The 71,487-nt window shown below is 33.7% G+C and overlaps 6 protein-coding genes across 12 annotated transcripts; 2 read left to right on the plus strand and 4 right to left on the minus strand.

The window, feature by feature from the left end:
* Nucleotides 1–13,594: 13,594 nt before the first annotated feature.
* LOC127899370 (uncharacterized) lies at nt 13,595–14,113 on the plus strand. The gene has a single exon (XM_052432729.1). The coding sequence runs from the start codon at nt 13,595–13,597 to the stop codon at nt 14,111–14,113; it is 519 nt and encodes a 172-aa protein (XP_052288689.1).
* A 6,885-nt stretch (nt 14,114–20,998) lies between these two features.
* Nucleotides 20,999–23,946, minus strand: LOC102612864 (DNA-directed RNA polymerase V subunit 5C). Of its 2 annotated transcripts, none has more exons than XM_052431661.1 (4): nt 23,441–23,946; nt 23,159–23,335; nt 22,237–22,320; nt 20,999–21,132 (listed from the first exon to the last, which is right to left on the minus strand). In XM_052431661.1, exons 1-4 carry the CDS (start codon nt 23,696–23,698, stop codon nt 21,007–21,009), a joined length of 645 nt encoding a protein of 214 aa, XP_052287621.1. In that variant the 5' UTR covers nt 23,699–23,946; the 3' UTR covers nt 20,999–21,006. The 2 variants fall into 2 exon arrangements, with proteins under 2 accessions (XP_052287621.1, XP_052287620.1); XM_052431660.1 differs by having other exon boundaries at nt 22,237–22,350; nt 23,441–23,923.
* Nucleotides 23,947–27,095: 3,149 nt separating this feature from the next.
* On the plus strand, nt 27,096–30,333 carry LOC102625599 (F-box protein SKIP5). 2 transcript variants are annotated; one of them, XM_052432220.1, is made up of 5 exons: nt 27,096–27,339; nt 28,045–28,189; nt 29,486–29,544; nt 29,646–29,703; nt 29,921–30,333. In XM_052432220.1, exons 1-5 carry the CDS (start codon nt 27,192–27,194, stop codon nt 30,264–30,266), a joined length of 756 nt encoding a protein of 251 aa, XP_052288180.1. In that variant the 5' UTR covers nt 27,096–27,191; the 3' UTR covers nt 30,267–30,333. The 2 variants fall into 2 exon arrangements, with proteins under 2 accessions (XP_052288180.1, XP_052288179.1); XM_052432219.1 differs by lacking the exon at nt 29,646–29,703 and adding an exon at nt 28,274–28,352 and having other exon boundaries at nt 27,102–27,339.
* Nucleotides 30,334–30,705: 372 nt separating this feature from the next.
* LOC102624845 (uncharacterized) lies at nt 30,706–37,237 on the minus strand. Of its 4 annotated transcripts, none has more exons than XM_052432404.1 (11): nt 37,152–37,237; nt 36,920–36,996; nt 36,676–36,830; nt 35,702–35,989; nt 35,342–35,471; nt 32,826–32,933; nt 32,585–32,687; nt 32,378–32,503; nt 31,742–31,935; nt 31,411–31,512; nt 30,706–31,140 (listed from the first exon to the last, which is right to left on the minus strand). In XM_052432404.1, exons 2-10 carry the CDS (start codon nt 36,970–36,972, stop codon nt 31,416–31,418), a joined length of 1,254 nt encoding a protein of 417 aa, XP_052288364.1. In that variant the 5' UTR covers nt 36,973–36,996; nt 37,152–37,237; the 3' UTR covers nt 30,706–31,140; nt 31,411–31,415. The 4 variants fall into 4 exon arrangements, with proteins under 4 accessions (XP_052288364.1, XP_052288363.1, XP_052288361.1 ...); XM_052432403.1 differs by having other exon boundaries at nt 30,706–31,145; XM_052432401.1 differs by having other exon boundaries at nt 31,393–31,512.
* Nucleotides 37,238–49,120: 11,883 nt separating this feature from the next.
* Nucleotides 49,121–53,396, minus strand: LOC102624862 (E3 ubiquitin-protein ligase DIS1-like). 2 transcript variants are annotated; one of them, XM_006494278.4, is made up of 5 exons: nt 53,046–53,396; nt 52,330–52,405; nt 51,402–51,632; nt 50,105–50,491; nt 49,121–49,702 (listed from the first exon to the last, which is right to left on the minus strand). In XM_006494278.4, exons 3-5 carry the CDS (start codon nt 51,615–51,617, stop codon nt 49,382–49,384), a joined length of 924 nt encoding a protein of 307 aa, XP_006494341.2. In that variant the 5' UTR covers nt 51,618–51,632; nt 52,330–52,405; nt 53,046–53,396; the 3' UTR covers nt 49,121–49,381. The 2 variants fall into 2 exon arrangements, with proteins under 2 accessions (XP_006494341.2, XP_006494340.2); XM_006494277.4 differs by having other exon boundaries at nt 51,402–51,637; nt 53,046–53,395.
* A 1,983-nt stretch (nt 53,397–55,379) lies between these two features.
* Nucleotides 55,380–61,150, minus strand: LOC127899180 (uridine 5'-monophosphate synthase). The gene is made up of 6 exons (XM_052432400.1): nt 60,273–61,150; nt 59,416–59,499; nt 59,212–59,294; nt 59,037–59,124; nt 58,692–58,946; nt 55,380–55,815 (listed from the first exon to the last, which is right to left on the minus strand). The coding sequence occupies exons 1-6, from the start codon at nt 61,065–61,067 to the stop codon at nt 55,687–55,689; spliced, it is 1,434 nt and encodes a 477-aa protein (XP_052288360.1). The 5' UTR covers nt 61,068–61,150; the 3' UTR covers nt 55,380–55,686.
* Between the last annotated feature and the right edge of the window lie 10,337 nt (nt 61,151–71,487).

Genomic DNA, 71,487 nt, shown 5'->3' on the forward strand with positions numbered 1-71,487 from the left:
TGGAGCGAATCGCCTTTGTCTTTGTTGCACATGTTTTACCATAGGGTCAGTTGGTATCCAGTGACGTGCAACTTCCAGATCTATTCCAGGCATGTCTTAATGTGACCATGCGAAAACATTTTGGTTTCTTTTGAGCACAGAAATGAGATGTGTTTTTTCTTCCGGGAATAATTCGGTTCCAACTTACACTTACTTTTTTGGGGCCAAAGGGTCTAAAGATACCATTTTTAAGTCTTCGACAATCGGAGCCTCGTAGTGCAAGGAACGAGACATCCACTTTGGCCTCGAATCCTGTAATTGCTATTTAGCCCCATCCTCCACCACTTGTTGTTTTGAAGGAACATATTCCTCAATCGATACATGCTTCGAAATAACAGTTTTCCCATTTTCTTCAATTGCCGACTTTTTCCTGTTACCCAAAACGAGTTCTGATCCAGGAGTTCCCTTGCAAGGCTTAATGGCAATATAATAACATTGCTTTGCCATCATTTGATCTCCTTTTATATCAAATGTTCCCCTCCCTGTTAGAGAGACACATCAGACTACTTGGTGTAGTGTTGAGGGAACTGCCTCCATGTAGTGAAGTCAATGCCTCCCCAAAATTGTATTGTAGGATGATGGAGCATTAACAACTAGAAAATCAACTGAAGCAATCTTATCTCCAGCTTTAATGGGGAGGTTGATGATTCCTTTTGCCGTTAGTCTTATTCCCTCAAAGGCCACAAGTGGGGCATAACACTTCCACAAGTCTGATTCTTTAAGTCTCATTTTTTTAAATGCATCCCAATAAAGGATTTCTGTACTAGTTCCCCCATCAATGAGGATTCTTTGACCGTAATATTGGCGATTTCCAAAGTAACGACCAAGGGGTCTATATGGGGCATATAAATCCCTTCTAAGTCATTTTGGGTAAAGGTAATCGGAGAGATCCTCTGAAATGAACATGATAACAGGTGGGGAAATTTCAATAATTCTGCACTGCTGCATCTTTAGCGCCCTTCTGTATTGAGCACACTAAACTTCTCCACCGAAATTTGATACCGGCCGTCCATGGATAGCCTCAGAGTGCAGCTCAATAAGAGTCATTTGCATCAATTTTCCTTCAATGCATGCAATTTCCCCATTCTATGGTTCTTTAAGGTAGTCATAGATGGAACCGTGGATTGCATGGATTGTTGCTGGGGATTTGGGTTTCGATGCTGCTTCATCATCTTCAGCTTGTGATTCCGTAAAACTATCTGGCTACAATGAGATAAAAAAAACTCCCTATCTCGGAAACCGATTAATAGGAAGAGCATGATTCCGAGATGTCATTGCTTTTTTCCAAGCCCTGTATTAGATGCACAATGGAAGGTGTTTCCTCCTCTTTCGGGATTGCCTCAAGGGCAAGAGGAATAGTGGGTTGGACAACACTTTGCCCAGTAGCCATTTTGTATTTTAAGAGCATGCATTCCTTTATCAAGGCCTCAACCTGGATTCGTAAAGTGCGGCACTTGTTGATGACATGTCCCTTATCATTATGGAAGAGACAATGCTGGACTAATTTCGTTTTTCAAGGGGCGCTTTGATGGGCCTCGGGGTACGGAATATTCCGGAGTCATTGTTTTCCATCTAAATTTGATATAAGGAAGCATTCAAAGGCTCAAATTTTGATTCATCTGGTTTCCTTCTCTTTTTTGCTTCTTCCGTGTACTGCGGGATTGGGCGCTTGCCACCACCTTGGGGTGTTGGAGGTGGTGTTACAAAAACTTTTGCATCCATTTGTTGTTGTAAGGCCTCATTATCTTCCAACCTTATATATTGCTGAGATTTTAAATTGATTAGCTCCATGGTTTTAAAATTCTTCTTGAGAATGTACTTCCCATATTCCGTGTTCAGATTTACTACCTTGGAAAAAGCAGCTACAGCAACTTTCGTATCAACTTTCCTTATTAAGGTCATCTCTTGATTGAAGCGGAAGAGGAAGTCTTTCACCCTATCGTTTTCCCCCTATTTGAGGTTAAAGAGATGGGAAGCAGTTTTTGGTTGCTTTCTATTGCAGAAATATTGTGCAAGGAATTATGTGCACAAGTCATGGAAATTCTTAACGAAATTGGGAGGCAAGCCACATAACCAATTTAGTGCTGGTCCGGTCAAGCTGGTGGGGAACACCTTGGAAAATGTGGCATCATCATCAGTTTCGAATGCCAATTTCTGTTTGTAATAGTTTAGATGATCCTCATGATTTGTTTTCCTGTTGAATTGTTGGAAGTTCGGAGCCTGAAATTTTTTTGACTTAGGAGGGAAAATAATACTTTCCACAAATGGGGTGGAATTGATGTTAAGAGCCGCCATGGTAGCATCATCAGTAGTGGAAGCCATCTGAAAATTTTTCTAGAGTCGCCCAAAACCTCTGAATTCCTTTCTGTAAATGTTCCTGGAACCGCTACTCCTCACTTATATCGGTCTCTTGCTGGTCTTTTAGATATTGATCAGTGTGGGCTACTACCATTTCCGTAAGGGGTCTCAAGTTCCGTTCCCTTCGTTCCGAGTTCCCTCTTGGCTCTTTTGGCTGTTGCTCTAGTGCAAAGAGACTAGCCTTTAGTTGTTGATTTTCCTTCTTCATTTCTTCCAATTGTTGCAAGATTTGTGCCAAGGTATCATCGGGTGGAGCTTCGCGCCTTTCAGCAGATACTTCCAGCTCTTCTAGTTCCAGATTTTCCTCAAGGGGTAGCTCACTGGAAAAAGCTACAAGAAATTTGTTTTTAAGAGGTCTGGCCATTGATTGCCTGCATTTACATTCATTTTCCCTTCGTTAGCCTTTTATTTTGCTTGTTTTAAACAAAATTCAAAAGTGGTTGAATCTTAGGAAAGAAATTTAATACGAAGAAATATTGTGCTTTCAAGTATTTTTTTTTTTCCCCCTTCTTCTTTTGATTGCTTAGGAAAAATTTATGCTAAGGCATTTTGAGAGCTCTTGAGGATTATTGTATAGAGATATAATCCATGCTTAAAAAGCCTTCTACTAAAGAGGGAAACAAAGATATACTCAATAGGAAAGATAAATAAGGAAAAAAGAGGGAGTGGGTAATGTCCAATTTCCTCCGGAATCAGCATCTAACGTTATAAAATTTATAAATTATTAGAATACTAAATGTGAAAAATGTAAAAGTTAGATGCGTAGAAAGTAATCATTAGTTACACAATATGTAAGAAAAGTTAGATTAGTCCACGTTGGCGTGACACCCATATGTTTACTCCCAGTTAAGAGGTGAATATATGGGGTTTACTTAGCCTCACTCATGGGTAAGTCAAGTAAAGTCAGAAGTAGCATAAGAAAATTAAAAAAAAATATATGTTAATATGTTAGATGCGGAATCATCGTTGTTAGGTTAGAGCATAGAGTTATGTTAATCCACGTCGGCCTAACACCCTACATATATTGCACAAGATAAGGTAAATGCTTAGGTTTTTCTTAGCCTCACTCGTGGGAAAAAATAGAGAAGTACTATAAAGTAGTTGGAATGGCAAGAATGTAAATAAGTTAGCATAGCTGTATAGAATAAACAAAATAAAAGGAAAATAAAGATAAAATAAATAATAATGGGTCTTCATCTTCTTTATTCTTTCTCTGTTTTTTTTTTAGCAAAGTATTTGAAGGAGAAACCTCCATTTGTGAGTATTTTTTAGCATGCTTGAGGTTTGGGGAAACTTGTGACACTCCAGAATAGATTAGATATAATTTATTTACTTATTTGATTTTCCGAGAGTGTTTCTTTCTTTCTTTTTTATTTGGACACTTGATGTAATTTGGTGCCTCTAAGTTATGGTACATACAACCCCCAACTAAATTTTTTAATACCCATTTTATCTTTAATTTAAATAATAATTAAATTTTAAAATTTAATAAAATTAATAAAGAATAATATAATAAAATTACTAAATTATAATAATAATAATATTTTAATAAATAATAATGAAAATATTAATTATCATTATTTTAAATAATAATAATAAATAAAAAATGAATTTAATAAATTATTACTTCTTTTTATTATTATTATTATTATTGTTGTTGTTGTTGTTGTTGTTGCTGCTGCTGCCGCCATTATTATCTATTAATGTCATTATTATTATTACACATATTTAATTAACTTGACATCTTTACATAAATTTGCTAAAATTTACATTAAGAGCATGATTAATTTTATGGTCATGCAAGCATTGGATTATTTGGATAAATAAATTAAATAAAAAAGAAAACCTTTAAATTTGAATTTGTCCCGCTTCCCCACACTTACCCACAACCCCAGATACATTACTTTTCCTTTCCGGCCATTACATTTCAAGTTTCAAATCCAACGCTTCTCATTTTGTTATGTCCCTTGATTAAATAAAGTAGTAAAAAAACTAATAATAAGCTAACATAAATTACAGTAGATATTAAAGATCTCTTACTCGTAAAATAAAGACAAGAAACTATATCATAATCAGAATCAACGAAACAGAGCTGGGAGATTACAAAATATATCAAGCTCTCGGATTGCCAATAGATGTTTTTTTTTATTTTCTTAAGAGATATTTTTATATTATTGGCAACTTAGGAGTAAGATTACACGCAATTATATCTTAATCAGAATAACTGATAAAATAAAAGATGGGGAAATTACAAAAGCCAAAAAAAAAAAAAAACTAACCCGAGTTTTTTTGGCGTCTCCGAAAGAATTATCTATCAAACATAGAAGAATCATTGTCAAACAAGAAAGTTTTTTTAAAATTGGACTTGAGTTTGGGCAACAACGCAAAGATGAAAGTCCTTGTAGTTCATCTAAGTTGATCAAAAGAAACTTAAGTATCATCAAATGAAGAAAAAAGAAAGCTACTGACTGGTAAAACTTTATTAAAAAATCAAGGGAACAAACCAAAATATTACTTGACCCAACATAAATTGCAAAAGATAAGACATCTTTCTAAGTCAAGAAGATTAAGTTTTTCCGACCAAACTCTCGAATAACAGAACAAGCTTGAAATAACAAAACAAAAAACAGAAAAATTATAACATATTTCATTCAACATCAGCTTAAACCAAAGTCTTATGCAATATAAAAGGTTAATTCATCATCCACGAGTCCAAGAACGTTGGCAGACTGCGGTCATAGATTCAGCACAAGGGTTATCCTAAAACTGTAAACAGTAGCAATAATTTATCCTTAAAAGCCACACTAGCCATGGGAAAACAAAACAAAGCCATATATACAATCATGTTTGTGAGCTAATCTTATACCAAAATTTAATCAAATTGGGAGATAAGTAAACCAAACAGTAAGATTAACAAGCATTCTAAGTGTTGGGATTATATGCTCTTTTAAAGCATATTAATTTATTTTCTGATTAATAAATATTGGAGATATTTTCAATTGCATAAATATTTTGAATAAGATCCGTTTAATCATATTATATGTATTTATGTGATCATCATATGAATTCACAGAAGACATAAATACAAGTTATCTTATGATTAAATAAATTAAGTTCGCAGTTGATAAATAGAGTTGGACGCTCTATTTATGTTTAGACTGTAGTAAATTCATTGAATTATTTGTCTTAATCATGTATGAATTTACTGATGTAGTTTGACTACATTGAGCTGGATCACATATGAGATTTAATCAACCTTAAAATGACTGTCAGACTTATTAAATCTCATAGGCATTGTTTTTCCTGTAATCTTAATCTTGAGTTAATTATAATTTCATGATTATAATTGTTATTCCATTTGAGTTACCAATGGGCACAACACATACTTGTAGTCACGATTACCCGATATCTTGCTGGGAGCAATGATGAGTATTTGAGTTATAGATTGACAATATAGAATTTGTACAACACATCTCATGGTGGGTTTTCGGCACTTGATCATAGAATTCTCTGGTCAGAGTGTGTTAACATATTTAGTATGTTGAAAATGATCATTTGAGAAAACCAGTAAGAATCAAGGAATAAGATGTAATTAAATTGATTGGACAGTTGAGATATCGATTTAATTAATGATGTGGTACAAAGAATTGTGCAGTAAAGTAATCAATGTGGCTTAGGACAAATTATTATTCGAGCATGCAATTATGGAGCTCAGTTCCAATCTTTTAGTGGAGTAGATTTGGAATTAAATAATTGGGCTAGTTTAATTACATGCCTAATTATTGTAGCCACTATTGTATGTTCTCAAATGATCCCCGGGTTAGCTCATTTAATTGACTGCGCCACTACTGGATTAATAAGCAAGATAACTAGCTATTTGGGTTAAAAGCCTAAATATATTATTTAGTGAGAGGCTCCATGTAATATACTTGTGTCTAAGGGGCCTTGTGTTATTTTACAAGGTGGGCCCATATGACAAGAAAGAAATAACGTTACTTTTGGTTTTATTAATTTTAATTTAAATCAAACTTGATTTAATAGAATTAAATAATATTAAATATGGTGCCTAGAGTTTTCACTAAAGGGAAATATAAAAAGGCTTATTTTCTCTAAAAGAAAAAATAGAACAATCAATTTATACAGATCAGAGGAAAAGATTTTTCTCTTTATTGTTGAGAGAAAAATTTTCTCGTGCTTGTTGCTTTAGTGGTGATAAAGGCACCCACACATCAAGTGCAGATCAAACTTAAGTCATAGCCTGGAAGATTATTTGGTGGCGGATCGTGATCTAACATGAATGGTAGTGACGGATCGTGATTTAATAGGAGTGGTGGTGACGGATCGTGATCTGGGAGTCTAAATCACTTCAGTGGAAAAAACCAAATCGAATTTTCAAGGTACGATTTCTATATTACAAATTCTTATATATTGTATGAGAGTGATCCTAAAAGTTTTTATAAAAAATTTAAAAAACTGTTTTTCTCCAACACTAAGACCGTTCATCTATCACTACAATAAGAGTTCATAAAATTGAAAAAATAAGCCATAAAACTTATGGATCAAACAGATATATATAGAAGTAAAACTATGAGAAAGAACTGAAAAAAAAAAGTACTCAAAATCTAAAAGCGCTTGTTCCTTGCTGCATACTTGATTCAACAGCCTTCTTAAAAGTGAAGAGAAAACCTGACATGTGAATACGCTACAAACAAGCAGAAGCTTGATTTAGCACCCGTCAAGTCTCATTTTGCCTGCATCAAGTCCTGAAACAATCGACCAGTGGTAAGCGTACTTCAGAATAAACTAACAAAACAGTATGTGATTAATCAAATTAAGAAAGAAAAGCTAACCACAGAGAGATTCTTGATTTTGATGCAGGCAAAGGAAGCCCTTGTCGTAAAAAATTAGTGTTTAATCATACCAGCCTTCAGGGATGAAAAGTGCATCGCTTGCAATAAGTATAACCTTCTGACCAAGTAATCCTCCAAAACACTATGCTCTTGGATAATTGACAAATAAGGATTTTATATAGCAATAGAATGACCTCAAGAGTTTATCAGCACCTGAATTATTCTCTGTAGCAAAAAAAAAAAAAACTTCTAATTTAGGAGAAAATAATCCCAATATTAATCAGGATCAACTAAAACAATGAGTTGAGAAGTCCATGCGATCACAACAATAAAACTGCCTTTAAAATTGAAAAATGACAATTAAGAAGAATCCCTATAGCACTTCTGTAAGCAAACAAATAACTAAACGAGAGGAGTTAAGCAAAGAACTAACTCAAATAACATAGAGATCGACCATAATTCAAGCGTAAAAATTTTCCATTTTGGGAGAAAAATAAAAGGTGGAAAAAGCTTGTGTTTCTCTCTATATATATATATATATGTGTGTGTGTGTGTGTGTGTGGCCTCGCATCCTGAAGCAGATATGTAGAATAGTTGCTAAAAAATACTTCTACAAACCTTTCAAAAGTCATATCCTATAAGGCAAAAGTACACACAATTAGGCAGAGTATACCAAAAAAAAGAAAAAAAAACTAGAAGCATATTTGCCGTAAAAAATAAAAATCACTAACTAAATAAATAAATAAACAGCTAAGACAGGATTAAACACTCCTCAAGTGGCATATTCCCAATATCTTTAAAAACATATTGAACCTTTTTTTTGTCACTGCAAAAAATATTTGGAAAAAAATGTACACAATCTTTAATTTGGTTTTTTAATATTTAGTTAAGTAGAGATATAAGGGATAAGCTAGGAAAAGAACAAAACAACTCATAGAACGGATCAAGATTCTCTCCTGATCTGATCATGTCCTGAGCAAATAACTCAATCATTGATTGGTTGTTAATAAATAAAAAAGTTAAAGAAGTTAAATCTTACCCATACACTACCACTAAAAGACACATGGTAAAAGATCATTAAAAGCTCAGTAATACTCAGATCAAGAGAAGATCTTGTTCCAAAACGGATCAACACCCCCTTTTTGAATGATCTCAACTCCCAACATCTTCTTGATCACTTCAATAAAAGATTGAAAAATAGTGAGAGAAAGTTAGCACTTGAATTATAAGTTTTCAGATTGGCACAAATAAAACCAATAAACTAAATAGAGTATTACTGTCGACCCAATTTTGGGCACTATTTCTATTTGTTGCTCTTTAACTTGTTTATCTTTTTTAGAGTCTTTCTTCGAAGGTTCTCTCTCTGAAAGAGAACTCAGAATGAAAGGAGAGTAGCCCTCAGGGCAACGAATTGCCCCAAACTAGGCACCCCATGATAAAAGTTATTTATGTGAGTTGGTGAGTCATTACAAGCAGGAGTAGTAGGTGAGTCATAAGTTACTAGAGCAGTAGTTAATATCAGGGTCTCATGGAAACAGAGGAACTGATCTGTAAGTGTAAAGCAATCACACTCAAAGAAGACAAAACGAGTAGAGTTTCCATTGGTGAAATTATGAAAGGCAAAGGGAAAAAACTAGTGGTTGGAAGCTTGCTAGGGAGAGTTTTGCACCCAAGAGGAGTTAGCAGAGAGGGCCTCAAGTCTGCATTGCAGCAAGTTTGGAGAACAACTGAGGGATTCAGAGTTGAAAGTCTAGGAAGTAAAACGTTCTTGTTCAAATTTGCCTCTGAGGCAGATAAGAAAAGAGTTCTTTCTGGAGGCCAATGGCATTTTGAACGTGCACTGATAGTTTTAAAAGAACCGAGTGGCATAGGGAAAATAACAAAACAAGCTTTTACGCATTCAGCCTTTTGGGTGCAACTCCATAATCTGCCAGTCGGATGTATGGAGCAAGAAACAGTACGAATGCTGGGGGAAGCCAGTGGTACATTAGAAGAAATAGATGCAGATGAAGAAGGGGAGTGCATTGGTAAATACGCCTAAGTAAGAATATTAATTGATATCACACAACCACTGAAAAAGATCATTTATGTAGAACAGGAGGGGGAGGAGGATATCCCAATTCCAATAGTGTATGAGAGACTACCGGATTTCTGCTTCTATTGTGGTCTGATAGGGTATCCATATAAGGAGTGTGATAGGTATGAAGGTCAGGCAAGGGAAAAGCTTGCCTATGGACTGTGGATGCAGGCAGTTCAATTGTATGAGAGATCCAAAGTCAATAGAAGTAATGAGAAAGGGCAAAATGCTACTGGTACATCAGCCAACCACTCAACAAAGTCAGAGCATAAGGAGCAACGGGTAATTCACCGGCCAAACGTCAACAGGTTTCCCAATGGAACAAGGCTAATGTAACCAGAACAGAACCAAGCTCCAACAAAGAAGATGAACACGTGGCAATTATTCAGAAAGGTACCGAGAAGGAAGTAGGTGAAGATCAATTAATGCCTAGCTCGCTAGAATCAAGAGAGCAGCTATAAGACTGCAAAAAGGTACTTATGACAGCTGACAACGAGGAACAACTCAGGGAGCAGAGTGGAGAAGCGGGAAAAGAATATGGAAAATGGAGGGAAAGTGAAAAGTCAACCAAAGATAGAAATTTAGCCATTGTGGGGCTGAAACAAAAGCGGAAGGCCCAAGATAATAGAGAAGAGGAGGAATGTGGGGATAATGGGCCACAAGCAATTTGTTTAAAGCCCAAAGGGAAAAATTGGAATCGCCAAGCCCGGATTAAAAGTGAAGCAAGTGGAATGAAATTGGAAACATATCTGTGCAAAAGGCTGAGGCATGATAATAGTAGCTCAAGCCCAAATCAAAAAAGAATTAAAACGGCTAGTCTTGGTCAACCAATACAGAAGCAAATACACTCGGGTGCAACAAAGCCTCAACCTGCATGGGAATCAATGTCATCAGAGGAAATGAAAATGCCAACACCAACAATTCCAGATACAGCGGCGGGAGCTGGTGGCCAGCCCCGCCGACAACCATGAGAGTCCTTAGTTGGAACGTTCGGGGTTTGGGGAATTCCCGAACGTTCCTAGCCCTCCAAAAAATTCTCCAACAACAAAGGCCGCAAATCTTATTTGTGAGTGAAACAAAGTTAACGGCCAAGCAAATGTCTAACGTGAGTAGGAAGCTGAAGATTGAAAATTGCCTTGCAGTTGATAGAAAAGGCATGGGGGGTAGGTTGGCAATGCTCTGGAACAGTGACGTCAATGTGAATGTAACCTCGTTTAGTAACCACCATATTGACGCACAAGTTCAGACTGAGGGAGGCAGCTGGATGAGGTGCACTGGAATATATGGGCATCCAGAAATGGCTCAAAAAAGCATAAATGGACGTTGTTGCGATGGTTAGCAGGTTTGTCCGATAACCCTTGGTTATGTTTTGGTGATTTTAATGAGATCCTGCATCCAAATGAGAAAATAGGGGGTAATGATAGAAATATATATTTGATTAGGGAGTTCAGAGAAGCCTTATGTGACTGCAATTTGGTTGATTTGGGGTGTAAAGGTTACCTGTTCACTTGGAATAATGGTAGATTTGGGAAAGACTTTGTCGAAGAGAGACTAGACCGATTCTTAAGCAATAAGGGCTGGAGTGACAAGTATGAAAATTGTACTGTTGTTAACTTTGAAACTTGGACCTCGGATCGCTGTCCTACGTTACTAGAAGTGCTAGAAAGGGGGAGTGGGATAGGATACATGAAAATGAGTGCCTCAAGAATCCATTATGAGGACATGTGGAGTACCTATGAGGCTTGTAAAGAAATTATAGATAGAGAGTGGAAGAGACATGATAACTGGAGAAGTGATGATCTTGTCCAGCTCTTTAAACAAACGGCAAAGACTTCAATGGCTCAGCTAAAGAGTTGGAGTAACGAGGAGTTCAAAGGGAGGCAGCAGAGACTTGAGAAGTTGATGGTCAGATTAAAAGAGCTGAATTACAGTGGGATGCAGCACAACAGTGGGGAGGAAATCAAGAGAGTCAAGAATCGGATTCACAACATATTACTCGACAAAGAAATTTACTGGAAGCAGAGGTCCCGAGCAGATTGGTTGAGAAAGGGAGATAAATATACCAAGTACTTTCATGCCAAAGCCTCTTCTCGTAAAATAAAAAATAAAATATGAGGCATAGAGGATAGTCAATGGAACTGGATGCAAAATGCCGAAGAGGTAGAGAGTGAGTTTTGTGGCTACTTTGCCGATTTGTTTACCACTTCAAGTCTGGACCAGAAACTAATGGATTCAGTAGTAGAAGGGAGGGGTACAAAAGTCGCCAAAGAGATGAACGATCAGCTGATACAGCCCTTTACCAAGGAGGAGATTGTGGAGGCATTAATACAGATGTGCCCTACCAAAGCACCAGGGCCAGACGGACTGCCAGCCACTTTTTACCAGAAGCATTGGAATTCAGTCAGCAGGGGGGTAGTCAATACATGCCTTCACATTCTAAATGAGCAAGGTACTATCACTTCTCTCAACCATACTCACATTGCCCTAATTCCAAAGGTTAAACAACCTGGAAAGGTGACTGATTTCCGGCCTATAAGCTTATGTAATGTGATCTATAGAATTATTGCAAAAGCTATAGCTAATAGGCTAAAACACCACCTTCACAACATTATCTCTCCATCCCAAAGTGCCTTTATCCCTAATAGACTCATAGCTGATAACATTATCATAGGTTATGAGTGCCTCTATAAAATTAGACACTGTAAAGGAAAAAGAAGTGGCCTTGTAGCTTTAAAGTTGGACATTAGTAAGGCATACGATAAGGTGGAATGGCTGTTCTTGGAATATGTAATGCTGAAATTAGGATTTGCCCGAACTTGGGTTAACTTGATCATGAGATGCATTACAACATCCTTTTTCTCTATCATTATCAATGGGATAGCCAAGGGCATAATCCAACCACAAAGAAGATTAAGGCAGGGATGCCCTCTCTCTCTTTATCTGTTTCTTATGTGTGCAGAGGCATTCTCAAATATGTTGTAAAGGGCTGAAGAAAAAAGCCTAATCCATGGACTAAAATTCAGCAAAGATATCATCATATCTCACTTATTGTTTGCCGATAATAGTCTCATCTTCACAAGAGCCTTAGAAGCAGATTTTTTGCATCTGAAAAGGATATTTGAGGCCTATGCAGCTGCATCAGGACAGCTCTTCAATTACAACAAATCCTCCATGTTTTTTAGCGGAAACACGAGCAGTGGAGCCATCTCAGTAATCAAGAACATCTTTTAGCTGAATGTAGTCTCTAGACACGAAAAATACTTAGGACTGCCATCGATGATAGGAAGGAAAAGATCGAGGTTCTTTAATGACATCAAGCTGAAAGTGTCCAGCAAAATCACCAATTGGCAGCATAAATTCTTCTCATGCGGGGGCAAAGAAGTTTTGATCAAGGCAGTGGCTCGGGCGGTTCCGGCATACACAATGAGTGTCTTCAAACTCCCCTTAAGTACTTGTAATGATATCCAATAAGTAATAGCCAAATTTTGGTGGAGCAGCAATAAGGAAAAAAAAAAGATTCACTAGGCAAAATGGGAGAAATTAAGCCAAGCCAAGCAAAGAGGAGGACTGGGATTCAGAGACTTTGCAAGCTTTAACCAGGCACTAGTAGCTAAGCAAAGTTGGAGAATTATTCAATTTCCTAACTTTCTAGTGGCTAGAGTCCTGCAAGCTAGGTATTTCAAGAATGGTTAGTTCTTAAATGCAAGGTTGGGAAGTAAGTCTTCATTCATTTGGAAGAGTATTTTGTGGGGGAGACAAGTGATTCACAAAGGGATCAGATGGAGGATCGGGAATGGAAAGCAAGTCGAGGTTTATAAAGAAAACTGGATGCCAAGGCCTACATCCTTCAAACCAATTTCCTCTCCATCTCTACCCATCGATTCAAGAGTCTCAGATTTGATTAATGCTGCTAACCAGTGGAATGAAGGCTTGATTAATCAACACTTTGCAAAAGAAGATGTCGAGATGATTTTAAGAATTCTTCTCCCCAGCCGACCCATGGAGGATCAAATAGTTTGGCACTATGATAAAAAAAGGGATTTACTCTGTGAATAGTGGCTATCAGGTGGCATTGAAAGAGAAATTCCCAGACATCTCGAGCTGCTCAAATCAAAAGACAAACTAATAGTCAGTCATTTGGACCTTGTCTTTACCAGAAAAAATTAAGATTTTTATATGGAGGGCAGCAAAAAATTTACTCCCAATCGCTGAGAACTTGTGGAAGAAGAAATTATTACCACAGCCAACCTGCCAACTATGTGGAACTAAGATGGAGACCACTGCCCATGCTCTAATGGAGTGCAAATCAGCCCGTGTAGTCTGGAAAACCACTAAATTTGCATCTGATATTGGAAATATAGCTCACCAAGACATCCTCAGTTTTGTCCATGAAGCAGTGAGAATAATGGATAAAAACGATGCTGATCTGGTGATAGCTCTGTGTTGGGTAATTTGGAGTGCAAGAAATCTTTTTTTATTCAGGGGAAAAAGAGACGAGCCCTACATAACAGCAGCCAAAGCAGAGGCAGTTGTTGATTCTTTCAAAAGGATTCAAGCTCCAGGAAGAATTCTCAAGGCTAGGGACCATATGACAACTCGAACATGCTGGAGCCCTCCACCCTCAGGTTGGGTTAAAATTAACGTAGATGCTGCCATAAACCTAGAGGAACACCGAGTAGGCTTGGGGATAATCATAAAGGATGCAAATAAAGATATTATTGCAGCTGCTGTCAAGAGTACAAAACTTCACAATGATGTAACTTTTGCAGAAGCTGATGCAATGAATTAGGGCCTGAGTGTAGCTATAGAGAAAGGTCTGGCAAGAGTCATTGTAGAATCGGATTCCCGGGAGGCAGTAGATTTTGTCAACAACAGGAAGAGTAGCATAACAGAGATTTAATGGTTAGTTGCAGAATTGCAAAGTAGCTTGAAAGGCTTCAATGCATGGAAAATCCAGCAAACACCAAGATCATGTAATGTTATTGCTCACTCTATAGCAAAGCTAGCTTTAGAGAAGTGTAAAACTATTGTATGGGTAGACTCGTACCCTTCAGAAGTTATGGAGTTATTTAACTCTTTGAATGAATGAAAACCGTTTTTCTTCTAAAAAAAAAACTAAATAGAGTATTAAATAATGTTAGATACCTAATGTAGAGCAATCCTAATATTGGCCAACCCTGTTTCTGTTCTTTATTTGGTTACTAATATTTACCCTGTGTGTTGTTCACATGGTTGTTTGATTATCATTTGCCAGGCTTACACGTGGGGGGAATGTTAAAGTGCACCTTATTGAACAATTATAATGTACAATCAAATGGCTTAAGACTATACCTGGGCCAATTAATGGATCAGACTTTAATGGTCGAATGTAGTACCTTAAAAAATCCATCTACTAGCTCAATAAAAGGCTCCTAAGCTTCGTACTTATCATTGTAATATCTTGCAGCTAAAGAAAAGTTTATATTGGAATTCTAGTAGCTAATTCTCCTATGCAAACTAAAACTTATTCCACCCAATGAGATGTTAAACAAAGGAAACATTTGCCAAAAACGAAAGTTGGAATGAAGACAGTAAGGAATAAATGAACTCATGCATATTAAGAGTTCTGAATCTTAGTCACCACCTCTACACATAAGGCATTTCATACCGTTTGACTAACAATGAAAAATTTTAATAGTAAGAAGCTGCAGATAAATATCCTTCTTTGATCAGGCTTTCTGGTAAAGCAGACTTTTACAATCCTAATAGCCGATACAAGGCTTAAAATACAAGAAGTAATATGTATACAAGTCAATAAGGGAATATTTACATGTATATATTTAAACACTGGACAATCAGAGAAGCAAGACGACAACAGGTAGGAAAACACTGGACAATAAGGAACTACTTAAAAAGAGGGAATAGTAGGTTGCCACACTTGTAAAAAAAGTCAAAAATGGCTCATTAAAATAGTTGGGACCATTTGTCCTAACTAACACGCCAACAATTGCAGGGTGGCCTTTTTAAAGACATGTTGGATCACCTAGTAGAGTCCAGCACGTGTAAGAATGAAAATAACACGCCAACTTACTCTTCGAGCATGCTGTAAAGGGCCCCAAAGGTCGTATGGGCAAAAGGATAGAAATATCCTTACCAATGCAACAAAGAACACCAATAGAAATGCACTAGGTGGCATGGTGAAAGATGTAACCCCAAGTGCTTTACACAAAGATGCTCAAGTTATATTTTTCTCACTTGTTAAAAACAAACGCAATAATAAGGCTGAGGGTTTTCTTCAACCTCTAGCCACCACTCTTGGGACAAAAATATAGCTTCAAAACTAACTTGAACATCAAAGTGTAGTCACCAGCCATGGCTAACTCCACCTGTAACTAGTCTTCTCTATTTTGCAGGTTAAACAAAGCCCTCCAAACCATCCTCTCTAGATTTAGATTTCATCCAAACCCCCCATCATTTCCATTATTTTTGAAGCTTCAAGGAAAGTTCAAACAAACAACACACCTAGCTATGTTAAGCACCACAACCCTTTTAATTTATAAATTCATTGTATTTAGTTAGGTTTCTTTCTTTGCCAAAATCTAGTTAAAACACACATGTCAAAAAATCTTCAAAAATTAAGGGAACCAAAGAATGTGAGCAAATTTGCTAAATCCATCACACTTTAGATCCATCAGCCATCTGGAAGTCACAATAAAATATAGTGTGTGTAAAAAACTCAATAAGGAAATTAGTTTTTCATATAGCGAACTAAATACATAATATATACAATGCATATGCATGGATTGGCATGAGTATAAACTTACTTTCATTCATAGGCTTCATATTTCATGAATCACTTAATAAATCTTATTAGATTTATTTTAGGAATATCCACAATTGTTGCCACTTAGTAGGACTACATATATCATATATCACATAATGATCATGAGTTATATACTAATCTGAAAGAAAGACCACACATATCAAAAGGCTCCACACAAACATATAGGTGCCTAATAAGTAAATAACAAACTTATTAAAACTTCAATTGTCTTTTTAAAAAATACATACCCTGCATGTAGCACTTTGCACTATTCATGGCACTTCACAGTATATTGGCACTAGAGAGGTGGCTCCCACACATCAATCCATAAAACTTAAGATAATAACAAAATTTATAAATCATAAATTGCAAATAGAATTAACAAACATAATTCTTTTCATATGAAGACTTGAAAGAAAAATTTGCATGCCCGTGCTTATGCTAAAGCATATATAAACACAATGTTAAATAGGCTAATAAAAAACTTTTATAATGCAAATATCAAAATAATCTTTTGAAAATCCACACAAATACATATGTTTATTGTGATCCCAGTCTAAGCTCTAATTTATTTACCTCTCGGTGATCACAATGATAAGCTTAACTTCGGAGTCTAACCATTGTAATCTAATATTAAAGATTAAGCTCCCATGAATGTCATACTCATATAAAAAGGTAGTAATAATTTATTCCCCTCAAGGGACTATTTCTTATAACTTTATGAGTGGAAAGGTTTTACTCTCAGAGCCACTCATAGTGCATAAACATAAATGGCCAGCTCCCAATCTCTAATTTTTATAAAATAAAATATTAATCCAAAAATGTAATGATATATAAGAATGGATATATGTCTTCTTTAATTGACGTATAATGTTGTGATACAAAGTATAACTAGTTAGATTTATTCTTACAAAGGTCATATTTGTATTGCTTTCGTTGTTGAATCTCAATTAAAAGAATTGTGTTTGGGTAGATTACTACCATGTGAAAAAAAAAAAATGCAGACATTATTTTTCGGCTCTTTATCTTAATTACTCTCACTTTAAAAGGCGGTCAATTTTAAAAATTTAACGTAATCTTAATTAATTATTATGAACCATTGGATCTTATTCAACAATTCAATTTTTTCCCACTACTGATACTGTAGTGTTTTTTTTTTTTACTAGAATGACCCTATTTTATCTTTTTCATTTCAAATGTTGAATGAAATTGAAATGAATCTTTTGAGATTAATTTTAGAATATGTAGCATCACTCATGTTCTATGCCTATTATCTATCTGTGAGTGGAGTAAAATGTATCAATTTTGAATTAACATGTGCCTATTATTGATAGTAATATGCAGGGACTAAAATATAACGATTTAAACTAGAGTTGGGGTAAAATTAATTAACTCTTGTAACTAAATCCTTTTTCATTTCAAGCACTAATTTCTATAATTTTTTTCTCATAGGTATTTTTTACTCTTGGTTCTGTTGAACATGATCATTACTGGAAATAAAAATAAAATGAGAAGAAATAAAACACCTTGTAAGCAAGAAGTAGTGCATTGAAACCCAGTAAGGTTTCGCCCATAAATAAATCTTTGATTTTTTTTTAATTATGAAATAGTAAAAAGCCTATAAGTTTATAGAACTTGATATTCTAAGTTGGTATGACCAATTTAAGCACATTCATTAATTGGTTAAGTAGCGATAATGTAAAACATACAGAGCAGTGCTGTGGTCAATCACTCGTTTTGGGTGCTAGCGACTGACTCACTCACCGTTTGTGTGTTGGACATGTGTCCATTGCTCTTCCTTTTTTTTACCCCCGGATCGTATAAAGTAATTTTTGTTTTATTAACAATGAAGTATTGAGTTACATTTTTACCACCATTTTCAAAATAAAATTGCATTCAATTGCTACTCACTACTTCATTTTTTTCACTTATTTGCCCTTAGCTACTCCAATACTCTAGCTTCCACCTACTCCCACTTTGAACTTTGGTCAAGTACAAAGTTGCAGGGCACTTTATGTTGAAAATTTTAATTTGAAATTATAATCGCAACAGCCGCCAAAGGAGCCACCAGTGTTTTTGGTAAATTCCTTTTGCCTTTTTTTATGATAATTCTTCATCGATCACCTATTTTTTCAGAATTTTTTAAAAATAAATATTTTTTTTATTAAATTCCTCCTAAAGTTACATTTCTTTACACATGTCCACTACTATTTGGAGAATGTTAAGAAAACTAATGGAATCTTAAGCAAATTAAGAAAACTAGTGGAATCTTGAGTAAATGATTATTTTGCCGCCCCCTAAATAAAAAATTACAATTCTTTGCTGGTTCTTCATGTATGGTGGTGGGTCACCTAATGTGTGAACAAACAATGGCTATTCTCGTTGTTTGTCCTACTCTTGACTAGTTTGCCTTTTTCTTTTCTTTTCTCTCTAATCAAAGTTACAAAACGACATCGTTTTGGGAGCTGCACTGGTAAAATGGCTAATTTACCCCTATGACATCAATAATGCTATAATAATCTCCAAACGGAAGTGAACATATACAAAATAATATAACTTCAAGTAAAATTTAGTCTAAAAAAATTATATATTTTTAAAAAAACTCAAAAAAATAAGTAAAAAGCTCAAAAAAATAAGTAGTTGGTAAATAATTACCATTTTTTTTAATAAAATAGACTTTTATAATGTAATCTAAATTACATTAGAATTATGTTTTATTATTAACGGGAATTTATGGTCCTCCACTTTAACTTTACCCTATTCATGGAAGCAGCAACCTTTGGAAGGCTCACAATACTTTCAGGTTTGGTTCCTAGCCTTTCTCTATTGATACGATTATTTATAGGGTGGTTTTGGATCTCAGGCTTGCTAATTCCTTTGGTTTGCTAACTTCTTTGGTTTTAAGTCTGCTCAGTTGAGGGAAGTTTTGTGTACTCAGATTGTGGAAGGTTTGCGATCATAACTCCACCCAAGAGACCGATTTGAATAGTTTCTTAGATCAGGGCGCCTCCTAGGTTTGCAAAGTTGATTGTGGATGGTTGCTCTAGGGGCAATCCTAGGATGGCTGCTTCGGGTGGTATTCTCTGTGATCATCGCGGTGTTGGTTTTGGCTACTTTTGGGTCTTTTCTTGGCTACTAGCCGATCCTTTACACTGAGCTTGTGATAGTTTGTGAGGGGTAGGATCTTGCTGTTTAGCTCGATTACTTTGTGCTTGAGGTAGAGTCAGACTTGGCCACGGCGGTTTCGTGGATTCATTCCTAGGGTCATGTTCGTTGGGATTATGTTTATTCGCTGCGTCGAGTGTGTGCTCTGATTTCTTCTTTTCTAATTTCGGTGAGGCATGTCTTTCGGGAGGCCACTTCTGCTACAGATTTTTTGCCCAATTGGGCTTGTACTCATCGGGTTAATCGGCATTTCTTGTGCTCTCGGGATCTTCCTGCAGGCTTATTTGGTATTCTGTATTTGGATGCGGAGATTGGTCCTCATGTCAGAAGTTAGGACTGATGCCTTTCTTATTCCATTTAATCATTTTATACTTTTCTTTCTATTCTTATGAACTTATATTTACTTTAGGGGGTTTGGTTTACGTCCGCCTACTTATGTATTTGCTTATTTATTGATCATTTTATACTTCTCTTTCTATTTTTATAGACTTACATTTGCTTTAGGAGATTTGATTTATGTCCCCCCTTATGTATTTACTTATTTACTGATTTATTTTATAGGTAGGGGTCTGGCCTAATCCCACCTTTTTTTTGGTTTCTTTCAAAAAGTTTACCCATTCTAAAAATTTGAATTATTTAATTTTTCACCTAAGTTTGTAATTTGCAACTGTCCACAAAAAAGATATAATTACCCTTAAAAATGACCAAACAAAAGGAAAAATAAATTATAATAGTAGTTATTTTACAAGTGTAATGTTACCTTTTTTGTGGATGGTTGACACAATTTGTAAACATATGGTGAAAAATTGAATAAATTCCAACTTTTATAATATTTTATAACAGGATAAATTTATGTTTAACGACTGATAATTTTTCTGTTATTCATTTAAAATTAAAAACGCTACTGTCTTTTTTTCTGTGCCAATTGGGTATCATGATATTTTTTTATTATTAATGTATAATGGTCATTTTATGTAGAGAAATTTTGTGAATTTATTTTCTATTTATATTATGAAAATTGAGTTATTCATAGACATTATTGCTGATCAACGAAGTTAGTAAATAAAATTTTTTCAGTTAATCTGCTGGAGTGCTGGTTTGCGTTTGCTATATTTGACACAACCTTTTAATTGAAAAAACAAAAAGAGAAGATTCTCATATTTGATGGGTAATTAAGTTTAAAAAAATAATAATAATAATAAAGAAGCAAGGTGGCATTTTTATATTTGTTACAGTGACTTTTGCTTTTCTTTTCTTTTCTTTTTAATTTACTTTTTAATTCATTTTTTTCTTATTTTTTAAAAACAAAATTAAACGGTGCCATTTTATTTTCGTGTAAAAATTTTCAATCTACTTTATGTCAAAGTAGCATTGTTGATCTTTCACGGATTGATCCCACTGATTGCAGTGTTGTGAAGCAGATTGGTGTAGAAACTATTCACAACATTTGTTTAGAAACTATCGGCTTAGAAGCAGCTACGAGGTATGCAATGTGTTAAATAAAAGAAATGGCAATTTTTTCAATTCTGCAAATGAAATTCTATTGAGCCATTGAGTTTCTGAAATAAACTAGTCAAAATATACAGCTCATTTTGCTTGTACATGTACACATGGTCAGCATGTATCCTGATATATGTTTTCATCCCATGTATATAATATGTATCTAGCTAGCTTGTCAACACTGTTTTAATGAGCATATAATACACAGGGAAGCATCAGAGAATGCAGCGGTAGGTTTCAAGAAATTCAGCAATTCCAGAACAGTAAGTAAATTTCACCACCTGGCCCTTCTGCAGTCCATAGTATCGAGCAAACGCGTCAGTTTCCAGCATTCGAGGGAGCTGATAGACAAGATAAAAATAGAGGTAGGTTGGTGTTCTACTTTGATCAATCATGCAACAAAACTTATGAGCAGTTACATAGACAAATGAACACTGTTATCAAAAAGAATCCACCATATTCTTTACATGGCATACTTCTTTTCCTGATTCATGACACATAGGCTAATTGACGCCTCTTTCTAAGTCACAACCCATTTTTTACATATTGCTCAGACTAAAGAGAAAAGCCAATCAAGACATAAGAGGTAGCCCCCAGACGTTCAAAGTTGATGAATTCAATTGCAAACTATCAGACGTATAGGCCATATTTCATTTATAATTTCATGCCCAGAAAAAATTTCCACGTAGCTGAAGTTCATTTATGCAGCCTAAGCTTGCATTATATGGTTGAGCAGATTACTTAGCTCCAAAGCGTCCTAACAAAATTCTACCTGGCTTAATATATTAATTAATTAGATATCGTTTAATCTTAAGTTGTGTCCAATAAAACTGAGCTCACAACTTCTAGACATCTTTTCTCATTAGTTCTATGTCCATAAACCACCAGTACTACCGCACACTGACTCTCAACCACTGAGTTATAGACATGAAGAAATCCAAATATTCAGCCAGATGGAATTAGCAAGAGACTGAGCAGATGGGAACTCCATTCATGAACCAAAGGTCAGCAAAAGGACGTTCATGACAAGATGCATCGGTCAATGGCACTGGCCTAAATTGCAGCATTTGATTATTAAAAACAGAACCCTTGAGTTTAAACCAGCGATCTACAACTTATGGCCAATTTGAGTACGCAAAAAATCCAACAAATTGATCACTTCTTTGCTTCCTTTTTCCTTTTCTGCAACCGGCATTCTAATTGAACAAGTTAATCATCAACAAATGGGCTTTGAATATCAACAATGGGATGGACGCTAAGAAATTTAAAAGGGAGTTACTCCAAGACAGAGAAAAACTTCCACACGTCAACTTAAGTAATGGCTTCGATTTGTTAATGATCCCATACCCCAAGAACTTTTTCCATCAATAGTATGCATATGAATGTAGAGTCATTAAATTTATGAACGTCAAAGGATGCATTTATTGTTTAACTAAAATAGTTACCTGCTTGCCTTCTATCTTGTACTTCTTCAGTAATTTGTCTCTCTCCCCAGCAGATAGCACCTCATGCTTTGGTTGCAAAATGTGCTTCATTACATTGACCAACAAGTCAGTGATCTAAAAGGGAAAGCCAAACGTAAGTTGTTGTCAAATTCAAATAAACAGAACCAAAACCTCTATTATCCATAGCATTTGTGCAGTCTCAAAGTATTAAAATGATTATAAAAAAATTGCATTAATCATTAGCTATCATCACAGGCAAAAACATTTAACAGACATCAAACCCCAACAATATATAGCTACTAAAGCTACTGGTACCATAGACAATAGAAGACCCACTTGCCAGATCTTACATCTTAGCAGGGCTAAGCAGCACTCTTCAAACATTTAAAGTGCAATATCAACTGATACCTTGGATGGAAAACCAGCAGTAAATAGAATAAATAGAATATGGATCCATGACAAAGCACCACAAAGTGTTTGGAGCAGCCACAAGGAAAACCTAAAAAACTTCCTAAAGCAAATTTCTTAATCCTTAGTACTCTTTTTTTAATATAAATAACCCCACACCTCTTGTACCACTCTAGAAGGTTTCTTCATCTTTAGAATTTTATTTTATTTTTTTGGGAAGATCTTCAGAATTTAGATAGTTCATAACTGAAAAGTTTACAATCCCAATCTCAACCCCCAAACATGTTCTGCAAATTTCCACGAAAGCAATGAAAACTTGTGACTCACTTAGTCACCTGTAACAACAAAACCAACGACAACACAAACAATAGCATGAGATATCTTCTATAATACATTTAAAACATACTAATTATCAATATGCTGACATACTAGTTCCAGTTCATAACAACACCCATAAGTCTACAAATGCTGAGCCAAATTTCTACATAGCCATGGGAGTTCCAGGGTAACCTACATGGAAAATCTCAACTTTAAATGGAAACTTTAGCACTTCTTTCCGAGCAAAAGTGTTCATATTGCTTTGCAAAATCAGTATGAGTCCATGTAAAGCTTCCTTGTTAAGAATCTGACCGTAAAGGCCCCGAATAGCTTGCGTCCTGACTTCTTCAGTTCCCAAGTACACAACCAGCATCTTACCAATAAATAAAATAAAATAAGAATCGCATTATTATTATTATTATTATTATTAAAAATTAAATTAATAATAATAACAATGAAATGGAAATAAAAATGTTACCTTTTTGGAGGGGTTGGAGCGGAGAGGGAGGCAAAGACGGAGACTTTCAAGGTCAGATTTGTCGCCAAAAGTAAAACGGAACTCAGTGAGTGAACGAGTGAGTTCCGAGTTGGGAACCGCGTAGCCTCTATCATTGAGCATTTGCAGAACGGTGCGTCGAGAGAGGTAATATCTGTAACTCTCCAAGCTACCGCCTCCCTCCATCACGTGGCTGCTCCTCGTTATGCACTCGCCGCCGCCGCCTCCGCCGCCGCCCATTTCCGGAATTCGCTTCGCTTTCTTGCTCCTTTTGGTCGCTTCTTGCGCTTCTACGTACGGCCCTGTCACTGTTTCCGTAGGAGCAACAATGCTACGTTGAGGGAAAAGGACAGGTGGAGTTACGAATATTTAAAAGAGTAAAATATCTTTTGTTTTTTGGGCCGTGTGAATTATTTTAGTAAATTGTTGACTAGACTATTCCCTATTGCTAGCTAAAGGAAAGAGAGCCAATAAAGAACGATTAAAATGCCAAGGTCTCACTGACAAAATGTGACAGTGATCGTTCTCATTAGGAAAAGGAAACAAGAATATATTTTGTTCCAAATGCTCCACTCCAACACCCTTGATGAACCTTCAAATCAGAGCAACGCTACGAATAAAGACATCCTTATTCACCGATTACGTGAAAACGTTTCCCACTAAACTAGTGGCGGCCAACACATTTCCATAATGGGCAAAGCTTACCTTATAAATAATGTAACAAACAATCAATAAATATAGCTCATTGATTTTGATATTTCTTAAATTTAATGGATAAAAATAATTTTAACCTAAAACAAAGTACATGTGTAATTGTTATTTATAGAAAATTTTATTTCTAATCATATATTTACTTATTTTTTCAAATAAGTCCTCATTAATTTTTTATAATTAATGGTTTCCTCATCCATCTCTTTTATAATTATTTTTAAAACTTTATAAAGTTTTTACTATATTTTTATAAAGATTTAAATTATTATTATTATATTCATAAAAATCACAAATTCTGAATAAATTTTTGTACCTACATTTATAATTTATTTTCTCTCTTGAGACATAGACTAGGTTTTTCTTCTAACTAACACATAGACACACACACACACACACACACACACATTCAATCTATTTTTCATCCTAAATACATACTATCAGTGATGTCACATAGATTTTTTAATCTAAATTTAGTATCTTGAATTATAAGAGATATTATATGTGATATATATCTTATAAATCTAATGAATTATTAAAAAGAAGTTACAGTGAATAAATTACCAAAACCTTTAACGAAAGATTTCAACCATTTGATCTGATCAATAATTCAAACATGTGGAGAAATAATCAATTAAATTAAATGTCACTGTATTTATTAAATAAATTAGAAAGCTCAAATTAATCATAGAAAGGGTAAACAAAATATTAGAAATTAATAATTTCAATGGAGGAAATATAAAATAAATTAATAAGTTAAGAGATCAACTAAGTAAAGAATTTAATAAAATTAAACAATTCATAAAAAGCTTCAATATTGATTATTAAAATAAGAGACCATCAATATAATCAATAAATACTCAATAGATATAAGATTAAACAAGTTAGAGATTCAATTAAATAAAATAGAAAAAAAAGTTGAATAATTTAGTACTAAATTTTTTATAAATATAAATGGAGAACTTAAAAAAAATTAAAAGACTAATGGTTCTATTACCTGGCTGCAGCTTGAGGGTGTAAAGTAAAACTATAAAAATTATTGACCTTTTCAATAATTATTATCTTTTTTAAGGATTTAAAAATTTTTAACTGTAACATACAACTAATGTAACGTAAGCTTTGCCTCCATAATAATATGTCTTGTCTGAAATCACAATCATAGCAACTTTTTCTTTCAACAAAAGTGAGCCACACAATTTAAGTAGTTTGAAATCTTCATCGCGAACTTATAAAAAGGCAAATGCTATGTTACAATTAATGTAACATACACACTCAACAACAACCACACAAATAATGGGCCCACACAATTTGTGTGGTTGTTGTTGAGTGTGTATGTTACATTAATTGTAACATAGGGGCTCCCTTATAAAAATGGTTAGAAACTTAGAAAGGAATAAATAACAATTAAAAAACAAATAGTGTCAAAGACAATAACAAAGGCTCAGACAATGACTCCCACACTACTAGCTACTGGCGGAGCTACAGAGTTTGTGAGAATACTAGAGAATTTTTAACATGTGAGTTACTTAATTGAGTTAAACTATGTCGTATCAAGTTTAAGAAAACACTGACATGATCCATTTCTTAATTGTATCGAAATATCAAAACATCAATATTAAAATATCAAAATATGGGTATGACTCATTTATTGATCGTTTATATATTTGTTAATTTTTTTAATAATATTATCATATATTAATTGATATTCATGTCATAAACATGTAACCATGTTAGGGTGGTTTAACATGAAACAATATGGTTATTTATCGTCTTGTATCGTATCAACCATTTTATTAATCGTGTCAATATTTATCAACACAAATATATATGTGTGTGTGTGTGTGTGTTAATTTTTTTAATAATATTACATATATTAATTGATATTCATGCCATAAACATGAAGTCATGCTGAGGTGATCCAACATGAAAACGATACGGTTATTTATTGTGTCGTATAGTATCAACTATTTAATTAATTGTATCAATATTTATCAACATGAATATACAAAATTCGTGCCACATCCATATCGTGTTATCGTGTCATGATAACAACTCATTTTACCATCTCTACTTATTAATAACAACTTTGTGGTTATTTTTGGAAAAAATAATTTTATTTTTTTCTCCAATTTAGTACAAAACTCGAGGCTATCTTTGTCTTTCTATACTTTTTTGGGTATGTGTTATTTACAAACTCTATATATATTGATGTTCTGAGCTATCTTTAAACATTGTTAACATTTACAATTTGTTTTTAGATTATTTAATTATGTTTAGTATAGTGCTAGATACTGTAACTTAAAAGTTGTAGCAATAAATGAGTAAGTACTGCATTATGGCAATCAAGCAACTTGACAACACTCCAAATAGGGCCTAAAGTGTTTAGTATACTTCTATTGTTATAGTTTAGACGTTAAGTTAATTTTATTCCATAATTTTATGATAAAAATTTATAATGTCTTTACTATTTTATTAAAATTATTAAAAGTAATATTTACTACACATTATCAATTTTTATTTCACAATTATATGAATTTTGTTACAGCAATCGTAATTTTCGAGTTAAAGCACCTCAATATTAAACAAATATTTAACCTACATATTTTGTGTAAAAAAAAAACCACAATTCTTGCTGAATGTTTGATAAATCACTTGCTATACAATAAAATTTCATGATATTTATAAAAATAATTATGAAATTTATCAAAGAATTTGATATTTATAACATTTTTATTCAATAATACTAACTATACTTTTTTTTAGAAAAAGTTGGGCCAGATATCAAAGCCCAGCTGGCTCGTTTTGGGCGAAAACTTAAAAGCAATTCTGGTGGCCAACATTGGGCCTAACTCAGAAGTAATTTCGTCGGTGGCGTGGGTCATGTCGGTTTCTTGTGGGTGGTGAATGAAAAAATTGGGTGCTGTTAGTGTTGTCGGTTAGTCAAATACGTGATGATAGTCAAACATAGCAAACGTTAAAAGAAAGATTTGATTCAGTGAACAGTCGACTTGGAGTTTGTGAACAAATGGAAGATGAAGAGAAGATAAACAGTGAACGAAGTACTAAACGATTCAAAAGCAAAACTATGAAAAATAATTCTTTTATTGCTCCAATAAACAATCTTGATGATGGCTGCCTTATGCACGTATTCAGCTTCTTATCCCCAATTCCAGGTGACTATCTTTTTTTGGGGAATTATTTGTATTTAATTAAAAAAAATCTTCTCTTTCTTATAAATGTTTAGTGTCATTAAGTTATATAGTATTTGTGAGCTGAATGTTGCTGGCCTTTTTAGAAGTTTGCTTAGGGTTTTTGACGTTTGTGTTGGGAGTCTTATTTATTTTCCCTATTGGGTTTTGCCCAATTCATCACTTTTTCTGAAATTTATTTTGTACATTGAGAGGATTATTTATTTTTAAAAAAATAAAACAAAAATTTTATATTTATGCGGAATTTCAGATTATGGGCATTTCTGTTGTGAACAATTGTCTATTAATTTTAAATTCCTTTTTCAAAAACTCTCTGTGCTAAATTTATGTTATTGATACCCTTTTGTGCGTAAAATAGTATATTGTGTCCCTTAGAAGGGCTGTATATCCTCATTCTTCACATGCCTTAAAAGAAATCTAGAAGGATCGGATAGAAATTATTGTCAAAGAACATGATAATTACATCAAGATTTCTGGGGTTTAATAGATATTGTTGAGTAAGCTTGACATATTTTATGCATAATTGTCTTTATGATGATTTTGACATATTTTATGTAATTGTCTTTATGATGATTGTTTGGCATTGAGATGGATGTTTTAGATGTCTGCCAAATGCATGTATGATATAATTTTGTGCGATCTCTTTCACAATTGTTATGGAGCTTGCAGATCGGTATAACACCGCACTCGTTTGCCACAGATGGAATTACTTGGCATGTCATCCTCGCTTGTGGCTGCGGGTAGATCAGTCTGTTAAGGATCTCTCAGAGCCAGGAGTTTTCCCCGACCTTAAGACAGCCGTATCTGTGGCAAGGTTTGTAATGTTGTGAACTGCCTGTATGTGATTTTTGGGATACACTAGGACTATAAAACCTGATCTTCACATTGTTCCTCATAGACCGGGCGACACCATTTTAATTGCAGCAGGCGGTAGTCATCCTGTCTCTAATATTCAGATAAAAAAACAACTGTGCCTGGTATGTTGTTTGTTTTATAAAACATTATTTCATATTTGTGTGCGAATACAAACCACTGTGCCTGACTTAATTTGGTCGTTATTCAATCGTTCCTTGTTCTCAATAATACACCCGTGCGAACAATTAAAGGATTATTCCCATTCTGTGATGTAATTTATACTATAGAAACTTGGTTAGTAAAAGTCTCTTGGACTGTTAATATCATGAAAATTTAAAAAGGCAAAAAGAAAAATGAGGGGCACACTATTTGTCCTTTTACTGTACAAATTTCATTACAGTCATTTAGTCCAACAGAATTCTTATTCTTTAATTTATATTCTACATAATGAGCTGCAAGATATGTTTGATACAGACATATTGTTAAAATTAATTTAAAAATGAATTGTATAAGTTATTGATGGAAGGTTATTCTTCTGAAGTTGATTCAAAGTTGACCTGAGGCGTTGCCGCCAACTAATGAATTTGGATTAACTCTGACTTGTGGTAGAACTGTGTGAGGTGATGGGTAAAATTTCTTCACCTCTTGGGGCTATTGTTGACATTAGTTATTATATTTGCTTGAATTTTATTATCTTTGTAGGTTGACTGTTTCTTCTCCCAAAATGAAAAAAAGAGTGAATGGCATGCTCATATAGAAAGTAAATAAAAATTATCTATACTAGAAACACAGATTCATGCAGATACCTAAACCATAAATCCCAAAATCTAAACCCTATTCTCATATAGGGCTCATAATGATGGTCGCTATTTAAGTTTTGCAGCCATACGAGGACTGGTGAATTTGAAATTCATAGTTTGGTTAACCTTAGGGAACTTTATTGCACAAGTCAACATCAGATTTATCCCATTATCATGCGGGTTCAAGGAATCAATCCAATATGAGAAATGATATGATTGAGTAAACCAGCTTTGTCTGAGTGACAAATCTGCCTTCGGCGCAACTCATGAAAGCTGGCTATTGTCACTTATTTCCTTGGTTTCCTTTTTGTATTATGATCGCAAAGTAATTGCCTACTGAAGATAAACATGGCTTCTCACTTTCTATTCTTGGTTGGAAGCAGAAGAGAGAGAAATAAGATCTCTGTCATCTAAATGTTTTCCACTTTTTCCTTTTCTCTGAACTTACTTTCCAGGTCGGAGGAGGTGAGCTTCCTGATGAAACAACCCTTATCTGTTCTCGAGGTTCGGACAGGTTTGTGAATTTTCTGGTTTTTATTTCAGATTAAGTTATACTGTTTTGTGGAGATTAATTACAATTACATGAGGACCCTTTCATATTGTTGGATTTTACAGAAGATACCTTTAATAGGAGTGACACTTTAATTCAACAGACTTTATGCATGGTTCACAGGTAGATATAATAAATCATCACATAAGATGAATTATTGTGATGTGCTGGCTGCTCTTTTTCAAGATCTTGTTATATATTTTAAGGTTGAGCTGTTTTATACCAAGCCTCTTCCTTTAGATTTAGTTATTCAAAAATATGAAGTAGGATCCTCGAAAATGACCGGCATAATATCTCAAGCAACAAAATTTGCTATGCAATATTTGTTTTGTTTGGGCAGTGCCTTGGAGTTTCTATCCACGTGCAAGCTGGCGAATTTAACAGTGAGAGCAGAGCTTGGCTGCTGCTTGCTCCATCGGAGTGGAAGGTTAACTATAGATGGGTGTGTACTTCAGTGTGAGACGAATCCACTGGACTTCCTCTCATGCCCAATCGTGAGTACAGCTCGTAGCTGTATTACATCTACTCCAATGAAGAGTAATGGTGATAGTGTTACTGTTTTGCATACTCGAATTGAAGGAGGTGCCAAGGCTGTTTTGACTAGTGGAGATCTAGTGCTGCAGCGAGTTCGAGTTATATATGCCAGGACTTATCTGTATTTCTGGTTCGATGTAGACCATCAATGAAAACTGTATTCTCATTTTTATGTAACATTTTCCACTGTTTGCAAAGTTACTGCTGATTTCTCATTAATTTTAATATTCGAAGTTTTATGTAACCTCTTGTAATGCGAGTCAAGAGACTAGTCTCGTAGCTCTTGTTACGCCCTTTTTAACACTCGACCCTTCTGAAATGCGACATTTGAAAAATGGCTTAAAGGGTTCGGCCTATTATGTCAGGGGCATTAATGTATAATAATGCATTTCAAATCCTTGGTTTATGTTCCAAAACGTAACATGTAATGATATATTGAGCCCGACAGAATCACTCTCATGATGCCATTTGGACACCCTGTTTCTTTCTTGGAGGCATCCACATGGCACTCATTTATGTCGACCTTTGGGCTCATATCATTACTCAAAAGTAACATGTCTCAACCGTCGAGGAACGAAAGAAAACACACAGTTAAACAGATAATTATTCTCCAATGTTATTCATGCAAAGACGAGAAAATTATTCTAGGAAACATCTCAACAGCTACGTTCAGCTATGAAAATTTTAAGCAACAGGCAATACAACAATGTTATACCGTCCGTCTGAAAATCACTAATGAAGAAGAATACAGCACTTGACCACCAACCTTGATACAATCAAAAAATATTATCTAACCGTATCCACCTTTTTATCTCAGTACAACTCTTAGCCTCTATTTTACATTTTAATATTTCTGCCAACAAAAATTATCCTATCATTGTTTGCGTCCCTAAAATTTGCACAAGTTCACACCATTGCCTCGCAATCGCTATGTCCCTGAGTTCTTTTACAGCATCAGCTCAGCTCCAAATTCAGTGATTTGACATTTCTCAAACCCAAAGCTAATGCTCTTGCCGTAATAAATTCCTGACCTTAAAATAGGGCAAAGATTAGATAAAGTCAAAGCTCAAAATGATACACCAAGTTACAGCATTCACTCATTGTCATCTTTTAATTATTTTATATCCCAAGATGAAGCAGTTTGCAATATCAATTAAGTTTATTGGAATCATAACAATCAGAAAAGAGTACCAATTGTTATGTCAATTTAAAAAGATTATCCTTTTTGTTAAAATCAACAATTTTCCACCAGAGCATTGGCACAAAAAGACTACTTACACAATATATGATACAAACCAAAATCAATTCCCAGCAGTAGCTCTTCGCTGCACAACCAAGTCATCAGCCGAGTAATAATCAGCAATCAACCGATACATGTATGAAGGATTGTGCCCTCCCCTGTGAAGAAGAAAAGAAATTAGCAGAACAACACAGCAATAGCAGAGGAAAAAAAATGAAATATATTGAGATAGAACTGGAACACCAATGGAAAATAAAGGGGCCAGAAAACTGGTACTCTACAATGAAATCAAATAAGTAATCTTAATATATATATATATACTGCATAAAAATTGCACAAAAGGCGTAGATTGTCTCTGTCTCATGCTGAAAGGGCGGTTGAACTTACGTGTCAGTAATAAAAAGACTAACAAGTTTCGGTGGAACATAGTCAAATGCTGGATTGACCACATGAAGAAGAGGGGAACCACTGCCACTCCCAAAATCCATGCAGTCTGAGAATTCTCCAAAGTCCAGCAGCTCTGATGGGGATCTCAACTCATTCAGTAAAACTTCAGGATTGTGCGGATAGAGGGGGCATAACTGTCATATAGACCAACCACATTTGTCAAAAAGATCATACCCAGAACTGAAGTACCAGAGTTCAATGATTTATCTCCAACTACAATGTTATTACAACCAGTATGCAATTCAATACCCAGTAAAAATGTTGACGCATTAAAAAGGACTGCAGCTACAGAGATTAATTCAACCAACATTCAATAATATTTGGTACAAAGAATATGAGCTTTTACACCCACATACTATTCATAAACACATTTGCATCTTGCACATACTACTCCTTACATTAGTGATCAGTTTTATCTGAAAGGGAAGTTCGCTTCACATGAATAACTGAGCACCATCTTAAACTCCACACCAGTTCATACACAAGACCAACGAATTTAGGAATGGCAGTTAACGAAAATGGGCTTTCTAAATTTTACTTAATTTTCTAGTTAAGCAGTTTATTGCACCAAACTACCTTGTGACTTCCGGCAAGTACAACAAAAGGGACAGCATGCTTCTGAGCTGCAAGTGCAACCAAATTCATCCCAACAGGTGCTATAACCCCACCATTGGCCATGACAGCATGAGCTCCAACTATAACCTTTACATTGCAAATTTTTAGATCAAGCTAAAAACATTTCAGGAAATCCAAAACCAAACGAGAAAAGTGGCCCGAACATACCATGTTTACTCGGGAAATCATGGCAAAAACTGCAGAATCAGTAATCAGTGTGGTCTGTAAACCTCTTGCTACCAATTCTTTTGCAAGCAGATGCCCCTGATACCTATAAAACAAGAAGTAGCGCAACAGCAATCAAACAGAGAATGTGAGAGAGAGAGAGAGAGAGAGAGAGAACATCAGAGCCAAAGTAGCCAGTGAAATATTTCTTTGCAATCAACAAATAGCAAGCCATTGCACAAACCTTGGAGCACCCTCTGCGACAAATACCCGGAATGATCTTTTTTTCTCCTTTGCAGCAAAAAGAAATTCCAACACCGTCCTTGAACTGCCTAAAGTTAATATTACCTCACTGAAAATACATTTAATAGCTAAAATTAATGGAAGTAGCAAATGGTAGGAAGAAACATAGATGAAGAATTTAGAAATAAGCATATACATGTATTGGACAATATAGGAGATAAGACACAAGAGAACATATATAATATGCCATAGCTGACCCAAACTAGATAAAGGCCATGAATCACAATATTTCCCCTGCTAAAAATGAGCCAAACTTTTGTACACCGCTGATATGTATAAGTTTTCCCGACCACAATTTAACCCTGACGTCCAGCAAGTTACGCAAATATGCCATCATTAAAAGTTCAGAATATTACCACTTTAGTCATTCGCAAGTCAACTAGGACCAAAACATTTGAACTGTGAGCAAAAGTTGCACATAATGCTCTCTTTTGTAATTAAAAAAAAAAAATCAAATGAGACTAAGCGCTATCACCATGTAAGCAAAATTACAGCAAATAACATTCACTGCTGCTTTGTCAAGGAGTCAATTTTCAGAAAGAGTCAAATGCATCCCATTGACTATTTGTTTTGCTTAATGGCAACAGAAAAACAAATTAATGATACAGGCATTTCACTATTTCTCAAAATGGACTTCACTGATTTTAAGACAAAACACAAGGGCGTAGAGGATATCCTTTCCAAAACAAATTCAGTAGACAGTCCTTGCAACGGCAACATGTGAATGTCTACAAACAGAGGACATGTAATAAATACTTCTAGATTAGTGTCAATGCTTGTATTAATCAAATATGAAGAATGATAGATTTTCCAACTATGATTGAAAATCACAGACACTACTCGGAGGAAACATTCCTATGTAAAAAGGAAATGATATCAAAGGGAAGTCAAATTTTTAAGTCTTAATACAACTAACTACATACACAGTTGTTCAAGCTCAAAGAGAAAAAGTTTAGACGGTGGTCAGAGGCCAACTTTGACTGGCAGCAGGAGGCTGCTACAACATGTTTTTCTTTGAAATATTATTTTGATAAGGTATGTTCTGTCCTAACATTGACCTATTGCACATGTCAAATAAGACTATCAATGAAAAAATTGGATTCACAATTCCTTTGATAACCTTTTTTTATATTTTTTTAATACGAAACTATGAGTATCTGCATTACTAAACAATGGACAGAATGCACTTTAGTAGTGAACCAGGTATCCACCCAAAATCAATAGAACAGCTTGATTGATTTGATAATCTTATTTGACTAGTGCAACTGGTCAACGTTAGCACAAAACATACTTTATCGGGGGGAAAAAAGAAAAAGACTGTTAAGGCAATCTGTTTTCGCTTTTCATCACAGGAAAAAAGAAAAAAGAATTCAATCCTAATGAAAGAGCTAATGAAGTTGCCCCTCAAAATCCAAAAACAGCTTCATTAGAGCTCTCTCGGCAGTGAAGCACACAGTTGAACTCGCTACACAGTCAAACAATAACATAAGCAAAGTCGCAGCTACCACCTTACCAAATTTGCAATTTGTTGAATGAGTTAAATAAATCATCCAAACTTGAACTAGACAAGGGTGTAGAAGCTGGATATATCTGTTCGTAAGACGATCTGAAAACATCTAAGTAACTCCAAACATAATGCCACTAAGAAGATCAAAACATATTCACTTTCACCTAGAAGGAAAAAAGCACAGAAACACCAAATGCTTAAAAGTTCATTAGCACTAACACATCCAATACAATTTTTCTAAATCTTCTATGTTTAAATGAATGATGCCGCTCTTGTTGCAAATCGTAGTTAAATCATACAAGTGAAGCATTTAAACGCCTTATTGCCCAAGTATGCCTATCAATTTAAGCATTTGAATTCCTACTTTCCAAATCCCCTCATAACCTACCCTCCTGCACTTCTAAGTTCTAAAGAGCACAAATGAGTGATCAATACAGAAATACACACCCTAGCTTAGTTCTGTGCAGAAAAGTCATTAAAAGTCAATTATACTCATGCCAGCACCGTAATTAGCCCTCAGGTCAATGAATCACCAACAATTCCGGCAACCTAACCTCCACATCATACTAAAAGGGAATGCTTGCAAACCAGATATGAAAACTGCTTACAGTTCATCATCAATACATGAAATTATCATCCTACAATTCCTTGGGAAGACAACAAGAGAATAGACAAACAACATTATTCTTTTAGACTTAAGAAAGTGACATAGCAAAAGCCTAACAAGAATGAAAAGAGCATATATATATGCTTCTAAATGAGATATTGCATGCATTTTTAAGTGTAGTACATGCATAAACAACAAACTGAATACATATATCCTAAAATAACAGGTAAAAAGGGATTATGTAGACATCCAATTCTCCTGAAAATAAAGTCCAAGTATGGAGAAAAGGTATGAGAGAGAAAAAACATATTGTCTAGTTGAAATCAGGAAAAGGAATAATTACTTCTGATGTATATGCTCCACTGCTTGTTCAGCAATCTGTTCATGGCAAGTGACAATATCTTGAATAAGTTCATTAACCGCTTCAATAACATCATGCTTCAGCTTCCGACTTCTTGAACTTTTATCAGCAGCTGTGAAGGAAACTAGTATGTTAGCTATCTACCATCATAAGGCTGAATTAACTAAATCATCAATGCTAAAACATTCAGGAACACCAGTTTATCACCAAGATGCATCCGATTGCATATTTAAAACATGTGTTACATAAGACAAGCTTATTTAGGGAAAATAACAGAAGATGCTGTGATTGAAGAATTATCAAAAACACTTTATAAAAAAAAAAAGAAAAAAAGTAACACACATTTGCTTTTTCCTTCAGAATCACCCCCAGATGAGGAAGTCTGAGGAACAGCTGCAGAGACAGGTGTGTCCTCGAGCAGAGTTTGCAAAGAAGGTGGACGCAAAGTACTTCTAGCAGCAGCAGCAACAGCAGCTGCCGATAGAGTTGAGTCGCCATCTCGATCATCATCATTTTCATCATCACTGACAGCAGATAAGTTCAGCCCACCAATAGCAGCCGTAGTCAAAGACAGATCTTCCTCTCTAATGATGTGTAAAACACGCCTCACAATATTACCCACGGCAAGCTCTGCATTGATATATCATTTAATCAATCAGAAAAGTGAAGAAAACGTACATCACAAACAAAGAAGAAAATTAATCATTTTAAATTTTGGAAAAAGGATCTGGAAAAAAGTGCTAGGGAGAATTGAAAAGCCACAAAAGGGAAAGAAATAAAAGAAACAAATCATAAATAAAAAACCAAGTATAACTTTGTAGAAAAGGTTTCTTAGCGATGCTGAATCCATTTGATAGTGAATATAGCAACAGTACTAATTTTCAACAGCAGAATGCATAGTTTCATCCATGTGATTCAAAAAGAAAAAAAGAATATTTGCTATGGAAGTACAATAAATTTGTAGATACCAGATTATCTAATGCATCCCCCAAACAAATGCAAGTTCTGGTGCCTAACATCAATAATTGTACAAGACCCCAACCTCAGAGGTAACTATGCCAAATTACCTACAGCACATACACTATATTAGCTGTACTAATTGGAGGATGCTAGATTACAACAAAACTAAATTAAGAGCGATGAAAACAATTAACATAGTTCAAGTTAATAATATTTTGATAAAAATCAATTCAGCTGAAATCATCACAATGATATTAAAAATAACTAACATGACTAAGTACCATATTTATATTTATTCAAGAGCAAACTAATAGTCGAAAAGAAAACCGAAAAAAAAAGAAAAAGAAAAAACGAACCAACAGGATTGGCAGCAATGAGCTGCTCGCCAACAGCTTTGACAGCATCAATTAAAGCTCCAGCCTGATTTGTGTACGGCATGCGCTGCTGCGAAATCACAGAGCGAAGCAGCTCCGCGGTCTGCCTTGCCGTTGCCTGCGAGCCCTCGATCTTACTGCCACTCACAAAACAAACAAACAAACAAAATCAGCTCCTAAAATCAGTAAAAAAAAATTAATAAAAATATACTCTCCGAAACGTCACCGCTTTTTAAGCTTGTTAAGAAAGTCATTCACAAGAGCCTGAGTGTCCGGCATGGTATATTATTTACGAGTATAAACCTGAATCAACAAGAAGACTTTATTTAATCATTTTCTCGGTTAAGAAACAGAGAATAAATTCAATGAACTTATTGAAAAGAAATAATAATAAGAAGAAGAAATGAAATGAAATGAAAATTTTGGAGAAAAAGAAATTAAAATCAACGGATTTTCACCTGCAAAATCAGCTCGATACCGCTTCCGGGAGAGGTCAAGTCTAAGCTGATTCTGGGGTTCTGTTTGGGTTTTGTTTCGGTGAATGTTTTCTAATGTTTGGGCCATAGTCCAATTTGAAGTTTTCTGGGCTTTTGGATCAGGATCTCCATGGCCCTTTAAATTGATTTCTTCTTCCACATTTTAAATATATATACATGAATCTTAACTATATTAAAATCAACAATAAGTTAAAAAATAAAACTACAGACTCCGATGCATATATATTTTTAACCAGTGTTTTTTTATTTTTAATTTATCATTGACTTTACTATAATAATGGATCTTTAATTGAAAACTCGCTCCGATATATATAATATTTTTTAGTGAGGGCATCCTAATTTTGTTAAAATGAGGAAGCTACTAACAAACAAAAAACACAATTTTCACTATACTAACAAATAATATATATATATATTTTAAAATTTTTATTCTTTTTTATTTTAGTGACATTTTTACTTTAACAATGTGGGGATGCTCTTACTTAAAAAAAGAGAGTGCGCGTGTGTATGTATTACAAGAAGGGTATGTTTGACTTGCAGCATTGCACAACACTACATTTGGGCCTGGCATTAATTGAGATAAACTCATGATTGGGAATTGAAATAAAAGGCACTGAGCAACATTAAGTAAAGTCGTAGAGAGTGTTTGGCACACTATATTGTATTATCATGTAGATGTATTGCATTATTGCATTATCATTTTATTATATTAATATTGTACAATATTTGGTGTTATATTGTATAGCATTATATGTAATAATATAAATATTATTACTTATATTAAATTATTTTTTATAATTATAATTGTCTTAAAAGTTTTATTTTTTATAATTATTAAATTTATCATTTAAAATTTATAAACGACAGAAGATTACTCACGACCGTCGCCCATGGGCCACCATGAGCTATTGTCGGTGTTCATATTCCAATATCTTTTGATGTCAATTTCGGTACCATTATAATTTTCATCATTCGATATACACAATGGTGCATATCGAATCAGCAACAAAGTTTCCTATCATTATAATAAATATACGGTCAAAGTTTAGAGATACAAAACTTTGACCATAGATATACAGTGAATGAAGCTCTATTTTCAGTTTTACATATATCGTTGTATAGCTCCAATGATAAGGATTCTATTAATTCCTAAATTGATGTCAAAGGATATCGAAATGATATCGCAAGCGGTGGATTGTGATGGTTGGCAGTAGTCAATATTTTTACCACTTAAATTTATTATTTTATAAAATAGTAATAATTAAATATGTTCTAATTGACTAAATAATTTTATGTTGTAAAAGTTACCAATTCAATTTACACAGGAGGGCACGAGGTTTGATAATGCGGCAAAAACTAAATTAAGGGTGTGTTTGGAACATAACATTGCATTATATTATAAATACGAATTACATTAATTTATTGGTTACCTATATTTGAAAGTTTTGGAAACTGCATTGTGGAACATTACCAGTTTTTACCTTAATTGAGGCATTAAATATATTTTGATTAATTTTATTATTATAATAAATAAAATTTAAAAATAAAATTATGGTATCATGTAGTTTTATTTAAAAATGCTATTTTATATTATATTTATATATTAATGATTAACATAAAAATAATTAACATAAAATAATTATTTAGTTAATAATATAATATAATTAATAATAATTTAAATAATATCAATAAAAAATAAATATAATATAGTATAACATTAAATTCTGTATAATATTATTACAATGGCGGGGCTATTTGAACTCATTAAATTCCTCTCCTATTTGAATTAAATTTATCTCTGTACCTATTTTAAAAAATAAATTTATTATTAAAATTTTAAAATTCTCAAAATTACTCTTCACCAGTCACTTTCTCTCGTTATCTTACAATTGCATATTTTCTCTATTCTTTACAAATTAAACACTCAATTTCACTTTATTTTTAGTTTAATTTTTTTCCTTTTTTAATATATCATGAATAATAATAATAATAATAATAATAATAATAATAATAATAATAATTATATATATATATATATATATATATATATATATATATATATATATATATATATATATATTTTTAAAACTTTGATACCAGAAGGAAACAATAAAACACTCTGATACCATAATTTTAAAACTTTCCCTTTAAATTTTCAAACACGTTTACCTCATTGTCGGACTTATTCCTACTGGGATTACCAACAAGCCTGATATAACACCTTTTTTATTCAAAATCCCAAAAAATCTCATTCTTGGTTATTTTTCTTCAACCTAAAAATAACCGTCCAAAGCCTTCCAAACTGGTTCCATCATTGGTGGAATACTTTTGGCTCAATACCACAAATTTTAACCCCGAATGCCACCCATTGTTTAAACCTCTTCAAAGCCCACTATACTCCTTCTGAATCCGAGAAAAGGTTTCTCCCCTTTCTCTGTTTTTGTACAAATTTCTTCCTTCCATGGGTATGGATGTGGAACCTTAGGCTTCATACCCAAGATTCCCAACTCATCCTTCAAAGAACCTTTAAAGTAAAATGGTGGTCCAAATTTGACGAACAGTCAAAATTGACTGAAAATTTGGTCCGAGATTGGCTCTCTGCCAAAGGCCTTCTTCAACCCACCATAACACATTCAAAAGCCCAACAAACTTTTTTAACCCAAAAGTCCAAAGCCCAATCACTATTGGCAGGTGCCAAAACAGAAGAAGAATACTTCAAAACCATGGAACAGCTCCTCGCCTCCAGGTCAAAGTCATCAGTGGCTGACACCTCTGAAGACGAAGATGAAGATGAAGATGAAGAGCCATTCATTTCTCTTGGAGACAAAAATGAAGATGATTGTTTTGGAATTTTTTCTCCTTTAAAGTATTGTAAATAACTATTTAGTAATTTTATTTAAAAAAAAAAAATTTGTTCTGTATATTCGGGTGGTCCTCTGGACACAAGTGAGAGCGCACATGTCTCTTCACCCATATCGTATTTCAATTTTTGTACAAAGAATCAACTATTCAAAGATACGATCCAAATGTTACTGTGCACTTAAAACTCCGCTACAGTGAACAATGCAGATTTCCAGAGTTTACTGTGCACTTAAAATCCCGCTACAATGAACAGTTTAAAGATCTTTGTATAAAAACCGAGAGGAAGACTCAGACTCCTCGGGTTTTTCATTTCTAAGTTTAAAATTCTCTCTCTTCTTCTCTCCCTTCTCTCTAAAATTCTCTCTCTCTCTCTCTCTCTCCGGGAATAGGAATCTGGAATCCGAAGACAAAAAGGAATTTCTCCTCTCTTCAGATTAATTTCCCATTATTTCCCTTTCTTCTCTACAAAGAAAACCAACCGATGTAAGCATTTCATTCCAGTTTTATTAAAGCATTTGTAATTTTATTTAAAGCAATTTCATTTCCGCAATTTACATTTAAAGCATTTAAATTTCAGTCTTTTAAAGCTTTCTATGCTTGCTCTGCAGACTGATCTGTATCAGATCTGCCATATAAATTGTACGTTCCTCTGAGGCAAAGAGACCAGATCTCGATCCTCGGTTGTAAAATCTTCTCTTCTCCCTCCATTCCTTCAGAGCACCATTTCCGGGAACCGGATCTGGTACTGTGTTTGTACCCAAGCCTTTAGATGTATGTATTGCTAGGCTTGCTAAAGAATTTAATAAAGAATTGGTAAATTGTTTAAAATCTGACAACCGCGTTTAAAGAACTTAATTATTATCTGGTAAAGCAAAAGTGATTTGGTATATCAGCTGGAATACTCGAGAGTGCGGGCTATTGGTCCAAAGGGTTATTAAAAATCAGCTTTAAAATAACTAAGCCGGAACCATCTCTCAGATAACAACGCTACGTACCATATCAAGTTTAAAATTTTGACTAAGCCGTGTTCCATCCAAAGCAAAGCAATTCCATTTAAAGAATCTAAACATTATTCGGTAAAGCACTCTGTATAAAACGAATCAACCGCAATTCCAATTCATTTTAATCAAAGCAATCCATATAGAATTATTTTGAAAGCACATCCATCCTTCGATCCTATTTCCTTCTGGTATCAGAGCCAAGGTATCAGAGCCAAGGGGAGGAAAGTGTTTTATTGTTTAGAGTTTCGTGTTTAAAATCTTGTGTTTTATTTTGAAGTTTTGTTTTGTGGTGAATTTTTACTGGTTGTAAGTCCCGTTTTAGGATAAGGATTCCGCTGAGGGCTGTAAATCCATACCTGTAGCCATATTGATCAAACCAAAAATAGACCATAAGGTCTTGACCATGGATCCTCCGATCTGTAGAACATCGTCCTTTTCTAGCTCTTCTTCCGGGAAGACTAGTGAGTCAAAGCATGTTGTGAGTTCAGAAGAATTCATTATTGAGAACTTTGATAAAGCAATTGATTGTTGGGAACTTCCAAAAATTTCCAAAGAAAAGATTTACAAAACAAAAATGCTTGATCTTTTAAAGCATGATTATATTATAAAGACTGAAGAACGTGATATAACTCTTTCAGAGCCTTTTGAAACACTTTATTTGTTTTCAGAAAAATCTTTAAAGAAATTAAAAGAAAAGAATTTCAAATATATTCACATTGGTTTAATCCAAGTAGGAATAAAACCTTTGACCAAAGAAGGCTTGGATACTTCTATCCTTGCTGTCCTTAGAGATGGGCGATTCATCTCTTTTGATGATTCTTTACTAAATAATATCGAATCTAGTCTATGTAAAGGTCCCATATCTTTTGATTGTTATCCAAATATAACAATTTCTCTTAAAGACAAAAATATTTTAAAGAGCATGATTTTACAAATCAAAACCCATAATTATCATATGATTAAGGGATCCATCCCAGTTGCATTAATTTTTAAAATTTCTTACAAAGCCATGATTTCTGCATTTAGCACACAGCATAAATACCAGTCGAAAAGAGATGAGACCCTTCTCTTGCAGACTGATTTGTCCAAAGCAAACACGGTCATTCCTAAACCAATCCAATGGAAGGATGTCAACCTTCCAGAGGAATGGATCCTTGAAGGAGCCGCTCCACCAACGATTCCGAAACAACTTGAGCCCAATACAAAGTTGCAAAATGTGACTCAGTATTCCGATGGTAAAGTCAAACTATCATTCATGAGATCTACCTCATCTAGATTTTCTGATAAAGCGTCGTGCTCAAGCATTCCTTCATTAGAAAGGAAATTTACAAAAATACCCTCTGTTATAAATCTCCCTTTTCAGCCCATAAAAAGTCAACCTAGGTTTTCTACTTCAGATATACCTAGTACCTCCATTCGATCAGTTGATTACACCACTAGTGTTCCTTATCCGATCTACACTAGTAATCAACATGTACAAAGTCAGGAAGAGAATGAACCTTCTCCTCCAACTTCCCCTACGTTTTCTGCTGTTACAGAAAATGTCATTAATGTCATTGAAAAAGAATTTGAATTAGATAAAACTTTTCTGCATAATGATTTTTATTCTGATTTAAACAAAGAAAAAAGACTTTGGTTTTTCAAACACTTTTTAAACCAAAGAAAAGAAATCCAACAAACTTACTATGAATTTGTGAATTTTCATAAAATTCATATATTGTTTTTTGATTGGTTTGAGATATATTCTTCTGATAACAATATCTCTTATCCTTTTAAAGAGTCAAACCCTATTACTATTAGGGAGAAAGTTCCTGAATGGAAACTTCTTGATAGTGATAGAACTATAGAATCTGAACACCCACCTCTTCGGAGTGTAACCGTTGATCACGATGAACCTCCTGTCCAAATTCGAGCTTCACCTTACAAAATTCCAAAACCAAATGATTCCGAGGTAAATTTAAGTAGTATTATCCAACAGAATAATTTCTGTAATACTAACTTAAATACAATCGGAAAGCAGTTGAATAGGATAGAAAACCAAATCTAGAAGTCAACTATTACTGTTCCATCAATTTCTCCTATTCCAACAAAATCGGATTCTGACAAAAAGCTTAAGGAACCTATTTTCAAACCCTTTCAAGTTTCGAAAACTAGCCAAAAGCTTGTTCAAGAGTTGAAATCAGATTTTGCTAAAGCCATTAGAGAACAATTAGATAGGATAGAAGCTGCTTCTTCCTCATCTAGCAAAGTTCAGATAGCCCCTGATACTCCTCAATATAGCAAGATTGGAGTATTAGAACAAGACCAAATGTCTATAGCCTCTTCTGATATAGAAGCCTTCAAAGAAGAACCTTTGTCTCCTAAAGCCAACAAAATTAATTGGGAATTAGCCCTTCCTACTGTCAAGACTCCACCGGATCTAGCAATAGATAATAGACCAAGTGCATTAAATCAATCCCGATATAATGCATCTTCAGTCTATGAGTGGAATATTGACGGCATGTCCGAATACAATATCCTAGGATTGTTGCAACAAATGACAATGGCAGCCAATGCCTATAAAACCCAAGCAGGAACTTCTGATCGTGCTATATCAGAAATCCTCATTGCCGGTTTTACTGGTCAATTAAAAGGTTGGTGGGATCATCTTCTCACTAATCAGCAACAATTAGACATTCTAAATTCCATTCAAGTCGATGAAAATGGAGTCCCTATTTTTGATGAGTTCAACAATCCAATTCAGGACGCTGTTGCTACTCTAATTTTAACCATTTCCCTCCATTTCATTGGTGACCCTTCACACCTTCGTGATAAAAACGCTGAGTTACTACATAATTTAAGATGTAGGAAACTTAGTGAATTTCAAAGTTACAAAACCTCTTTTTTTACCAGACTATTTCTAAGAGATGATGCAAATCATATAACTTGGAAAGAAAAATTTCTCGCTGGATTACTTACTTTTCTAGGTGAAAAGGTAAGAAATTCCATTAAAACCCTTTATGATAACCGTATTCCTTATGATGAGCTCATCTATGGTGAACTCGTCAGTTTTGTCAATAAAGAAGGATTAAAGATTTGTCAAGATTTGAAATTACAAAAACGACTTAAGTGGGAGCTTAAGAAGTCGAAACAAGAATTAGGCAGTTTCTGTAAACAATTCAATTATGACCCCTTTAAAACTTCTATCTCCAAAGATTGTAATGGCGAGTGTTCTACTAAACCCTGCAGGAAACATTACAAATTAAAAAATTTTAGGAAACCCTTTCGTAATTTTAGAGAACTTCCTTATAAGAAATCTTCGAGGCCTTATAAGAAACCCAAATTCTCTAAAAAAAAAGAGTTTAGAGCCAAACCAAAGACCCCTTTCAATTACAAAGAAGCTATATGTCATAAATGTGGCATGAAAGGTCATACTGCAAATTATTGCAGAATGAACAAAAAGCTTCATGAACTTGACCTCGATGAAGAGATCCTTTCCAAATTAGCCCCCCTTCTTGTCGAATCTTCTGATTCAGAATCTTCCATGTCGGGAGACAGTGATCCATATCAAGTTGATGAACTTTTTGACTCAGATGACTCTGTATCTAGCAGTAGTGAATCTTAATCTGATTCATATTTAAAGAAAATCAATGTTTTAACTAAAGACCAAGAAACTTTTCTTGAACTTGTAAAGCATATTTCTGATCCAAATCTTCAAAAAGAATATCTTGATAAACTTTTGAAAACTTTGGATTTTAATAAAGCCGAGACTTCTAAAGTCCCAATTGTTAAAAAGAATTCTTATGATCTTACTCAAATTTTGGATAAAAAGAAAACAAAGAAGACGGTTCCTAATATCCAAGATCTTCAGAAAGAGATAAAAGAAATCAAATGTGAAATCAGAGATTTAAAAGAAAAACAAAAAAGTGATTCTGATACTATCCAACTTCTTTTACAAAAATAATTGCAGGATAATTCAGACAATGAATCTAATCCTGATGATGGTGATGATATTAAAGTAGAAAATATTGAGTCTGTACCCAATGATTTTCTATTTGTTTTAAAGCAAATCACCACAAGAAAGTATTTGATTAAAGTCACTTTAATTTTTTCTGATGATTTTGCAATGGACGCCATTGCCCTTTTTGATACTGGCGCTGATTTAAATTGCATTAGAGAAGACATCGTCCCCAAAAGATTTCATGAAAAAACAAAAGAAAGACTTTCTGCCGCTAATAATTCAAAACTGAATGTCAGTTCCTAGGTTGAAGCCTCAATCCATAATAATGGTTTTGATTTTAAAACTTCTTTTGTCCTCACAAATGATATTCATCATGCCATCATTTTGGGAACTCCTTTTATAAATCTTATAACTCCATATACTGTCAATTATGATAGTATATCCTTTAAAGCAAAAAACAAGAAACTTGTTTTCCCTTTTATTGAAAAACCTAAAACAAGGAATTTGAATATTGTTAAAGCCTGTTCTGTTTATCAAAACAGAATTAATAACCTACTTAAATCAAAACAGTGTGATTTAATGTTTTTACAAAAAGATTTAAACTTACAAAGAATTGAAAGCCAATTACAAAGTGATTTCATTAAAAGAAAGATTTCTGATTTCAAAACTCTCATTGAAAAAGAAATTTGTGCTGATCTACCTTCTGCTTTTTGGGACAGAAAACAACACATGGTAGATCTACCTTATGAAACTTCTTTTAATGAAAGACAGATCCCCACTAAAGCACGTCCAATCCAGATGAACATGGAATTGGAACAACATTGCAAAAATGAAATCAAAGATTTAGAGTCAAAAGGACTCATTGTTAAATCAAGGTCCCCATGGTCTTGTGCCGCTTTTTATGTTAATAAAAATTCTGAAATTGAAAGAGGCACTCCTAGATTAGTTATAAACTACAAACCTCTTAATAACGCTCTAAAATGGATTAGGTATCCAATACCTAATAAAAAGGATTTACTTCAAAAACTATGTTCTGCTCTTATTTTTTCAAAATTCGACATGAAATCTGATTTTTGGCAAATTCAAATTCATCTTAATGACCGTTACAAAACTGCTTTTACTGTTCCATTTGGACAGTATGAGTGGACTGTTATGCCCTTTGGTTTAAAGAATGCACCCTCAGAATTTCAAAGAATTATGAATGATATTTATAATCCTTATTCTGATTTTTGCATTGTTTACATTGACGATGTATTGATATTTTCAACTTCTATCGATCAACATTTCAAACATTTAAAGACTTTTTATTTTGCCACCAGAAAGGCTGGATTGGCAATTTCCAGTTTTAAAGTTTCTTTATTTCAAACAAAAGTCAGATTCCTTGGTCATCATATTTCTAAAGGAACGATCACTCCAATCGAGAGATCTCTTTTGTTTGCTGATAAATTTCCTGATAAAATTCTTGACAAAACACAACTACAAAGATTTCTTGGAAGTTTAAATTATGTTCTTGATTTCTGTCCTAACATTAATAGGATGTTTAAACCCTTGCATGATAGATTAAAGAAAAAACTTGTTCCTTGGACAGATGAACATACCAAGGTTGTAAAGCTTATAAAGAATTCTGTGAAAAGCATCCCATGTTTATATCTTGCTAATCCTACATTACCTAAAATTGTTGAAACTGATGCATCTGATTTAGGTTATGGAGGCATATTAAAGCAAAAAGAAAATGATAAAGAACAGATAGTACAATATGTTTCTGCACATTGGAATGATTGCCAAAAAAATTATTCTACTATAAAAAAAGAAATCCTTTCCATTGTTTTATGCATTACAAAATTTCAAAGTGATTTATTAAATCAAAAATTTCTACTTAGAATTGATTGCAAAGCTGCAAAACATGTTTTGAAAAAAGATGTTCAAAATATTGCATCAAAACAGATTTTTGCACATGGCAAGCCATTTTAAGTGTTTTTTATTTTGATATTGAATATATTAAAGGTGATATAAATTTTATTCCTGATTTTCTAACTTGGGAATTTCTTCAAAATAGATAATGCCGCCAAAGAAGAAAGACAAAGGTAAAGCTGTTCTTAAAGATTCTGAATCTAGAGCAACCTCTAAAGAACCTCAAGCTACCCCTTCTAAAGACAAATTACTTTCCTCAGCCATGCCTATTAAATCTTGGATAGAAATGGTTGAAGAACATGGTGCCCATTACAAAACCACTTCTTCTGATGACCAAGTAAAACATTGGATGAGTTCCATTACAAAGTCCCCTGAGCTTATGCTCGCCTTACAAAACATTTCCCAAAGCCAGATTTTCTCAAAAGAAGAAAAAGAAAACCCTATCTCCAAAGAAATCTCAAAACCCTCTTCTCAAAATGTGATTGTCTCTGGTGAAAGCTCTTCTTCCCAAATTGTGCTTTCCCAACCATCACCTTCAAAGAAAACCTCCGATTGGTTTAATAAAACCCATTTTCAAATTATTCTTTCTTTAGAAGATGGATTTTACCATGCTGATCCTTTCCAAGCAATTTCAAATTTTTTCCCTAAGGGCTGGTTTTTTAAACCATGAGATTTAACAAAACCCCAGTCCTACTATCAAAGTATTTTAGAAATCACTGATTCAGTTAAGTTCAAATTTTAAAACTTTACCAACACCCATGTGGGTGATGTGGCATGGGCTTAATATATATCCCAGTCACTGTAACTGGGGCCCGCACCACCACGGTGGTGACTCTACCAACACCCATGTGGGTGATGTGGCATTAACGTGAAGGCGTTACCTGGTGATGGGCGGATTGCCTACTTAAGTATAAAGTAGCGCCATTCCTGACATCTTAAGCTTTTGGGGCAATTGGTAAGCACCTCAAGATGGTATCAGAGCTAGCCAGGGTTCGAGCCGCGGGGGAGGAATGGGCTTAATATATATCCCAGTCACTGTAACTGGGGCCCGCACCACCACGGTGGTGACTCTACCAACACCCATGTGGGTGATGTGGCATTAACGTGAAGACGTTACCTGGTGATGGGCGGATTGCCTACTTAAGTATAAAGTAGCGCCATTCCTGACAGCTTAAGCTTTTGGGGCAATTGGTAAGCACCTTAAGAATTATATATATATATATATATATCTAAAATACTTTATTCATAATTCCTTTTTTTCATATAAAGCAAACATGAAATACTTAGGTGGCGTTTGTTTTTTTGTCTGAAATCTGAATAGACCCGAATTAGTCTGAATTCTGAATAAGTCTGAATGTCTGAATCTGAATAATATGTTTATTTTTTCGTCTGAATCTCAGAAAATAAGTATTAAGTTGTTTGTTTTTTTTAACTTAAAAAGCTGAAAATATGTACTTTTACATTTGTATCCTTATTAAATTTGAATGTCAAATAAATAATATATTAAATACCACAATATTTTAACATTTATAAGTAAAAATATATTCAAGTGAATACATAATTATTTTAGAATTTTAATATATAAAATACCATAAATTTCAAAATTTATTGTATATAGTATAAGAAAGAAAAAATAGAAATTTTTTTATGTGGGGTAAATATTTATGGGTGAGTTTTGGGATAGACATGAAAAATAAATTATAAAACAGGGATATTTTTGACATTAGTAAGCAATTGACTTAATTCAAATTTCTTCATTAAGTAAAAAGCCAAAAATTAGCTTATTTTATTAAGTCAAAATTATCTAAAAAGTCTCATTAAGTTATAAAAACAAACACCTCTAATTAACTTAATTAATTAAGTTAACTCACTTTAAGTCATTAAGTTAAAAAATAAACACCACCTTAGTGATATCGATTATTTGTAGTTAAAAAAGGATACCTGAATGAATTTATGAGAATTTATGAAATTGAGAAGAAAAAAAAAGAAAGAATTAATTAAGTAATTTTTAAAAATTATTTAGATAATAAAATTTTTAATTAAAAAGAGAGAATTTAATGTGTCATTTTTTTATTCAATTGCAAATTGGTAATAAGAAAATTTGTTTCTTTGAAAAACTTTCCGCAAAACTCTTTCAAGTGCTTCATGGTTAAACTAATGACACAGCTTTAATTCCTGTTGACTTCGTTCATATGCATCATAGGCAAAGAGAAAACTAATGGCACTGCAGCAATGCAATACATTGAAATATATTTAGATAGATATTACAATTGTAGGCATAAAGAGTCACGACACGTCTTCCCCACTCATGCATTCAGTGCAAGGACATGCAAAGAGAATTTGCTTTCTACATAACAAAAAAATACATGAACCAGAGGACTCACTGGACTACCCACCAACAAGATAAAACTCAACTACCAGCTATGACGGCAAAACATGATTGCACGAAGCTGCAAGACAAAAAGCACTTCCATCCATCACTGTTCTTTCCAAATTCTACCAGTCACCCTAAGCTTTAACTCTTTCCGGTCACCCCCAGAGAAGAATAGAGCCATGTTGCGTTGGATAATAAGTCCATCAAAACTGTCACGGACCTTTTTGTGGCTGTCCCGTATGCTTCTAGGCACACCTTGCCATGACATCTTCCTTCCATTACCACCCACTTCAAGACTGTAGCTGTAGTTTTTCGATTCATTATCATCACCCATAAAGCGCAAGAATGCCATGTAGACAGGAGCCATACCAAGCTGGAAGGCTTCAAAATGGAGGCAGAAGTACTGACCAAAGCAGCTGAAAACCTAAAAGATAAAAAAAGGTATTGGAACAATCAATTACATTTTCTTAAAACTTCGTAAATCTTTTTTTTTAAAACAAATAACTTAAATATATGTATGTATGTGTATATATATATAAGGAAACTACATTGCCCCTCTTCAGTCCTTCCGTTAGTAGTATGGGCATTTTTTATTCATGAAGGTAATCCATAGTGGACAGTAGTTTCAGCACGCAAAAAAGTCTACAACAAACAGGTTATATTTTTTCAATATACAAAAGAGCTCTGATTCTACTAGGATGCTATAATCTTGTAAACTGGTTACAAGATTTGCAAAAAACCACCTATATGTCACTAAACATGTAAAGGTTAACTCTTCTCTGCTGTAGAAGAGCAAAAAGTTGAGACAAAGAAAGCGCAACAATACCGTTAACATCCATGTGGCATTCTCAACCTCATGTGGATTTTGTTTGACGTAACGATGGTTGAAAGTACTGCCATTGTGCATGTCAACTTTATGATCATCTTTCAAATGGGCCACCAGATAAGGAATATCACCCATTACTGTACATTCTGATCCAGCGTAAGGGCAGTTATAGGGCCTAAAAATGCACTGGGATTCGTGTTTTAGCTTGCTGTAATATGGATATATGCCCATGCAGCCATAACTCTGATATTTACAGGGAAGCTCAAGAGATGCAGCCACCTTCTCCAGAGCAAGACATCTGATGTTACCAAGTTCATGCCTGCAAGTGGGACACCGATTGTGCACCCGAGGCTTGCAACCAGAACACAATGTGTGCCCATTTGAACACTGCAATGAGAATAATGAAAATGGAGAGAAAGCAAGCATTAAGAAAGAACAAAGACCAGAACTGCAATAAATTAAATTCAAAACCCATTCAAGATACAGTATAGAAGAACTTTGCTTTGACATGTGTTTGCATGTGGAAGCACCTCTAGAAGCTCATCTGTTAACTAAAAAGTCTTCTAAAGAACAAGCAGATGTTTGACACAACAAAAACAGCAACTTCATGTTCCTGTTGATGCAGTGCACTTGGCAAGTCAAATTTCCACTAAGTTGATAAATACACACTTTTTTCTGTATGGGTGTCAGCCACTGTTAGCAAATGTAGCCAGCAATTGCAAGATGAAACTAATAAGAAATTGATAAGTTGTAATCATGAACTTAGTATCATGAACAATGCCTAAATTACAGTTTGATTCCAGTGATTCCGTAGCCTTTACATTTAGAAAAATGAACATCCATGTCTCCTGACGGCAACAAACAAATAAAAACCTTTACATCAATTCACATCTTCATTAACCTCTTTCTATCTTCCTAAACTTCTAATATACATCCATCCATCCATCCATACATATATATCTCGATCGTTGCTACTGATAGCAACAAAGGGAAAAGATAGGCATGGTTAGACGGCTAGATTATGGGTGATACTGGCCTTGACTTGTGTGATGCAACAATTGGAAAAATTAAGAGGATGAATCAACAAAATGTCAAAAGATGATTTTATAGGATAAATAAACATAACACTGTGACAACTGCAGCACATAGTATGGCAAGGGATAAGGTATTTTAGAAGCAGACTTCATGAAGATAAAACACATTCAACCTTGTTATCTAAGAGCTTTTTCAAAAATTAATTTACATAGATTCATGAGCATACCAAAATATTTAGCTGGGATATATGACATAAACAAACCTGATGAATGGGAGGGTACATGGCATTTAAGCACACAGGACATTCCAAGAGTTCACGAACACTGCTAGAGACAGTCAAGTTAGGTTTTAGAGCAATTTGGGCAGGATCATTCACAGAGGATTCACTAACGATCTCCACCAAGTCCTCACTTTCAGGAGGATCAATAACCTCAGGTTTGTTCCGCAGATCATCATAAAATGGATTCCCCGATGCCATGGTGGAACAACTAGCCTGTGCTGTTTTGCAGCACAATCCATATATAATTTGTAAGGGCTTGATTCACATAATATTAACATATTTGTTGAATAGGGATGGTAACCAAACCATGGTGTTTCAACAATAAGCAACAGAAAACGGAGAGAGAGGGGAATTCTTCATAATAAAATTCTTACGTTATATCAACCAAATCAATAAATGAAGGCAAATTGCCAACATAGTGAACTGAAAATGGTCCTTAAAAGCTACTGACCCAGCAATACTTTAACCAGCATTGTCACTTAAATTTTCAAAACAAACTTATTTGAATTTTCATTTTTCTTTTCTGCAGCATCACTCAAGACTTATTAATAAACTTATCTATATTAAAATTTGTATTTTCTGCATTCTATGACATATTTCCTTTTTACGACATTGTTTGACATGTATACATAATCATCATAAAAATTGTCTTCTTTTCATTACATAATCTTTTCTTTCAGCCTTAAGTCATGCCAAAGTGAATTTATTTTGACCAAAGAACATTCAACTGTTCATTATATACTTTCGTCATTATTTGATTCCAATACTCATTCAAAGATCAATTCCCAATGCATGAATAATAGTACAGCAAACATGCCCAGGCAAATGAAAATTTAAATAAAAAAAAAATGAACCAACAAGTTTATGACATTAATCAGTATTAAAGTTTTCGTTGGGAAGGAATTCTTACCAACAGATCTTGTTTCCTAGTCAATCTTCTTGACTTCTTCCTTGCAGGCACCAAGGTCAAGTTTTGACTTCCCAACCTATAATCAAATAAAAATATCCATTACATCTCAATCAAAACCATAAATCAGGGTAAACTCTTTTCTATCATTCGATAAACACAAGAACTGAAATATTGGGAGACAGTAATATTAATAAAACAACGTAATACAATAAAACTTGCATAAAAATCTTTAAACACGAAATACACCATGCATTTTCGCATAGATAGAGTTCCCTCATCATCTCATTAGACACTGCCATCAGTATTTAATCACCACAACAAACCCACATAGCATAACTCAATTATAAGAAAGTTAAGCTACCCATTTTCGTCACCCGGAAAGCCAATAAGATAGTAATGTAGAAGATACCTATACATATATACACGCAAAGAGACGAAATTACAGTTTTTTTTCTGGGGCCAAAATCCAGCAATACCCAGAAAGGAAAATATCACTTTTTTTTCCTTTTCAACACTCACAAAAAAAAAAAAAGAAAAGGAAAAATGGCCGAATTACAAATGTGGCAGTAAAACAGCATCGTATATGATTTTGAGAACCCTAAACCGTAAGAGAAAAAAAAAAGCAAATTTTTTAAAATGCCGAAATGAGGAAACAAATCTAGATTAAGATCTTAGAATATTCCAGAAAGCAAGAAAGGAAAAAAAGATTAAATTACCTGGAAAAGTATTTGAAATCAGAAGCGCATTATAACGTTTCACAGCCCAACAGAACCCTAATTCGGACAGAAGAGAGAGAGAGAGAGAATCTGCTCGGTGTTGGGGGAGCGTGTGTGAACAATTAATAACGAAGGATACGAAGTGTGCGCGTTGAAAGACAATTGAATGTGTGTGAAGAATTTCAAATTAAAGCCGTTGAGCTGTAAGTCGGAGAGAGAAATTTCTCGAGAAAATACAAAAAGGACAGGTTTCAATTTTGGGTTTTCTTCATGTTGGCCCTTTTTGTTCTTTACTAGTTTTGTTTTATATTATATCATTTACCGATCTTAATGTTACTAATTAAATCTTATCAATTTCTTCTCGCTCGCGTTTAAAAATCAATTCATCCTAAGAAATATTTTAAAATATTAATAACACTTTGTTAAATTATTAGTTATATATTAAGAAAATGAGAGTTTAAAAAAAACCATTGGGAAAATGAGTATCTTCTTTCTATTTGGCTAAATTAACTATTTTCCTTTTCTAAAAAAAAAATCCCTTTATTTAATATTCTGCTATCAATTTTTTTTTTTAAATTATAAGTTGTTTCGGTTGGAAAAACTAACATTTTAACTAAGGATGGCAAAATATCGGGTCAGGCTCGGGCTTGGCCAAACTCGACCCGACCTGATCAACAAAGAATTAAAGTCCAATCCTAAAAGAACCCTACCTATTTATAGTTAGGGTCGGATTGGGCCCGACCCGAATTGGGCCAACATCGGGTCGGGCTACGCCCGATCCTACCGAAACTATTTTTCACCCACAATTCAATTCTCATGTCTCACCCACTACCATTTCAATTAATTCGACAATTTCCCAACCATTTCAAACACAATTCAATTCTACTTTCCACAATCATTTCAATCAATTCCATAACCAATTCCACAATCATTTCAATCATTTCCAAAACCATTTCACACATAAATCAATTCCAAAATCTAACATGAAAAATACATAATACAATTAAATTAAAAACACACAATATAATTTTTCAACAATTCTAACCATACACAATTCAATTCAACAGCCCAACATAAAAAAAAAAACTCATGTCTTATATAAATAAAAATACACAATTTAGTTCCATAACCCAACATTAAAAAAAAATTAATTTTTATATAAATAAAAATACACAACTTTGGCTTATAAAGCCAAACTCATTGCTTAATTAAAGCTAAACAGAAAATAATACTTCCACTTGCTGAAGATTTTCCTCGAGTCCTCATATGTTGCTCTATTTACTTGTCTACGAACAGCAAACAAGAAGTTTGCTATTTCATATCAGTGTCGCACAATAAAATAATTAATTAAACAAATTATTAAATTCGTGAGTACAAAGAAATCAGTCCCTAAGCTGGTATAGCATCCACTGGACTACTCTTTTTAATCGTTAATTAATATATAGTTACTGAACTATAACAAATTCTTTCCATCACCACAAAAATAAAATAAAAATTCATTGCCATCTAAGTGGATTATAAGATACAATAACAATTGGCAATTGCATTGCCATCTAATTTCATTACCTAAACTTAATTATAAGAAACAAATTGGCTGCTGGAACAGAGGACATAAAGAAGTCAAAAATTGAACTTACAATTTTGGTCGGAAATAATTACAGAACCGATCGAGTGCTGCTGATTTTATGGGTAAATCAAAAATTGTATGCAGTGCGGCGACGGGCTGCTGGTTGGTTCACTCACGTCGCGGCGTCGTGGATGGTCATGATGGCGGATTGGCGGCGAGACACGCGACAGTGAGACACGCGACAACGAGACACAGCTGGTTGGTTGGCGTGCGGCGAGAGTCGCGATGCTGGTTGATTCGGCGACGGGCTGGGTGGCTGGCTTAATGGCTTAGGGTTTTTGAGAATTTGTGTGCGTGTGTTGTGTGATGCTGTGGCTGTCTGTGATGTGTGCATGTGTGATGTTTTTTTTTTTTTACAAATAGGGTCGGGTCGGATTGGCTTTAAGCCCGACCCTGACCTTAAATTTGTTCGGGCCTTAAAATTGTGGCCCGAACCCGACCCGAAACTAAAAAATTCAGGCCAAAGCCCTAACAATTAGAGTCGGGTCAATCGGACTAAAAATAGAGTCGGGCTAAATTGCCAAATCTAATTTTAACATTATTATTTGTAGGTTATAAAATATTAGAGAGAAAATGATTCGTTTTGCTAAACATAAAGTAATCCTGGTCATTTTACCATATCAACATTTAAAGATAATTGCACAATACCAATTTCAAAGGCATCTACTGCGCCTTGCCACGTGTCCATCCAAACCACAAAAGAGGAATCATCCGAATCATTCAATATGATAATTTTGAATGAGATGGTTGGCAACTCCAAACACCATGTTCATAAATTTCATATATTGTTGATAACACAAAACTCAGAAATCTTGCAACCATGTTTCATTGGGAAAACCAGACAAGCAGCATTACCAGACTTGAGAAGTTACTATAAGTACAATGCAGCCAAAAGCTTCAAACTCTCTCGGTTTCATAAGACATACCAATGCATGGTATATTAAACAGAACTTGACTGATCTGTTCATTATCGCAACCGTTGAAGCGAACAGAAGTCCAGACCTAAATGGAGGATCAGCTGCACTTAGCCAAGTAGGCCTCCCATCCTTGAAGCCGGTACTCACGGGCTGCCAATGCAGGGTCTGCTGCCTTTATAATTCCACGACCCACAATAATTATGTCACTACCCCTATCGTAGATGACCTGGAGAACAATTTTACGTTAAAGTTATTAAAGCTGCAACAGTGTCAACCAAATAGAACAGGTTAAGAGCAGTCAAGCACTCAGCTATTGTTTTGTTGGTGTAACAAGTTTGATTAGTTAGCCTGCAAGAATCATCTTAATAGTCATACTATGAGTGACAAGGGGAATATCACATGGCTGTGAGGCTCTTGAATAAAATCACTGAGGTACAAGTTACAACTATTTTAAACACCAGTTAACCTTAGTTCATTAACTCTGCCCCTTCTAGCTTGTTCCCTGGTTAAATTATAGTTGGCTAGGCTAAATTTGAAGTCGGAGAAATTACCTGTTTTGAAACAAGATACAACATTGGTTCAATGTATGGAGGGAAAAGATGGATACGAATAAGTCTTTAGGATGAAATATCTAGGAATTCAGCCAATCAAGGACAAAAAGATATCTAGACACAGCTAAGCAAAGCTTACTGCCTGAAGAAAAGATAAACCATGTTACCAAATTATAAATCCCAAGCTTTTCCTCTCCAACTTTTTCTCATTTCAATTTACAGAAAATTTCTGGTCATAAACGAAAATTTTTTCTCTCTAGTCGAGGGTCAATTTCAAAGCATGGTACACGAAGCTCAATTTCAGAAACTAGAGCAAATGATATCTTTGGCTCCATAGAAATGAAGTACCCATGAAAAGATGAAATTCCTATATGTGAAAAAAAAAGGACGAAATGGATCTTTTCTATCTTATTTTCCTAATCTCTTGGGGATCTAGTGATAGCAATGATGTACCCATGAAAAGATAAAGTTCCTACATATATAAAACAGGCGGAAAATGGATCTTCTTTACCTCATTTTCGTAACCTTTTGAGGATCTAGTGATATATGGCAAAACATTCCAGGGTTTGGGTTTATTCATTAGAATTTTTCGTTATCACACCAAAACAAATCATTTTGATGGCCTCCCAAATTTGCAATCAAAACTTCTTCCCCTTATGCCTCATTGACATGCCTAAAATTCCATTACATGTAAAATGCTGATTTTATTTCTTAGATTATATTAAGTAACTAGCACCCATTAGCCCTTCGGCTGGCTCAATGCACCTGGGACCCTAAGAAAAAATGTTTCAGTTAGGCCTTCTCAAATTTGAACATAAGGCAAAAATGCTAATTCGATTGGAGCTGGTTGTTCAATTGCTAATTCTTCACTCAAGTTTACATCTATTTTACAACTTGTGACAAATTTATCAAAATACTAGACATACACACTCAACCAATATAAACTAGGAAAATGCTATTTTCCCCGGGTCAAACCCCGAATTATTTCAAAACGGCATCGTTTTGGCTTCTTTTTTTTTGCCCTTTTGGTTGCATGAAACGTGGTCGTTTCATCTAGTAAAGAGAAAACAAACTAAAGCATTTTCCTAAGGCAGAGAAACGAAGACACTATGCAGAGAAACAACTACGAAGACGCTGTGCAGAGAAACAACTCTTCCTCTTCGATTTTTCAGTCACCAGTGTTGAAGCTCTTCCTCTTCCTTTTCTCATTGTTGCGGTTTTTCTCATTTTAACTTCTTGCAGATGCAAGTTCTTGAATTTTGCAAAGAATACAAGATGTCGGCAATGCAAAGAGAACCCACCAAAGCGACAACTCAATCCGGGGGAATGGGAATGTAAATCGTGAGTATTTTTTCACGTCTAATGTTTATAACTTTCTAAAAATCAATATGTAGAGAGTTTCTCAGTCAAAAATGTGTTACAATGAAAAGTTTATTATTTTTTATAGGTGCAACTTCATCAATTTCAGAAGAAACATGGTATGTTTGAAATGTAATCATAAACGACCAAAGGCATTGAGCCCTTCTTACACATCTGCTCAGCCAGAACAGAGACATAGAGGCAATTTTAATCACAGTAGATTGAAGCTTATGGCCAAAAAAGGAGCAAACTATTGTGAACCTGTGGGGCTGGATAGACAGAGTAAAAACAGAGACGCAGATATGTGGAGATTTGCGGAGGAAGGGAGTGAGGACGATAATTATCAATTAACTTCATGGGATGAAGTTCCTGAATCCAATTATTTTCCCAGTTCAAGAGATGAGGGTGATACGTCTCAGAGTTTTCTAGAAAAAGAACAATAGTTAAACTCACGATATAAAAAAGGAACTAAGAATCCGGTGACGATAAGAGATTATGTTGACTTATTTAAATCTACCGCTGATGAAGAAACGAACCGGTGATTTGGGCACAGATATAAAATCGAAAACCGATAAAAGAACAAGAATCTGTGCCCAAGATTTTTTATTATTTCTAAAGCTGTAGGTGGTTCCAGATTTGGCAGAAACTTCCAGATTTGGGTGGAAAAAGGAAGACGAGAAAACGAAGAGGGGAAGAAGAAAACGAAGAGGAGGGGAAGACGAAAACGAAGAAGACAAAACGAATGGCAAATTTCCCTGGTGAAACGAAAAGGAGAAAACAAAGAGGGGAAGATGAAAACGAAGAGGAGAAGACGAAAACGAAGAACGAAGAGGGGAAAACGAAGAGGAGAGCTTTTGCTAGGGTGAAACGGTAGCGTTTCAAATAGAAAAGAAAACGGCGTCGTTTTGCTTTAGTTTTCGGGGTTTGACCCGGGATTTGACCCGGGGCAAATAGCAGAACTCTATAAACTAACCTGGCACATTGAAATTTGATTAGTAAAAAAAAAAAAAAAAAAAAACCACAAATGAAAATGGGTGATGTGGCAATTAAATTAACTTTCTTTTAACGTTTACCTTAATAATTGTATTCCCATGTTCATTTGCATAGATAAGTTTGTATTAATAGTTTTCATGGATAGTATTGCTAGAAAAATAAACATGTTGAGGGGAGCTAGTGAACAAACAGAACTTACCGAGTATGGAGTGTTATATTGTTGGCCTAGATCATCACCTCCCTTTACCATTTGAACTCCAGGGGTTGCTTGAATAAAGGCTGGATTGACTGGTGCCCCTGGCCATGATGCTGGATTAACTGAGATGAATCCAATGACAAAATCAGAATGATCCTCGGCAATTTTCACAGCTGCTGCTGTATAGTCTCCCTTTGCTAGGTTACCAGCTGAGCTCATCTCAGCCAGTAGCAACAGACCCCTACCACGAGGCAATCCCTGGTAAATCAATAGTATGCGTAACATTAGAAACAGATTAGTTGATTACTTCAAGGCAGACAAAAGTTATACCAAATAGTTGATTCTAACCTTTAATTTCAGACCATCCACAATTCCCGGTCCAGAGATTATGTGAGCATTTATTATATCGGCCCAATCCAATATACGAAATATACCACTGCAGACACAGAGACAGGAACCCTCAAGAGGAAGCAAGGACACAAAGAACAAAGAAATTAAGAAATATAGAAGCGCAGAGTCTTACCCTTCAGCCTGCATGGTCACAGTGTTACCAATGTCCGCAAACTTGCGATCTTCAAAAATTAGGAAGTTATGCTTTTCTGCAATCTTCAAGAGTTGAAAATTTTTTAGCTATAACTAGTATTGCTTAATTAACATTTCATAAGAATCCACAAAATCAGAATATAGTTGAGTTTATTTCCCTAGAAAATGGGTTGAGGAGCTATACCGCACGAAGTTTGGAACCAAAATCTGGGGTGAAATCAGGCAATATATCGACATGGGTTTTCAACAAGCAGATCTCTGGTCCAACCTGAAAATCTCAAATGAGAATTAGAGAGAAGAAAAAACAAACAAACTATCTTTCTTATGAAAATCAGATGAATAAAGCATCGTATTATGTGCAGTGCTATCATGAACCCTGTGAAAAACATGAATGTAAATCATTCAGGAAATATTAATGATTAACAAAACAATATTAAATTAGTTAAGTAATATTATCACCTATGCATATACCTCTTTTTTTTTTCCTCTTTTTCCCTTAAATTGCGTGAGAAAAAATTGAACTATTACAAAAGAACAAATGGCACTCTAAAAGATAATCCAGAATGATTATATTGGACATTCTAATACATTATTACATCCAAATATCCCAAAATCAACAACCAAACCACAGGCAACAGGCAGTAGGCAGAGTAAAGTACTCTAATATAGTCAACAACCTTTTTTTTTTTCGGTGGCAAAGGTCAAACCCAAAAAAAAAAAAAATGAACAAATGGCATTGCCGGCAACAAAACCATTAATAGATTGGGCCTAAACTTCAGGCCCAGCAGCGGCGGCCATGACCCACATGTGTGCCACGTGTCCAAGACCTAGCCTAGGATGTTTCTAATTTCTAATAATGGGCATGAAAGGAATGAACTCAATTTTCAGGGAAAAGAAATTTATAAAACAGAAATTAAAAAAAAAAGAATTAATTTCACAACAGAATTTATGCTGTGAAGCAGCTGTACACTCTGCTATAAGTATTTGTACCTACAATTTAAAGCACAAAAATTGAAAATTGAATAACTTAAAACAAGAAACCTTCTCGGCAATTTGAAGCAACTCAGCAGCAGTGGCAACATCAGCAGCCAAACACAAATTACTCTCCTTCTTCACCATCACTTGAAACAATTTTCTCCCAGTCTCATTCTTCATCAAATTCGCCCTCTCTTCGTACTTCAAACCCTTAACCCTAACCCTAACCCCACCTAAATTCGAAGCCGCCACTTTCTTGTTCTCCTCCAAAAACTTCATCACCACTCTCTCCGTTTCCTCATCAAGCTTCCCTTTCTCCCTCAAAACCCTAACCATTTCGCTCAGCTTTATCATCGCATGCAACTCAATTCCGTTCTCCTTCAGATTCTCCCTCCCTCCCTGCTCTCTGTCGATCAATACGACGGCGTCCGTCACCACCAGCCCCGCCGCTCTCAATGGCACCGCCGTTTCGAGGACCGACGCGCCGCTGGTGACTAAATCTTCGATGATCAGACAGATTTCGTCCTTCTTGAAATTGCCTTCGATGGCCTTGGCGGTGCCGTAGTCTTTGATTTCCTTGCGCCGCATGAGCATGGGGACGTCGTTGGAGACGGAGACGCAGGTGGCGATTGGGAGGGCGGTGTACGGAACGCCGCACACGAGGTCGTATTTGGTTGTGGAGGGGAGGGAGGAGATGATGGTTTTGGATATTTGGCGGAGGAGGGAAGGGTAAGAAACGATAAGTCGGAGGTCGATGTAAACGGGAGACGATATGCCGGATTTTAGCTTAAAGTTTCCGAATTTAACCGCCGAGATCTCGTGGAGTTGGAGGATCAATGACTCCATCGAATTCGACGACATTGCGTTTCCGCCTTTTGGGTTGTCAGCGGGACGAAGAAGACAACCTTTGAGACATTGCACTCGAGGGAGTTATTATAAAAGTACATAGTAGGGTTTTTTTTTTATTAAAAAAATTAGAATATATTCTATTTTCTTTTTTCTTTTTGCCCCCCTTTGAAAGCATTTCACGAATCACCGAGTAGACTGTAGAGCCAAAGACCTTTCTGTGCCCATTTTTGTACATAATCATCACTCCTAGTACAAAATAAGTTTGCGACTATCGTTTTGTTTTATGGTACAAAAAAAAATAATTTGATGTAGGGTAATTTTTAAAAATTTTAATTAGTTTGGGATCTTTTTACAACCTTTCTATATGAGTTTAATTTAATGAGTGGATTTATTCCGTTGTAAATAGGGGTGGTAAAAAAGTTCAGGCCAGTCCAAGTCTGTCTGGGCCTAGTTCAGGTCCTGCGGGCTTAGACCGGTCCTCACACATGATGGCCTGGACAAGGGCTCAAGAAAAAAGGCCTGGACAAAATTCAAGCCCACTATTTTTTTAAAAAAATAATTTTATAAATTAGAATAATATAATTAAAATTGAAAAGAAATTTAAAAATAAAAAAAAACTTAAATTCTTAACTTATAAATTAATTATGATTAAAAAAACTAAAATTATGATACTAAATTCTCTCTTTCGTGTCAATTAATTAAGAGAGCGTTAGAATTAAAAAATTCAGTATTTAAAAAAATTAAAGTTATGAGTTTTTATTTGCTTTATTTATTATTTTAATTTGAAATATTCATGTTCTTTAATTTATCTATGATTGTAATAACTTGTTGATCATTAATTTATTTCAAATTTATAATAATTTAAAAAATTTTAAATAAATAAATAAAGCTTAAGCACGGTCCGAGCCGGCAATAGCCCAAGCCCGTATACTTAGCTGACAGAGGGCCTAGACATGGACTTGAAAAAGCCCGACCTAGGCCCGTTGTTTGTCATCCCTAGTTGTAAGTAAGAAGATTTTGTTATTGTGTAATTCAGAGTATGATTGAATAAGATCTTTTATTTTTCCTATAAAACAATTATTTTCAAGCTTGTATTTTTCGAACCGCTTCGATAAAGCAATATCTTATCTTGTTTGTACAATGGCAACTACATCTTCAACCACCGTATCCAACTTAAGGGTCCGCCTACCGTGCAGACAAAAAGTGGGGTACCATGCAATTGTTGCATGGTACCCCACTTTTTGTCTTTTTTCAACTAAGCCAATGGATCAATGGCTAAGTGTTCGACGGTCGGGATGTGTTCAATTAGTTATTAACACTTAAGTTCCTACTGTTTATTACAAAATCATAAAAGTTAAAAATTTTTAAATATTCACTTGCATAATTTCTGTTGCTTTAAATTTTTTAAAGTTTGATCTATTGACTTAATTTGATCATAAAAATGATTGATGGTGTAAATATAATAATGTAATATCACATAAAATTTTTAAACACATGAAAATTTGATAAATGTAAATAATATTTTTTGTTATATAATATTTATTTAATGTAAAATAAATAAATTGAATATGTTTTAAGAACATAGGTTATTAACCTTGATACTTTAGAAAATTATAAAATAAAAAAGGTGAAATTTCAAAATAAGAAACATGTAAAAAATCTTAGGTTGTAAAATTTTATTATTTTAAATTACAAAACTTTACTTTTTTATTACATTTTTGTTTTTAGCATTAGTTGACATGTTAGTTTATTTATACATATAATATGTTAATTTACCTATAAAATATCAATATATATATAGCCCAACAAAGTTATAGAAAGATAAATAAAGAATAATATAAAAGGAAGTTAGTTTATTTTTTAAGAATATTTCAAAAGCATTTGAGCTTCATGTTTCTTGAGAATTATCATTTTTTTAGATATTTGAGCTTGTGAATCTTGTTGTAATGATAATTTATTATTTATTCTTGATTAAAAATAATTAAATAGTAAATTTATTGATTTCCAAATACTTTTTTTAATACCGTTATATAAGGACTGTTACTGATATTACATCAGGTATTACAATTAATATTTACAAACAGATTTTACAATTTAGACATTCTTCGTGGCATGTACTCATTTGAAGTGCTGCTCAGATTCTTTAAACCCTCTAAAATATTCGAGGGCTGTCCACTCCACTCACATTTATTGAGGGATAGACTGACTCCACTTAATTATTTTATAATTGAGAGAGGATTATAAATAACCCTCATAAATACTTTTATGGAGGCTCAAACCCTTGCACTCAATATTGTAAGTGTAAGAATTTCCAAATGCTCTTTTAAATATAGGGTAGTTGCTTAATTTTTATTGTATTAGCCTAAACTTTGTGATGATAGCTAATCAACCATTGTAAAAGATCTACCACAATTATCTTTACTTTCTCTACATCCCTTTAGACCATCATAACTCAAAAAGTTAAAAGTCTGTTTGGCACACTATATTATATTATATTGTATTGTATTATGTAATGCACATGTATTATATTATATTATATTATATTATATTACATTAGCAGTATATTATAATAGTTATAATAAAATTATACAACGTTTAGTAATTGGTATGATCTTGCACTGCATTAATTTTGTACTAATATTAAACTAAAATTATTTAAATATTAAATTATTATTTTCATATTAATTATTTTTAAATAAATATAATATGATATAATAAAATAATATTATAGTATAATTTATTTTTATATTTTTATTTATTATAATAAAAAATAAAAAATAATTAAAATATATGTAATGCTTAATTAAGGAAAAATAATAATAATGACAGTGGTATTACTTAATAGTCAAAACAAAAATAATTTATAAAGTTTAATGATGATGACGACGACGACAACAACATTAATATTAATATAATAATTAGAATAATAAGATTAATAAATTCTATTAATATTAATAAAATAATATTAACAATAATTAATAATAATTCGATAATAAATTTAATATATTTTAATAATAGTGACAGTAATAAAATCAATTAATAATAATAATAATAGTAATAATAATAATAATAACTAATTAAAGCAATCATAACAATTAAAATAATAATAATAATAACAGTTAAAATTATTTTCAAAAGTCATTTTATGATTTTATCCAGAGAAAAGGACTTATATATAAAAATTTATAACTTATAGTATCTATTTAGTTTTCTTATAAAATATAGGGTAGTGTAGTGTAATTTTTGAAAAAAAGACAAAATTCAAGAGTACTGTGTAACTGTTGCATAATAGGCGGACCCCCAACTTAAATAACATTATAACTTGAAATTGAGTCTATTTTATCCTTTTTTTTTGTCATAATTTATAAAATTATTTGTGGTTATATCACTACTATTTCTTTAATAACTTATATATATGTTTTTAACATATATTTTTAAAGACTGAAACTTTATAAATAAATTAGTTCAAAAATAAAAATAGCACCGAGGCTGTAGCCTGGGGTGATTGGACTCTGTAAAGTGGGCTTATTATGAGAAATAGTAGAAACCTTCCTCAATATAAGATGTGGGGACTCCACAATATATTTTCTCTTTCACAATTATGGAAAGAGTATATATAATCCTAAACACAGGAATAGATGGCTAGACACTAGTTGTAGTGATTTTTGAACTATATAGAATTTTAAGTTATACTTAATACTTTTAAATACACTGGTTGTGGTGATTTTTGAACTATATAGAATTCTAAGTTGTACTTAATACTTTTAAATATTTGTAAATTGCTTCAATTAAAAAAAATAAAAATAGAAAGAAAATCGCTAGTCAGAGGGGATTATTGGTAATAACTGAGTGTATAATAACATTTACATCCCTAACTTTTTATTTCTTTTAAATAATAACATAATATATTTATTTATATCAAATTAGTCCTTAGTTAACAACCTGTCTAGTTTGAAATGACCAAATTACTAAGGTGTAAGAGAGATTATTTTGGCAGCGCCTATGTTACAAGTGCATAAATAAATAGCCTGACGATATGGATCTTGGATTTGCCATTTCTCAAATCCAACGGATGGAAACAAATTTAATGTAAAATAAGGTACAAATACAATGGTTAAATAATTATTCTAAACAAAAGGCGGGCAACCTGTAAAAAAAGTTCTTAAAGAATAATAGTTAATGAGGTAATGGACAATGAATTTTAGATAGGGAAAAGAAAAGTGATGAGCGCAAATTTTAGGTGTCAAAAAAAAAGAGAGGGAAAAATTAGTGTAATTAGGGTTTCAGAAAGGGGAAAATAAGAATACTATGGGGAAGAATTCAAATCACTAAACACTTTATTGAATTAGCTTTCTCGTTCGATTTTGTAGATTCACTTAAATTTGAAATACTCTAAAAATTGCTCCTCACCAAAACCGAACTTAGAGCCATCTGAATCATACTGATATTGCTAAAATTTCATACATCGTCTTATCATGTTGACCAAATATTTACCACATCATTCATTTTTATGGTTTGTTCCTTTTGATTTTGACACTATATTTGGAAAACTCCCATAATTGGCCCTCACCAAAGCTGAACTTTGAGTATGGTTAACAGTGAAAGCTGTAATCAAAATTTAGTCGCGAGCACATGTCAACGGTTGGAAAGGAAAAAATAAACATAGAAAATTGGTTTGTCTCATTTGGTGAAAAGGAAAAATGAGTTGTTGTATATATGTCGAATTGCACCGGTAGTCAGAGTTGGTGGCGATATTTCTCTCTATTAAAATTTAGAATAGTGCTAAATAAAGAAACAAACGATAAAGGGATGACAGAAACGGTAATGCCCGCTGCCCTTTTTGTGGGTCCATTTGTTTGTTGCTTTTTTCATTTAAAAATTAAAATAAAAAAAAATTAAAATAATGAAAAGGAAACCAAAAGTAACGAAAATGAAATGGCAAAATAAGAAAGTAATGACAAAAAACTAAAATTGTCATTATCTCTCAAACCCGACAAAGAAGCCAAAGTAGACAAACTCATCTATGCATTTGCATTAACATAAGAAAACTGAAGTAAAACTAGCAGCTATTATCTGGAGATCTGCATTCGAAGATCTGAATTTGGTGCCAAAGACTACACCAACAACGTTGATGAAATTTTAGCCGGATAATTGGTAACTTTCACTTTCCCATTACATTGAATAAAATTAGCTTTTGGTTGTGTTGTTTATATTTAAATTGTTAGATTTTTTCCTTTCAGTTTAAATTGTTAGAAAGTGAAGGATTAAATTTGTAAAAATTCTTGGATGCGTGCGTTTTATATGTTTAAATTGTTATGAATTGTTATGATTTTTTTTAATTTGAATTGATAAAAAGTAATGTATTAAATTTGTAAAAAATTTTGGATGCATTTTATACATTTAAATTGTAAGGATTTTTTAATTTAAATTGTTAGAAAGTATTGGATTAAATTTATGACAATTTCTGGATGTGTTTTATATATTTAAATTGTTAGGATTTTTTTAATTTTAATTGCTGGAAATAATGAAATAAATTATAAAAATTTGTGGATGTGTTTTGTATATTTAAATTGTTAAGATTTTTTAAAATTTAAATTGCTGGAAATAATGGAATAAATTTATAAAAATTTGTGGATGTGTTTTGTATATTTAAATTGTTAGGATTTTTGTTACTGGACAAAAATGTAATAAAAATTTATAATTACTTATTTTTAATACAAATGTTAATTATTTTGTAGAAATGGAGAATTTGGAAAATGGGCATGCATTTGAAGAGTTACGAGAAATAGGAGCCGACAATGTAGTTGGAATTGTGCAACTAAAAAAATATGAGCCAACTCTTTGAATGTTATTTGATAGTCATAAAGAAATGTTTGCATTTTACAAAGCATATGGCAAACAAGAGGGGTTTTCTGTGAAGGCTCGAAGTATTAAGAAAGGGACGGATGGGATTGTCAAGTATGAGACATTTGGATGTGGCCGTAGCAGCAAGTCAGAAAGTAAATTTGCGTTGAAGCCGAAACCTAATGTGAAAAATGGTTGTGATGCAAAAATTGAAGGTTGTCTAAATGAAGATGGAAAATGGGTTCTTCGAATTTTAAATCTTCAACACAACCATGGATTGAGTCCAAACAAAGCTAGGTATTTCCTTTGCAATCACAGAATTAGTGCAAGTGCTAAAAAGTTAATTGAAATGAATGATTATGCGGGAATTAGAATTGTCCAAAATTTCAATTTTATTGTTGTTGAAGTTGGTGGGCATGAAAATGTCTCATTCTTAAAAAAAAGATTCCAGAAAATTTTGTTGACAAAACAAGGCAATTACAGCTAGAGGAAGGAGATGCTATGACACTTTTAAAGTACTTCTAGAAAAAGTAAGCAGAATGTAAGAGTTTTTTTTTTTTAAGTATTGATTTTGATGAGCATGATCAATTAAAGAATGTATTTTGGGCAGATCTGAGGAGTAGAGTAGCTTACAAATATTTGGAGACGTCATCACATTTGACACTGCATATCTAACCAACAAGTATGACATGCCATTCGCTTCCTTTTTCGGAGTTAATCACCATGACCATTCTATTTTGTTAGGATGCAGATTGATTTCACGTGAGGATACTGAGATATTTACATGGTTATTTGAGACGTGGCTATCATGCATGTCCGATTCTCCTTCTCTTGGTATCATTACAGACCAAGACAAGACAATGCAAAAGGCAATTGAAAAGGTTTTTCTTACTACTAGGCATTGGTAGTATTTATGACATATAATGAAGAAGGTACTTGAGAAGTTGGGGCGTTTAAAGAACGTGAATGTATTATTTTTTCACTACTTTCTGCTGTTTATAATTCATTGAGTTCTGCTGTGTTCAAAGAAGCTTGGCATGACATGATTACAGAATATGATTCATGGGATAATGAATGGTTAAATGGTTTATACGATGAGAGGCATCGTTGGATTCCATGCTATTTAAAAAACTTTTTTTCGGCAGGAATGTTAACGACTTAGCGAAGTGAAAGTATGAATGCATTTTTTGATAGGTTTGTTAACTCAAAAAAAAAAATTGAAGCCGTTTGTGAAGTAATATGAAAATGCATTGAGCAGGAAAGCTGAATTAAAATGGCAAGCAGATGCGAAATGTTTCAGTAAAAGGACACCATGTGTAATTAGATGTGAGATGGAGAAGCAAATTGAAGAGGTGTACACCATTTCTAAGTTCAAAGAATTCTGATAAGAATTAACTGCATTAATGTATTGTGATATATTAGATTATGTGGGATCAATATATAAAAAAAGTGAATCATATGGGCAAGGTAAGAAAAAAATCTCCGAGGCTGTTTTCGAAGAAGTTGACTGTGAAGTTAATTATATATGTTCAAAGTTTCCATTTAGGGGGATTCTTTATAGTCACCCCCTTGCAGTGTTAATACGTAACTTAGTTGAATTACTTCCAGAAATATACATTTTATCAAGGTGGAGGAAAGATGTGAGGAGGTGCTATAGTAAGGTGAAAATTAGTTATAGTATGCAGAATTTGTCCATCCAGCAGAAAAGATATGAAAAAATGTGTAGCACTTTCAGTGAGGTTGCAGACATGGCTTCTGATGATGAAAATAGTTACAAAATGGTGCTGGATTGGATTGAGAAAGCAATGAATGATCTGCCCAAGCAAATTCGCTATGGAAGTGTGGAAAAAACTATTACTGGTAGAGCAAGTTGTAGCAGTAACAAGCAAATTCACAATGAAAGTATAGAAAGAACTGTTACTGGCAAAGTAAGTTGTAGCAGCAACAATGTTTAACTTGTACTTAATGATTCAGTAGTGACACATTGTAAAAGCCGTCCACTGCGCTTAAAGTAATAATCTTCAATTCGTAAGAAATTTGTTTAAAGGAACAAGGCTACAAAAAAAAAAGGTCTTTTAAATACAAATATATCTTTTCTAATTCATTTGGTCTTAATTTAATTATCTTTAATAATCTTGCAAGATTTACAAGAAAATGCTCTATCGTCTTATCATGTGCCTAATGAAATCTCCACACAAGAGAGCAACATAGCCACAGTAAGTTTTGTGAATTTTTCTTTTAAACTTTTCTTTTATTTCGAGGATATGTAACTAAGTATAAGATTGGGCATATGTAGATGCTACAAGAAGGAAGTACTGTTTATGGAAATCTCAACCAATGCGACACTATGGGCTATTATAATGTAAGAATTAAATTAATTAAATTTTAGTTTTAAGATTTTTATATGGATTTTACAGATATTTTATTATTTGATTAGGTACCTATATACCCATCTCAATTCGGTGGAAGCAATATTTATCAGTCATTTTCTTATAATTTGAACACAATAAGTTGTTGTTTACAAGTCGTTAATGTATACTTATATTTTAATATTTCTAAAATGTAATATGATGTTTATTTTTATGTATTATAGCAACCGATCCCACCGTATACTTCACAGTTGCATTATTCTTCTTCTTTGATGACCTATCAAGTATCTCAAAATAAGAAGTTCCACCAGTTACTACAGCAGCAATGTAATGAAGATAACAATCATGATGCTTGACTTGTATTTTGGCTTTAAATTGTAGTGATGGATTAATGATATATGTTAGGTTTGACTTTAAATTTTTGAAATTGTATTGATTAATTAATGATTTGTGTTAAATTAACTTTAAAAATTTGAAATTATTGTGATGGATTAATGATATATGTTAGATCTGGCTTTAAATGTTTGAAATTATGTTAGATTTAAATTTAAATGTTTGAAATTGTAGTGATGGATCAATTATATATGTTAGATTTGGTGACTTGTGTATATTGCATTATTGTTGTTTCTTTTGATACACATAATATCTCTAGACATGCATAGGCTCGAGAGGGAAAAGTCCTTCCTTCTTACGATTAAACATTGCAACTCATACATAACAATCATTTTTTTTAAATTATTTAAGTTTGTACATAACAAGGGGTACAATCTCTTCATTTGTGCAAAATACATATAGCAATGATTATTCATAAAATAAAACATACAATGGATAATATAGGCAGAATAATACAATCATTTTTGGCTTTATCAGTTTGCATAGCTTTGGCGCATGCAGGCACTTCAGTTTGCACCCCGTTTTCGCGTGTTTCCACAATAAATTTTGTAGTTTCTACCATATTGGATGCCTCTGGCAATTTTTCATGCTTTGTACTCATTGTATGCTGTTTCGGCATCCAACAAAGATTTATAAGATTGATAAGCATCCTCTTTGAATCCATTTACTTGCTTCTGGCATTTAGGCCAAGAATTATAGATGCACGGCTTTCGTCCTTTGAAAACAACATAATAGCTTTGAGTAGGCATTTGGTTTCTACATTGGAAAAATTCAGATAAAATATTATATGCCCAAATTACTACTTGCATTCATAATCCTAATTATATGCAAAATGCAAAACATTAGTAAGAATCATGTTCTTTAAAATTAGCAATAAATTTAAATTTCTAAGCGTGCATCTCAGGATCCTCTTAATATAAAACTGCTAAGAGTGAAAAATTCAATAACTATTCTCTTAATATGTATAAACAAAACAAATCATCACTAATTATTTCTTAATAGTTATAAATTGATCAATATCAGCATTTAAATTAAACATTATGTAAAATGCAAAACTAATATTCAAATAAAATATTATGCAAAAATTCAGTGCATTTCAGAACCAAAAATTCGATGCATTTAAGCATTAATACAATATTTTCCAAATAAACTTATCACACAAAAATGATCACAAATCACGTAATTATTATTATTATTATTTTTATACAGAATTATCATTATTCCTTTCACATAACTATCATACACAAATAAAATATATCACGGAATTCAAATCACAAAATATTTTTTTAATTATTTGACAAAAATTGATACAAAATATTGATTTTGTACGACTAAGAGATAAAGAGAGCTAAACAGGACCTTCACGATGACTCAAATGACATAGTAGCGGTGACTCTATCGGTTGTTCTGTTGGTGGCGGCTCCATTGTAAATCGATCATTTATGTTGTAGATCGATCTTTAGCAGGCATTGGGGACGAGAAAGGATACTGTCTGCAGCGTTGGATGGTGACATGGACGAGTGGAGAAAGGAACGCATGAAGAACAAGTGGAGGGGACGAAGTGACTAACGAGAACGAGTGGTTGGGGACGAGAATAAGTAAATCATGTTTCAAATAATGAAGATATTTGAGTATTTTTTCCATTTTTTATTCTTTATTTTACTATTCGTTGTTGGTCCAACAAAAAAAAATTGGACAAGGGAGTGCATGAAACGGCAGCCAATGCTGCCGTTTCTGTTGTCCCTTCGTCACGCTTTCGTTCGTTTACCATTTTCTTAAATTTTATAACGCACTCCACATTTTTTCCAATATTATCCTTTTATGAA

The sequence above is a fragment of the Citrus sinensis genome, chromosome 8 (assembly GCF_022201045.2).
Source record: "Citrus sinensis cultivar Valencia sweet orange chromosome 8, DVS_A1.0, whole genome shotgun sequence".
NCBI classification, from domain to species: domain Eukaryota; kingdom Viridiplantae; phylum Streptophyta; class Magnoliopsida; order Sapindales; family Rutaceae; genus Citrus; species Citrus sinensis.

Excerpts from the sequence above, each read along its gene's own strand:
- LOC102624845 (XM_052432404.1), bottom strand. The coding sequence starts at position 36,972 with ATGCCGGACACTCAGGCTCTTGTGAATGACTTTCTTAACAAGCTTAAA. Across the intron at positions 36,831-36,919 it reads CTTAACAAGCTTAAAAAGCG|TAAGATCGAGGGCTCGCAGG; the intron begins GTGACGTTTCGG and ends TGTGAGTGGCAG. Across the intron at positions 32,504-32,584 it reads TGATTTCCCGAGTAAACATG|GTTATAGTTGGAGCTCATGC; the intron begins GTATGTTCGGGC and ends TGCAATGTAAAG.
- LOC102625599 (XM_052432219.1), top strand. The coding sequence starts at position 27,192 with ATGGAAGATGAAGAGAAGATAAACAGTGAACGAAGTACTAAACGATTC. Across the intron at positions 28,353-29,485 it reads TAAAAAAACAACTGTGCCTG|GTCGGAGGAGGTGAGCTTCC; the intron begins GTATGTTGTTTG and ends CTTACTTTCCAG. Across the intron at positions 29,545-29,920 it reads TGTTCTCGAGGTTCGGACAG|TGCCTTGGAGTTTCTATCCA; the intron begins GTTTGTGAATTT and ends TTGTTTGGGCAG.
- LOC102624862 (XM_006494278.4), bottom strand. The coding sequence starts at position 51,617 with ATGGCATCGGGGAATCCATTTTATGATGATCTGCGGAACAAACCTGAG. Across the intron at positions 50,492-51,401 it reads TGTACCCTCCCATTCATCAG|TGTTCAAATGGGCACACATT; the intron begins GTTTGTTTATGT and ends TTCTCATTGCAG. Across the intron at positions 49,703-50,104 it reads ATGCCACATGGATGTTAACG|GTTTTCAGCTGCTTTGGTCA; the intron begins GTATTGTTGCGC and ends TTTATCTTTTAG.
- LOC127899180 (XM_052432400.1), bottom strand. The coding sequence starts at position 61,067 with ATGTCGTCGAATTCGATGGAGTCATTGATCCTCCAACTCCACGAGATC. Across the intron at positions 59,500-60,272 it reads TGCTTCAAATTGCCGAGAAG|GTTGGACCAGAGATCTGCTT; the intron begins GTTTCTTGTTTT and ends TGAGATTTTCAG. Across the intron at positions 59,125-59,211 it reads GTGACCATGCAGGCTGAAGG|TGGTATATTTCGTATATTGG; the intron begins GTAAGACTCTGC and ends CTGTGTCTGCAG.
- LOC102612864 (XM_052431660.1), bottom strand. The coding sequence starts at position 23,698 with ATGGGCGGCGGCGGAGGCGGCGGCGGCGAGTGCATAACGAGGAGCAGC. Across the intron at positions 22,351-23,158 it reads TTAAAGTTGAGATTTTCCAT|ATCACTGACTTGTTGGTCAA; the intron begins GTAGGTTACCCT and ends TTTCCCTTTTAG. Across the intron at positions 21,133-22,236 it reads ACAAGATAGAAGGCAAGCAG|CTCCCTCGAATGCTGGAAAC; the intron begins GTAACTATTTTA and ends CTTGTCTATCAG.
- LOC127899370 (XM_052432729.1), top strand. The coding sequence starts at position 13,595 with ATGGAGACCACTGCCCATGCTCTAATGGAGTGCAAATCAGCCCGTGTA.